The sequence below is a fragment of the Triticum dicoccoides genome, chromosome 5B, assembly GCF_002162155.2.
Source record: "Triticum dicoccoides isolate Atlit2015 ecotype Zavitan chromosome 5B, WEW_v2.0, whole genome shotgun sequence".
Taxonomy (NCBI): domain Eukaryota; kingdom Viridiplantae; phylum Streptophyta; class Magnoliopsida; order Poales; family Poaceae; genus Triticum; species Triticum dicoccoides.
The window spans coordinates 685,332,324-685,404,412 of record NC_041389.1 but is presented as its reverse complement, the minus strand read 5'-3'; the positions used below and the strand labels follow the sequence as shown (position 1 = coordinate 685,404,412).

Sequence of the window (72,089 nt, the reverse complement as noted above, 5' to 3'; positions counted from 1 at the left end):
TGTAAAATGAAGAGTCTTGAGATTTTGAGCTTGAGCCAATCCTTTGTCCTTGATATTTTGAGGGATCCACTTTCATCATCCATGCCATGCCATTCATTGAGCTTTCCTGAAATAATAGTCTTAGAATAGTATTAGCTCAATGAGCTATATGTTGTTATAAATTACCAAAACCACCTAGGGATAGTTGCACTTTCAGTCTCCCCCTTTTTGGTAATTGATGACAACATATAGATCAAAGCTTCGACAAATGATAATAAGATTGAAAAACATCGTCGCTTTGAGAAGTATGTGATAAGCAAGAGCTCCCCCTAAATTTTTGCATATTTTAAGATTTGCTTTGGACTGCAAATGCACAAGGAATTAGGCTCATGGGTTACTCTTCCATGTCACATACATCTTGGTGGAGCGCTCAAAATAATAAAGATTGAATACATGCACTCATCACCAAGCAAAGTGAATGATCATATAAGGATAGGTAAGATAATATCATCAAACATGCATAAGTGTAGCTTATGATCAAACACATGATCATCAATGTCTCACAGGTAATTGCATAGTATCTCAAGCAATCAAAAGCAAACAAGTTTAACCTAGAAGACAAGAGAGAACAAAAAACAGCAAATTTCTCTCTCGAAGCCTATGATCCATACATTTTCTCCCCCTTTGGTAACAAGTTACCAAAAAGTTCATAGAAAATGCATAGTGCTAGGTCCTCTCTCGGGCTTGGTCTTCAGGTGGTGGTGTACATATGGCTCCTTGGACGAAGACTTTAGTTGATGTAGATGGAGCTGGAGGAGTTGGTGCTGGAGCTAGTTGCACTAGAGCTGTAGAAGCTGTAGCTGGTGCAGATGATGTGGCTCTTGTGTCTGTCACAGGCACTCTAGCTGACCTCTGAGCTCTAGGCACTCTGGCAAATGCATCAGTGGTTGTCTTGCCCTTCCTCTCCTACATGTCATCCTGAAGCTGTTCCACAACTGACTGAATCTCAGTTACTTTGACATCAAGATCATAGAATTTTTGTTCCGTGATTCTTTCAAGGCTCTCCTGGTTTTGAGTTAGGGTGGCCAACCCCTTCTCAATCCTCGGTGTTGATGCTATCAAGTAACCAAGCTGCTCCTGCTTGTTCTTCAAGAAATACTCAGATGCCTCCTCTTGAGTTGGCATCTTGGCAGCCTTCTCTTTCCTTGCTTTCTCCTTCTTCGCTTGAGCTTGAAGTGATGATGGTTCATCCTCATTCATGACATCTTGATTGTCCTCAAAGTCTGGATAGAGAGCAAAATGTTCTTTATCCAACTGATATTTTCCTGTGCCCATCTTTGAGTTAACCAACTCCTGAATTTGTGGGGCATTTCCACAACTTCTCTTCTGGTCTGCTGCAGTCCTCTTGATAGTTTCAACCATAAGGCTCATGACCTTGAATTTCTAGGGCACATCAAATACATGTAGCAAGTTAATTGCATGCCCTCTAATCATGTTGTGATCACCTGATTTGGGCAAAAGAGTGTGCCTTAAGATCTGGTTGATTGTAGGCAACCCTGACAAAAGAAAATGAACTGATCCAAACTTGAAAATCTCAAGTGCTTCATCAGGGATCTCCTTGTACATATGTGACATTGAGTTATGATCCATTTTCTTCTTGGCATAAATATCCAAGTCATCTTCACTCTCCTCTAGGGCATTGATCAGACTTGCCCATTCCTCTATGGTTGACTGGTATCTTGTTCCTTCAGATATCCAAACTATCCTCCCATCTGGAAATGTGTTGTAGAGTAGAATTGCATAATGAGTTCATCATTCCAGTTGGTGAGCTTCTGCCCAACAAAATCTGCAACTCCACAAGCAATGAAACTGTCTTGCACTCCAGGATAGTGTTCCTCATTTTCCTTCATCTAGGTCCAGTCGACCCACCTCATATCACACACTATGGGCTTCTTGTCCAACAAAATTGTCTCATAGAAGTCCTGCTACTCCTTGGTGTGGAACCTGTAATCTACAGCAGTCCTTCTCCTGGTGGCATATGGATCTGACTCTCTCCATAGCCTCAACCCTAGATCTCTCCTGATCTTCATGTTCTCAGCCACAGGATGAGCATCATTGTGGTCTGGGATCTTGGGTTTGAGCTTCCTTAAGATCTGCCCTTCTTCATCTTCCTCAGCAGCAACCTCAGGCATTGGGGCCTTGTTCTTCTCAGCTGCTGGTATACTCCTGGTATTTCTCTTTGGTGCAATCTTGGGCTTTGAGGCAGCTTTGGGTGCTTCTTTGGGCTTTGATGTTGCAGCCCCTGACTTTATAGCATCACCCATCAGCTTTTTGTGCCTTGGGTGCTGGTTCAGCAACCTCTTCTCCCTCTTCCATCATGGAAGGTTGACCAACAACTCTGGCCATGGTCTTCTTGACCCTTTCCTTCCTTTTCTTTCCTTCTGCAGCTGGTTCTTTGGGATCAGGCTTTTTAGGTACTTGAGTTGATCCTCTGGCTTTGGACATTGGCTGTCTTCCTGCTGGCCTTTTGATCTTCATGCCTGGCTTAACTGCAGTTGAATTGAGCACCTTCTTGAGCACTACCTTCTTGGAAGTAGCCTCATCTTCAACAACCACATAATCCTCATCCTCAGAGTCTGAGGTTCTCTTCCTTCTAGCTCTTGTGGCTGCTCTGGGCAAATTGCTGGGAGTGCTTTTGCTCCCCTCTTCTGAGCTGCTAGAGGGACTAGTGCCCTCACTCATGTGAATCTGCTCTGCTGACTTGTTCTGACTATCACTTTGGTCTGACATGCTGCACACACTGACTGCTGACCCTGTGAATAGTTATAGATGAGATAGAGTGGATGAGCATCACAAAATGCAGAGATTTTTGCAAAAGAATGATTCAAAAAACTTAGTTTTAGTTTCCACAGAAAGCATTTCGGATCTACCGATTTTCAAACTCGGTGATACCGAAGCAGTTTTGGAACCTAAACTAGTGAACTCGGTCAGACCGAGTCACAGTTCGGTGGCACCGAGACTGCTAGGGTTTCACAAAGTTCTGAAATTGGTCACACCGATATGTAATTCTCGGTCAGCCCAAGACTTACTAGTGCAATGGCATTAGCCAAATCGGTGGGACCGAGTTTTTTCAACTCGGTGGGTCCGAGATGGTTTCGGCGGAAACCTAACCCTAAATTTTCGAATCACATCTATTGTAAGGATCGCATTGACTGGATAGGAGTGTTTCAATCATGGCAAGATGCATTACAAACACAATGTGCTGAGAATTAGATGAGGATAGCACTGTGATCGAGTTCATACCCTAGTTCGGAAGTGAACTCGCTACGGCGGCAACGGCGGAGAAGAAATCCGTTGACGGTGGCGGAGACCAGCGACAGGAGGCGGCTGGCGACAAAGTCGACGACCCGTAGACCTAGTAGGCAGAGCGAGCTATGCGCGGGAGAGGAGTTTCGGAGAAAGTTTTCTAAAATTTGCCCGTGCGTATATATAGCCCGACACTGTCGGTGTGACCGAGTGGAACAACTCGGTGGCACCGAGATGCATAACTATTAACAGTTACAGCAACTCGGTGTGACCGAAAAGTTCAAATCGGTTGCACCGAGATTGAAAGCCTAGATCGACTTAGTGATCTCGGTAGGACCGAAATGGAGGAATCGGTCAGACCGAAAATCACAAAGAAGTTTTGGAAGTTTAAGTCTATGACGAATCGGGGACTCCAAGTGCTCCTCACACAGAGTGGTTCGAATCTGACTTAATCAAATTTTGTGATGTAGCATGAATAGAGTTTGAGCTGAGAAAAGCATAGATAGCTAGAGAAGGTTCTTAGGCATTCTTGTCCATCCACTTGGCCAAAGAAAAAGAAGCCAATCAATCAAAACAACAAGTGGATGTCCTTGAATGAGTAAAATATGCAACCAACATGCTCACACAATAAAATGACAAATGAAATATGTGGAAAAGCATGCACAACCAATTCTAGCATCTATCAAACAATTAACAATGACTAGGTCATCTATATATGAGTATATTGACTTAGGAGTCAAATGAGAACATTTGATCATAGGTCATACTCATCGTTTAAGCTCAAGTGGGGTTACCACTTTTACATAATGCATTGATGTGTTCACACCATTAGAGTTGCTTTGACTCAATTCTTTAGAGTTAATATCCCCCTAGATGTGAGATCCCCCCTTAGAGGGATGAACTAACCTTGGGTTTTGTCGATGATGACTTCATGTAGGTGTTGAAGATGTGGATGCTCAATGTTGATGTAGATCTTTTGGAGCAATCCTTTGGAGTGAGTTGCACTTTCAATGCCTACACGGGTTAGTGCCACAAGGAACAAACAAGAATATCCATAGACATAGAGTGATGCACACACAATACGATGTCCATGAAAACATTAGGTTACCTTGTCCCTTGCCTTACCAACATGAGGGTTTGTGACTCCTTGAACTAGTGCAAGATGTGGAAGTTGATTGCACTTGTCCTTGCCATAATGATATGAGTGAAGAATGTTGGCGGAGTCAGCCTCAAGAACTCTCTAGTTCTTCTTCTTCAGGATCCACATCATCTTGATGGGAATCCTTGGTGTAGTAGTTGTGCTTGATGAAGTAGAACTTGATGTAGTCTTGGGAACCCACTTGACCAAGGCCTTAGGTGCTTCTTCAAATGCATCAATCTCCTCTTGAAGCTTGTCCGTGCCTTTGTTCTTGTGGTCTTGTGGTGGAAGATCATCTTCAGCTTGTGTTCCCTTGAAGGAAGTAGGATCATACTTCTCTTGTTGAGGAACAAACTTCGTCTTGGGGTATTGATCTTCTTCCCACTCAACTCCATTGGCATTGAACTTTTGTTCAAAACCAACACCTTGATTCTTCCGGTGCCTTCCTTGCTTGCGTACAATTTCCTCGAATTGCTTACTCCCGGCAAGGCTCTTGTATACTCCTTTTTTCTATAATTCCCTTCAATAAGCTATTTTCTTGCTCAAGTGTAACTTGGCTAAGAGAATCGTTAGTGGAATCAAGAGAACTAATAGAAGCAACAATATTGGATTTAGCATTGTTATTGTTACTACTAGAGGAAGAATCTTTCTTGTTCTTGTTACTAGACTTGACTTGAGGCATGTAAATAGATAAGAGTAAATGCTTGGCAATATAAGAAGAACTTTTCTTGCGAAGATCATCATTCATTGCCTTTAATAACTCATGCTCTTGCTCAAGATTGAGCTTTTCAAAGCGTAACTTCTCATGAGCCCTTAAAAGTTCTTGATGATTTTCGAAGATAGTTTCATGAGCTAACTTAAGAGTGTTTAGTTCTTTAGTTAGAAGCTCAATCTTCTCCTTATCATTGTCATTCGTTTTATCTTGTTTAGCATGATTACTTGACGTTTTATCATAGTATTCATCACTAGAGTTGTCAATAAGTAAATCATCATCACCTAGCAAGTCATCTTCATCACTATTGAAATCAAAATACTCGGGATGAGTTACCTTAGGGCCTTTAGCCATGAAGCATCTTCCAATTCCTTCATTTGGTGAGTCAAATATGTCGTAGGAGTTGGTTGACACAAGTGCTAGACCGGCAACACCTTCATCTTGAGTATGTTCGGAGTCGGAGTGATAGCTTCTCTTGGAGTGATGTTCAGAGTCGGAACCGGATACCCATTCACCAACATGAGCTTGATGTCTTCGTTTTGTGTAGCTCTTTGATGACTTGTCCTTCCTTTCTGAATCTTTTCTTCTCCGGGAGGTTCTTCGTTCATAACGATCATCTCTACTCCTCCTCTCTCTTGGCGGTGATTCTTCTCTTCTACTTCTTATTTTTGGAGAATCTTCTCTTCTTTTGTAGGGTACCGTACACTCATTGGAATAGTGTCCGGGTCTCCCACAATTGTAGCAACTTCGCTCTCGACTGGAAGATCTCTTGTCATTGTAGGACCTTGACTTAGAGCTTCTTTCTTTGATTCTACTCTTATAGAATTTGTTGAAATTCTTCACCATTAAACTCAATTCTTCATTGAAGGTTTGTTTCTCACCTGATGATGTGGGGGCTTCACATGAGGCTTTGTAAGCACCACTTGACTTGTTGTGAAGTTCCTCCTTATCCTTGATTGACATCTCATGAGCAACAATTCTACCAATGACTTCCGTTGGCTTGAGATTCTTGTAATTGGGCATCATTTGAATCAATGTGCACACGGTATCATATTTTCCATCCAATGCTCTTAGGATCTTCTTGATGATGAATCTGTCGGTCATCTCTTCACTCCCTAAGCCGGCAATCTCATTTGTGATAAGAGCAAGCCTAGAGTACATTTCAGCGACACCTTCACTATCCTTCATTTTGAAATTGTCAAGCTGACTTTGGAGCACATCCAACTTGGATTCCTTGATGGAGTCGGTACCTTCATGCATATCAATCAAAGTGTCCCAAATTTCCTTTGCATTCTCAAGACGGCTGATTTTGTTGAATTCTTCGGGGCATAAACCATTGAAGAGCATATCACAAGCTTGAGCGTTGTATTGCAACATCTTCAATTCATCCGCACTCGCTTCACGGTTTAGCTCTCTCCCATCAAAGAATTCACCTTCCAAGGCAATACAAACAATAGACCAAACGGCGGGGTTATGTCCGAGAATATGCATTTTCATCTTATGCTTCCAACTAGCAAAATTAGTTCCATCAAAGTAAGGACCTCTACAGTGATAATTTCCCTCGCTAGACGCCATACTCTCCTAGGTTGTGAAACCAAGGCTATGACCACCAAAAGCTATGGAAATCAAAGCAAATGGAGACCAAAGCTCTGATACCACTTGTAGGACCTTGAAGTATGTCTAGAGGGGGGAGATTAGACTACTTGACCAATTAAAAACTTAAACCTTTCCTAGTTTTAGAGTTTGGCAGATTTTAGCAACTTTGGACAAGTCAAGCAATCATCACGCAATTCAAGCAAGCATGCAAAGAGTATATAGGCAGCGGAAATTAAAGCATGCAACTTGCAAGAAAGTAAAGGGAAGGGTTTGGAGGATTCAAACGCAGTTGGAGACACAGATGTTTTTGTTGTGGTTCCGATAGGTGGTGCTATCGTACATCCACGTTGATGGAGACTTCAACCCATGAAGGGTAATGGTTGCGCGAGTCCACGGAGGGCTCCACCCACGAAGGGTCCACGAAGAAGCAACCTTGTCTATCCCACCATCACCGTCGCCCACGAAGGACTTGCCTCACTAGCGGCAGATCTTCACGAAGTAGGCGATCTCCTCGCCCTTACAAACTCCTTGGTTCAACTCCACAATCTTGTCGGAGGCTCCCAAGTCACACCTAGCCAATCTAGGAGACACCACTCTCCAAGAAGTAACAAATGGTGCGTTGATGATGAACTCCTTGCTCTTGTGCTTCAAATGATAGTCTCCCCAACATTCAACTCTCTCTCATAGGATTTGGATCTGGTGGAAAGAAGATTTGAGTGGAAAGCAACTTGGGGAAGGCTAGAGATCAAGATTCATATGGTAGGAATGGAATATCTTGGCCTCAACACATGAGTAGGTGGTTCTCTCTCAGAACTGGTAAGTTGGAAGTGTAGGTTTGTTCTGATGGCTCTCTCCACGAATGAAGAGGAGGTGGAGGGGTATATATAGCCTCCACACAAAATCTAACCGTTACACACAATTTACTAATCTCAGTGGGACCGAATCAATAAACTCGGTCAGACCGATTTAGTAAACCTAGTGACCGTTAGGATTTTCGGTGGGACTGACATGCAACTCGGTAAGACCGATATGGTTAGGGTTAGGGCATAACTTAATCTCGGTGAGACCGATTACACAAACTCGGTGAGACCAATTTTGGTAATTAGCTAACCAGAGAGTTGCTCAGGTAAAGTCGGTGGGACCGATTCGCTCTTTTCGGTGAGACCGAAATGTTACGAAAGGGAAACAGAGAGTTTACATTGCAATCTCGGTGGGACCGATCGCTCACTTCGGTTAGACCGAAACGTTACGAAGGGAAACAGAGAGATTACAATCCCATCTCGGTGAGAACGAGATCCCTATCGGTGAGACCGATTTGCCTAGGGTTTGTGGTAGTGGCTATGACATTTGAACTCGGTGGCGCCGGATAGAAAGAATCGGTTTGACCGATTTTGACTTTAGGTTTGGGTCATATGAGGATGTGAGAAAGTAGTTGAGGGTATTTGGAGCATATCACTAAGAACATGAAGCAAGAGGCTCATTAAGCAACACCTCATCCCTCCTTGATAGTATTGGCTTTTCCTATAGACTCAATGTGATCTTGGATCACTAAAATGTAAAATGAAGAGTCTTGAGATTTTGAGCTTGAGCCAATCCTTTGTCCTTGATATTTTGAGGGATCCACTTTCATCATCCATGCCATGCCATTCATTGAGCTTTCCTGAAATAATAGTCTTGGAATAGTATTAGCTCAATGAGCTATATGTTGTTATGAATTACCAAAACCACCTAGGGATAGTTGCACTTTCAATCACCAAGAAGACCGAGGAGAACTTTGTATTGAGATTGAAAGAGAGAGAAGAAGCCATCTAGCTAATAACTATGGACCCGAAGGTCTGCGATAAACTACTCACAACTCATCGGAGAGGCCTTGGCGATGATGTAGAAGCCCTCCATGATCGATTCCCCCTCCGGCGGAGCACTGAAAAAGGCTCCAAGATGGGATCTCACGGGTACAGAAGGTTGCAGCAATGGAAATAGTTTTTCGTGGTGCCCCTGGATGTTTTCGGGGTACGTAGATATATATAGGAGAAAGAAGTCGGTTAGGGGAGCCACGAGGGGCCCACGAGGTAGGGGGCGCCCCCCTAGGGCGTGCCTTGCACCCTCGTGGCCGCCTTGGCTGCTTCTTGATGTCCACTCCAAGTCTCCTAGATTGCGTTTGTTCCAAAAAGATCGCTCCCGAAGGTTTCATTCCGTTTGGAATCCGTTCGATATTCCTTTTCAACGAAACACTGAAATAGGCAAAAAAAACAGCAATTCGGGTTGGGCCTCCGGTTAGTAGGTTAGTCCCAAAAATGATATAAAAGTGTGTAGTAAAGCCCATAAACATCCAAAACGGGTAATATAATAGCATGGAACAATCAAAAATTATTGATATGTTGGAGACGTATCAATATGGTGCGATTTATGATGTCTTTTACTGATTTACCGCTATCGTTTTGGTGTTATGCTTTAGAGACGGCTGCATTCTTTTTAAATAGGGCACCATCAAAATTTGTTGATACGACACCTTATGAACTGTGGTTTGGCAAGAAACCAAAGTTGTCGTTTCTCAAAGTTTGGGGTTGCGATGCTTATGTGAAAAAACTTCAACCTGATAAGCTCGAACCCAAATTGCAGAAGTGCGTCTTCATAGGATACCCAAAGGAAACTGTTGGGTACACCTTCTATCACAGATCCGAAGGCAAGATCTTTGTTGCTAAAAATGGATCCTTTCTAGAGAAGGAGTTTCTCTCGAAAGAAGTGAGTGGGAGGAAAGTAGAACTTGATGAGGTAATTGTACCTTCTCCCTTATTAGAAAGTAGTTCATCACAGAAATCAGTTCCAGTGATTCCTACACCAATTAGTGAGGAGGCGAATGATGATGATCATGAAACTTTGGATCAAGTTACTACCAAACCTCGTAGGTCTTCCAGAGTAAGATCTGCACCAGAGTGGTATGGTAATCCTGTTCTGGAAGTCATGTTACTAGACCATGGTGAACCTACGAACTATGAGGAAGCGATGATGAGCCCAGATTCCGCGAAATGGTTTGAGGCCACGAAATCTGAGATGGGATCCATGTATGAGAACAAAGTGTGGACTTTGGTGGACTTGCCCGATGATCGGCAAGCCATAGAAAATAAATGGATCTTCAAGAAGAAGACCGACGCTGACGGTAATGTTACTGTCTAGAAAGCTCGACTTGTCGTGAAAGGTTTTCGACAAGTTCAAGGAGTTGACTATGATGAGACTTTCTCACTCGTAGCGATGCTTAAGTCTGTCAAAATAATGTTAGCAATTGCCGCATTATATGATTATGAAATTTGGCAAATGGATGTCAAAACCGCATTGCTGAATGGATTTCTGGAAGAAGAGTTGTATATGATGCAACCAAAAGGTTTTATTAATCCAAAAGGTGCTAACAAAGTGTGCAAGCTCCAGCGATCAATTTATGGACTAGTGCAAGCCTCTCGGAGTTGGAATAAACGCTTTGATAGTGTGATCAAAGCATATGGTTTTATACAGACTTTTGGAGAAGCCTGTATTTACAAGAAAGTGAGTGGGAGCTCTGCAGCATTTCTAATATTATATGTGGATGACATATTGTTGATTGGAAATGATATAAAATTTCTGTATAGCATAAAGGGATACCTGAATAAGAGTTTTTCCATGAAAGACCTCGGTGAAGCTGCTTACATATTGGGCATCAAGATCTTTAGAGATACATCAAGACGCTTAATTGGACTTTCACAAAGCACATACCTTGATAAAGTTTTGAAGAAGTTCAAAATGGATCAGTCAAAGAAAGGGTTCTTGCCTGTGTTACAAGGTGTGGAATTGAGTCAGACTCAATGCCCGACCACTGGAGAAGATAGAGAGAAAATGAAAGACATTCCCTATGGTTCAGCCATAGGTTCTATTATATATGCAATGTTGTGTACTGTTGGGGATATTACCACTAGGCGTGAACCGGCCTACCTGGGCCGGGTTAGCTTCATTAGTAGTTTAAAGGTGATTAAGCAGATGAAGGCTCAAGGCCTGTAGTCGGTTTAGAACCTATAGCCATAAACCGGCTTGATATGTAAACTTGCATTGTAAGTTAGGAATAGAGAGAGACCAACCGGGATACGAGTATGAACCGGTGTGGGACTCTGTGGACCGACGGGCGTCACCCGTGTATATAAGGGGATGACCCGGCGGCGGTTCAAAGACAGACAACAACAACTCGAGCCTAGGCGAAGCTTGTTTGCTCCCTAGCCATCGAAACCACATCAATTCCATCACAACTAGACGTAGGCTTTTACCTTCATCGAAGGGGCCGAACTAGTATAAACCCTTGTGTCTTTGTGTCCGCTTTAACCCCTTCAAGTTAACCCGTAGCGATGGCTCCACGACTAAGTCCTTTCACAAGGACATCTGCCGTGACAAATCCACGACAGTTGGCGCCTACCGTGGGGCTATCGCACGACGGTTTGATGATCTTGGATGGCAAGCTCAAAGGACTCGAAGGCTATGCTGTGGGCCGGATGACCAAGAGTCGTCGCGGCAAGCTCTACATCGACGATGCAGGATGGGGTCCCAAAGCCGGCTCGATCGAGTACGGGTACCAGGTCCCCTTTGGTGGCATACACGTTTTTATCAGCAAGATTGGTGAGCCTGGGCCTGAGTCGGACATCCGCACCGACCTCGTCGAGACGGCTCAGCGTGCGAGATCTACCCAGGTTAAACCGGCCGTGAAGCGTGCCTCCGTGCGAGTCATCCACGGAGGAGAGCATGAGGATGAGTCAGAATACGGTAGCGAGACCGTCGTCTATTCTGGCGACGAGTCCTCAACCGGAGATACCAAATCATTGTACCAGTTGCAAGACGACCAGATTAGGGGCTGTTCCGATGGCGACAGTGTTCCGGACCCCCAGATCAGATCAACCGGGTTGGAATATTCATGGCCGGCACGCAGGCGGCGAATCACTCTTCGACCGCAGCAGCAATGTTCTTCGGATCAGCAGCGGCAGCGGCAGCAAGGGCAGGAGGCCTTGTGCGCCCACCGGTTCAAGTTCTGTCTGACCTGTTTGATGCACTAGCGGTACTTATGGCAGAGGCCAATCCGGCGGATCAGGAGGCCCATGATGCGGAGATTGCAAAGGTGAGAGAGCAGATCGTACAGGCCAAAGCCGACCTGGCAGCAGAGAAGGACAGGATGGCTGCAGAGAGGGCCGCTTTGGACGCCCAGGCCTATAAGCTCATGCTCGACCAGAACGCATCACAGGAGGTCTTGAAGCGGAAGCACATATCACGCCTGCTGTTAGGGTTCGACCCTCGAAATCTCTTTCACACTCCGGGAGCTGGAACCAGTAATCCGCCGGGGCACCTGGAGGTAAACCGGGTCGAGGCACCAGGGCCAGGAGCGACGGTCCAACCCCGCCTGATGGAACCTCCTCGGCAGAACATTGTGATTCCTCCGCCGGTCCAGACACCTCCGGGTCATTATTCTAATCCTATGGACAATCTTGTTGCACCTGCTGCGCGATTAGAAGCTATCTCGGTCGAAGGAGACTCTCCACAAGCAATAGAGACGCGCTGGGTTAAGGAACTTCTCCGGACCGCTTTGATTCAACAAGAGGCCTATTCATACAGCCGCGATCGGATTCATTCCACACCTCGTTCAAGCCGGAGCTATAGTAGGTGCCTGGATGAACCGGCCATATCAAGCAATGCGCGGGGCCGTGAAGCGGCCCGTGGCAATAACCCGGCCGGTGGTGTTCACGATGCTCAGGATGTAGTTGACCGGGCCCGGGCACGAAGGGAGGCCGAGTTAGCAGCACAGAACGAGGCGGATTAGCTTACACCGGTTCGTCCTACCACCTTTGCCGGGCCAGGGGTCGCTTCTAGCTTGGGAGTGCCCTGTTTAGTCCCCGCTTTACGCAATGTACGTCTGCCCAAGGACTTCAAGGGTCCGCGCAAGGTGCCAAATTACACCGCTGATTTATCTCCAGAAGCGTGGGTGGAGAGTTATGAGATGGCAATGGAGATGCTGGATGTGGATGAGACCGCGTGTGCAAAGTACTTCACCATGATGCTTGAAGGCACAGCCCGTACTTGGTTGAAGAGCCTGCCGCCTAATTCTATCAGTTCATGGGCCCAGTTGCGGACCCGGTTTATCCAGAATTTCAAAGATACGTGTAAGCAGCCTAAGTCCATAGTAGACTTGGCGGCTTGTGTTCAGGAGGACGGAGAGTCAACAACCCATTGGGTATGCCGCGTTTCTGAAGTCTTGCACTCGTCTGACAGGATTAATGCTGACTCTGCGATCATAACCCTGGAGGGCAACTACCGGTTTAAGCCTCTAAAGTTGAAGTTGGGGCGTATGAAGCGGTTCTGTAATGACATGGGAACTCTCATGGCCGCTTTAGTGAAGTATGCTGATTCTGATAGTACCAAGGATCCCGAGACTGACGATGACGAAGCAGGGAAGGGAAAAAAGAATAGCAACTCTAAGGGGCATCAATACAAACCGGCGGGCCATGGAAATGGAGGCAAGCGTAAAGCGGATGGCAGCATGGACTTTGTGGCTAACACTAATGCGCAGGACAAGGGTCAGCGGCTCAGAGGTAAAGCGGCGAATCGTAATGGGGCTCCAAATCCTAACCCGGATCGCTTAAACTATTTGCTGAATCAGCCTTGCCCAAAACACGGGACGAAGGAGGCGCCGGCTAACCACCTTTGGAAGGATTGTTACATTATGAAGGAATTTAAAAACTCTAATGCCTTCCGGTATGACCGTGGGTCAGGTGGTGGCTCCGGATCCGGTTTCCATGGGCCGGGTCATGATGGAGCTTCTGGTTCAGGTTTCAATCAGGGCGGTAATAATAACCAGGATAATCAGAGCGGTCAAGGGGTTACAACCAACAGCAGCAGCAGCAGCGGTCGGGTTATCAGAGCCAGCCAAAACAGTTGAACAATGGGCAGTATCACGTTTTCACAACTAGCTTGGATAAGCGCGACCGGAAACTTCACAAGCGAGCGGTCAACTCTGTTGAACCGGCCGTACCGCGTTACTTACGCTGGTCGGAGCAGCCTATCGTGTGGAGCAGGGAGGATCACCCCCCCCCCCGGGTTGACAATCCGGGCCAGTTGGCATTAGTGGTAGACCCTCAGGTGGGAGGTTATAAATTCACCAAGGTACTCATGGATGGAGGGAGCAGTATTAACATCCTATACTATGAGACATTCCGCCGCATGGGGCTAACAGACAAGGATCTCAGACCGTCTAATACGGTGTTCCATGGTGTGGTGCCTGGCAAATCAGCGTATCCTATTGGTAAGATAGCCTTGGAGGTGGCTTTTGGGGACGAGCATGATTCCCGATCTGAAACACTAACCTTTGAGGTAGTGAAAATTCGAAGCCCGTATCACGCCTTGTTTGGGCGGCCGGCTTATGCCAAATTCATGGCACGGCCTTGTTATATCTATTTGCAGCTCAAGATGCCAGGTTACAAAGGGACAATAACGGTTCATGGGAGCCGCAATATTGCTTTGGAATGTGAGGAAGGTGATGCGGCCTATGCAGAGTCGGTTTGTGCCACGGAGGAGTTGAAATATTATAGGGACAATGTTGATCCGGCAGACATGACCCCTTTGAAGAGGCCGACTACGGAGCATGATTCAGATCTGAAGTTCAAATTGGCGGCTGAGACCAAGCTTGTTGACTTCGTGCCCGGCGATTCATCCAAACAGTTCACTGTCAGTGCCAACTTGGACCCTAAACAGGAAAGCGCGCTCATCGAGTTCATCCGTGAGAATAAGGACATTTTTGCATGGAAGCCTTCTGACATGCCAGGTGTACCGAGGGAACTCGCTGAGCACACTCTTAATGTTGATCCCAAGTATAAACCGGTAAAACAATTTCTCCGCCGGTTTAACGAAGAAAGGCGCAAAGCTATTGGAGAAGAAGTGGCCAGGCTCTTAGCAGCTGGTTTTATCATTGAAGTGTTCCATCCAGAATGGCTCGCTAATCCGGTGTTGGTTCTTAAGAAAAATGGCACTTGGCGTATGTGTGTGGATTACACGGATCTTAACAAGGCTTGTCCAGCGGATCCTTTTGCCCTCCCTCGCATTGACTAGATTATTGACGCCACGGCGGGTTGTGAGCGTTTGAGTTTTTTGAATGCGTATTCTGGGTATCATCAGATCAAAATGGCGGTGAAGGACCAGGAGAAGACGGCGTTTATTACTCCCTTTGGAGCCTTCTGCTATGTATCTATGCCTTTTGGGCTCAAGAGCGCCCAAGCCACTTATCAACGGTGTGTACAGAATTGCCTGCATAAACAAATCGGCCGCAATGTGCACGCCTATGTGGATGATATTGTAGTCAAGTCAAGGCAGAAGGAGACGCTGGTTGATGATTTGAAGGAAACCTTTGACAACTTGCGGGTTTATAAGATGATGCTTAACCCTGCCAAATGTGTCTTTGGTGTTCCGGAAGGCAAGTTACTGGGCTTTCTTGTGTCCAACAGAGGAATTGAGGCTAATCCAGAGAAGATTACGGCTATCACCTCCCTGGCTAAACCGAAGTGTATCAACGATGTTCAGCGTTTGGCGGGTCGGATCGCTGCACTGAGCCGGTTTATCAGCCGCCTCGGAGAGAAGGCCATCCCTTTATACCAGATGTTGAGAAAGACAGATCAACTCATCTGGAGTCCGGCTGCTGATGAAGCGTTGGAGGACTTGAAGCGGCAATTAGCCAATCCGCCCGTTCTTGCAGCTCCGGTCGACAAGGAGTCGTTATTGTTATACGTAGCGGCCAATGCTCGTGCAGTTAGCGTGGCTATTGTGGTAGAACGCAAGGAGGCAGGTCGGGAGTATCCGGTTCAGCGGCCGGTTTACTATATCAGCAAGGTGCTTATTGAATCCAAGCAAAGGTATCCGCATTGGCAGAAGCTGGTATATGGAGTTTTCATGGCAAGCCGGAAGTTGAAGCAGTATTTCCAAGGGCACCCCATCACAGTGGTCAGTTCAGCTCCCTTGGGCGATATCATACAGAACCGGGAGGCGACTGGCCGGATTGCCAAGTGGGCCATAGAACTTGGGCCGCACGGATTGTAGTACGTGCCTCGGACGGCGGTGAAGTCTCAAGCACTTGTTGATTTCATCAATGATTGGACGGAGTTGCAAGCACCAGAGGAGAAGCCAGATCACACATATTGGACTATCCATTTCAATGGATCCAGGCAATTGGAAGGCTCGGGGGCTGGAGTCGTATTAACTTCCCCACGAGGTGATAAGTTTTGTTATGTTCTCCGCTTAATGTTCCCTTGTACTAATAATGCAGCTGAGTATGAAGCTTTGCTCCATGGTCTCCGGATGGCTAAAGAGATGAATCTAAGTCAGGTTAAGTGCTTCGGTGACTCGGACCTCGTGGCTCAACAGGTATCTGGTACTTGGGATTCTAAGGACCCGCTTATGGCTGCATATCGTCGTGAGGTGGATATTGTTGCGGGTCACTTCAAGGGTTATCAGGTGGAGCACGTGGATCGTCGAAAAAATGAAGCGGTGGACGCTTTAAGCCGGTTGGGCTCTCAGCGTAAACCGGTCCCGCCTAATGTCTTTCTCGATGTGTTGCACAACCCGTCAGTCAAGCTCCCGGGTGAAGCGGATTTGGCTATTCCTGATCTGGAGGCTCAATTGGTGGCAGCCCTGCATATTATACCGGATTGGACAGTTCCTTATCTTGCGTACATGAACCGGGGAGAGTTTCCAGAGGATGAGACTCTAGCCAGGCAGATAGTCCGGCGATCCAAATCTATGACAATTATCAATGGCGAATTGCATCATTGCAGTGTATCAGGGGCGTTTCAACGCTGCGTCTCTCCTGAGGAAGGCTGTGAAATTTTATGCGAAATCCATGAAGGGGATTGTGGTCACCACGCCGGTTCAAAGTCTCTGGTGGCTAAGGCGTTTCATCACGGGTTTTACTGGTTGACAGCTCATGCTGATGCGGAGGACTTGGTTAAATGGTGTGATGGCTGTCAGAAATTTTCAAGGCGTGCTCATGTGCCGCCTCAAGAATTGAGGATGATTCCAATTACTTGGCCGTTTGCAACATGGGGGCTGGATATGGTCGGACCTTTTAAAAGATCCAAGGATAAGAAAACCCACCTTTTGGTGGCAGTTGACAAGTTTACCAAGTGGGTTGAAGCGGAGCCTGTCAGCAAGTGTGATGCAGCTACAGCGATGCAGTTCATTAAAAAGGTGATTTTCCGGTTTGGCTTTCCACACAGTATCATTACTGACAATGGTACCAATTTATCCAAGGGTGCTATGAAGGAATTCTGTGAACGTGAGCACATAAGACTTGACGTATCATCAGTGGCTCACCCCCAGTCCAATGGGCAGGTAGAACGAGCTAATCAAGAAATCTTGCGAGGCATCAAACCCCGGCTTATGGTTCCATTGCAAAGAACACCGGGATGTTGGGTTGAAGAGCTACCATCGGTGCTATGGAGTATCAACACTACGCCCAACCGATCTACAGGATACACACCGTTTTTTATGGTCTACGGAGCAGAGGCGGTTCTCCCTAGTGATATCCGGCACGATTCGCCTCGTGTGGCGGCTTATGTTGAAGCGGACAATGAGACAGCACGGTAAGATGCTTTGGACCTATTAGATGAGGAGCGTGACATAGCGGCTGCCCGCTCGGCGATTTATCAACAAGATCTTCGTCGCTATCACAGTCGCCAGGTCAGAACCAGAACTTTTCAAGAAGGAGATTTGGTGCTTCGGCTCATCCAAGATCAGACGGATATGCACAAGTTATCCCCACCTTGGGAGGGACCTTTCGTGGTCAGCAAGAATCTGCACAACGGGTCGTACTATCTGATTGATGTTCGAGAGCATAAAGACTCACGCACATCAGAGGAGGAGACCAACAGGCCGTGGCATATAGCTCATCTTCGGCCTTACTACACTTGAGCCATCGGCTCTATCTATGTACATATTATGGTAGTGTATATATTATCATTAATATAATAAAACCGGAGCCTCAGCTAAAGCGGGGTCTCTGTCCTTTCATATCATGTGTGGTTACATGGAGTGGTTCTGTTTTAAAGCGGCCTCCGGTTTACCCCTTGAAATTTGCTTTTCAAAAAAGCTTTGTGATATCACTTGGGGCCTTGGTCGTGTCCGAACCAATGCGACACCTTTTGATAGGCGAAAGCCACCAGATCACTTGGGGACATGGTCAAGTCTGAACCAGTCACGCCTCTTGATCGGCCTAAGGCCACAGAATCACTTGGGGGCTTGGTCGAACCCGAACCATTGCCACGCCTTTTGATCGGCATAAATGCCACGGTTTCATTCGGGGACCTGGCTGACTTGAACCATTGTCACTCCTTTTGGGGGCTTGGTCCTGTCCGACCATGGTAACACCATATGATCAGCTCAGTAAAGCATGTTTTTGCAAACGGTTTTTATCATTGCCTTTGCTTCCATATTTCTTTTATGATTATTCTTCAATTTTTGTTGTGTTTCCTTTAAACCAACAACACTTTTTTACCGGTTCAGCTGACGGAAATCGGTTCATTTGTAATCCGGAGAAATATGCCCGGTTTAACTTTCCTGTTAACATCATGAAGTAGCAGGGGGGCTCATAATGACCCAGCACAGTTTACATGGGAGTTGTTTTCTCCCCTTTGATGGTAACGGTTTATAAATACTCCGTTTCAAGCCTGGCTAAGCCAACTTCATGCCCAACGATGGCAGGTATTTTGTATCACATATTTGATTATACGTCTTAAATACATTGATGATATATATATAAAGGTCATAAACCGGTTGGCGGTATAACCGCCACCGAAGTTCAAGATTTTCTGATTGCAGGAAATATAAATTGAGGGTTTCAAGCAAAAGCAGCAGTACTTATGCACGAAGGCATATTCAAGGCAGAAGTATTGACTATCCTATTACAAGGCAACGCGGTTCCCAAATAAGATCATTGTTGTTCCGGCGGATCATCATAAAGCAGCTATTTAAACTGGCTTCCGGTTCAAGCCTGTTCATCGCCCCGGTCTGATGATTGTGGGTCGTCCTGCGCCGTTTCAGCTTCCTCATCTCTATCCATTGGCTGGAAATCAACAGTGGTCCAGTCGATTCCCATTAAAGCTTGAAAGACAACCTCTTCGTGGATCAGAGAAGGCGGTTCAATATCAGGAGCGTAAGTATACTTACGGACTGGAGGAATCAGATTCTCCGCTTCAGGAGTTGGTGCAGGCATTCGTTTGTTCTGATCATTGTACTGAGCTTGATAATGCGACAAGTCTGCCTCTTCAGCCAATTGACAAGCCAGAGGGCGTACTGCACGGTTTATCGCCCTCAAATCATCTTCACTGAACTCTGAGCTGTCTTCCTTCAAGCTGGGATAGCCTTGAGCTGCCTCAACAGGATCGAAATCCGGCACCCATGCTTTTGCCCGGATCAAGGCATTAATGGCTCCGGTTCGAGCAGCAGATTTTTTCAGTTCTTCAATTCGAGCAGGAAGCATTGACAACCTATTAAGAGTGTCTTGGATTAAAGTGGGTGTCGGATTGTTATGAGATGCAGTGGTGATGATCCGCTGCGCTCCGATATATAGTTGTTCAATTAAAGTGTAGGCAGCCTTCAACTTCTTCCGAACATCTGACCCTAAGTGACCAATGCGTGTACCTCCAACCATACAGGAAAGATCACAAACCGGATCTATTATAAGCAGGCCAGAGTTGTCAAGGAAACCAAAAGGAGCTTACCAAAGATAGCAGCGGTCTTGGAATGTACTTGCCGCTTTACGGCGGTCAACTCATCTACCACCGGTTTAAGGGCAGCTTCAGCGTTTTCAGCTCTTTTTATTAAAGCGGCCTTCTCAGTGGCCCAATCAGTCCGCTCCTTCTTGAAACCCTCCTTCAGCTGTTCTGTGATGCTCAAAGCGCTGGTTAATTCTTCCCTTGCCTTGTAGGTTTCAGCTTGTTGGGTTTTCAAAGTTTCCTGCAGATCAGTAATCCGGTCCTCTTTGATCCTCACTTCAGCCTGCATAAAGACAGTGCTTGGCTTTAAACAAACGGTACAAGAATTTGAAGTACCAACCACATAACAAGTTATACGCTTGATACTTGGGGGCCAATGCACCTTCAGTTTTCATCTATTACTAAATCGCAAAGTCCCAAGCTCAATACAGGTATTCAACTTGGCACTTGGGGGCTAATGGCTATTTGCTCAGTTATGTTCTAATATTACAATCTTTATTGGAGTCCCGGTTTAAGTATACTAAGTTGAACCGGCCCTTGGGGGCTACATTGATGGATTTCAAAGTATTGAGGACTATATTCAAGTCCCGGCTTGAAGAAGGTTACAAACCGGCCCTTGGGGGCTAGGAGGATTAATACAGTGGCAATAATTAAAGAAAGAAGAAGCACAAGGAAGTTACCTCAAATTTATCTCTCATCATCTTTATCAGGCCAGCTTCACAGTCACGACTAGTATATAGCCGGTTCAAGTAACCAGGATGAAGATCTTGGGCACTCAGAGCAGCATATGTTTCCAGATCAACATCCCATTTGCCTTTGTTCATGGCAGCAAAATCTTCTTTCACAGTATGCTTGGCCAAAGCGACAGGATTCCCTGGTTTAAAGCGACCTACGCCGGTAATTACAACGTCATCATCCTTGGACTCGCCGGTTTGCGTTGGCGCGGTCGGTTTATCGGCAGGCTTTGAAGGACTGCGGGATCTATCAATCCGGACGGAGCTGGCAGGCTGGTCAACAGGGACTGAGGTATTGATAGGCCTTTTCTCAGGAATAGCATCATCTTGCAAGGGAGGATCATTGGGAATATCCTCATAAACGAACGTTTCAAGATCTGGTGCTTTATCCTGTTCAGGGGCGACATCTTCCTCAGCCGCTTTATCCAGGCGGGCTTTCTTGCTCGGTTTAGGTTTAGCCCTGAAAGAGAAACAAAGAGTCAAGGAACAACATAAGTTATAACGTGGTATACCAGAAGCATATGTTCAGTCTAGCTTACCCAAGAACTGTTTTCAGTGGTGGCAGCTACGTGGCCGACGATTCACCGGAGGAAGAATGGGAAGTATCCTGATAATCGGATTCGGACGGATTAAGAGGTTGACGGATGAAACCCGCTTTAGGATATAAATTAATAAAAAGGCCGGAGACCTCGGAGCGGCGTTTTCGAACCGGACTGTTTGGTAAACCGGCGAAGGTAACTACCTGGCCGCTGTGCCGGGTTGTGCGGCGAGCTTCATGTTTCTGAGTCTTCATAAGAAATTTGGGATCCAAGTAAGCAAGAGGATGAGAAAATTTAACTTTTCGGTTTGCCTGGCGAAATTTTGGCAAAGGCAAAGGATCTGAATCGAAAGAGAGAATAGTTACCTCAGCGACATCAGCATTACTGGCTTCAGCGTCGTCCTGACAAGTATCATCATCAATAAGGCATGTAAAAAGTAAGCCTAGTGAATCGAGTTCTACCTCAAGGTCCGAGTTACCCACATCATCATCAACAGCCGGATCAGATGAAGCAGTGGTTTTCCTCTTTTTAGCAGGCTTCTTGATGACCTTGGTCTTTGGCCGGATTGACCGTTCTGCTTTCTCCGGTTTGTCTTGTGGAATCTGCTTGCTCCAAAACGGATTATCACCCTGGTTAAGTAGCAATTGATGTCAGACAGAGATAGCAATATCAGGTTCAGTAAAAAGTACAATCAAAATCTTACAGCTGGCGGTTTGTTGGTAGCACAGAAAGGGAGCAGGCCGGTTTGAGCGCATAGGTGCTCCGGTTTGTTCAGCATTTTCTTCACAGCCTCTGTGACTTCATCATCAGAGAGATGGATGTTGGTGTGTCGGAGTGGGTCATCAACGCTACCAGTATACTTGCACATTAAACCGGAGCGCCGGCTGTGAGGCAGTATGCTCCATGATATCCAACAGCGTGCGAGATCTACTCCTGTTAAACCGTTGGCCATGAAGGCTCGGAGCTTGGATAATTGCGGAGCGTATTTACTCCTCTCCTTGGCACTTAACCTTTGTGGGAAGGGGTGTGTATTGCTGAGCCGCTCCGGACGAAAGCCAGGCAAAGGATTTTCATCATCAGGGGAAGTATCTTTGCAGTAAAACCATGTTGCATTCCACTCCTTGGGGTGACTGTGTAGTCTGGCATGGGGATAAGTGATTTCTTTCCTTTTCTGAATTGCCATACCGCCCAATTCGGTATTGGGACCATCAGTGAATTATGTGCAGCGGTTTAAGTGGAAGCAGTCTCTGAACAATTCAATTGTGGGTTTCTCTTGAAGGTATACCTCACAGAGCACTTGGAAGTGACATAAGTTGGTAACAGAATTGGGGCCAGTATCTTGCGGGCGGAGTTGAAAATTGGCTAACACATCCCGGTAAAATTTAGAGCCGGGCGGTTTGAAGCCCTGGGCTAAGTGATCCGCAAAGATCACAACCTCTCCCTCTTGAGGTGTGGGAGGACATTCATCACTAGGAACCCTCCAGTGGATAGTCTCTTTGCTGTCTAAAGCGCCGATCGAGACTAAATCGTCCAACTGAGTTTCTGTGACACGAGAAGGAACCCAGTTGCACTCATATACTTGTTTGGCCATGGTGAGATCTACAAGAAATAGGTGATTCCGGTTCAAGAACATGTTGGATAAAAGAAGGCGCTGGTATGAACAATGCTAAACCGGAGGCAGTATATTTAAACCGGATTTTTATGAAGTGGCATCATATGGCTAAAGAGTTCTGGCGGTTCAACAAGGGGACTAATGGTATATACCGGTTTATTAACTTTTTCTATATTAAGTTAAACCGCCTGATCTAAACATTGAAAGCAATTGAGGTTGCGGATGGCTAAGTATGCAGAAACAGGTTTCACAAGGTCTTATTGCAGCAATGGATCTGAAGCAAGTTCAGAAAAACAGAAAATATTCAAAAGGTTAAAGCAGAACAGAAGTAAATCAATGGGCAGGAATGTGGATGAGATCTATAGACTTGAGCGTAAAACTACAGGCGGATGCTAAAAAGCTACTGCTAGTCAGAGCAGGGTTTCACAGATATGTCCAGGAGTCTGGGTACGAGTATGAACAAGTGATGAACACGGCAAGAACACGAAACCCTAGAATAGATCTATGTTAAGAAGAACAGAAGCCTTACCAGAGTCGAGGAAGACGCGGAAGGCTACTGCGGTGCTCTGGTGCGTTCAGGTTGATGCAGCGGCCCAAGACGATGCAGAGGTCAACGGCGACGGCGGAGCTCCGAGGCTGGCAACGCGAGGAAGACGAAGAGAAAGAGACGAAGGGGAGAAAAGGAAATGACCCTTCGGTCCTATTTATAAGGCAGGGGACGTGTGTCAGGCGCGCGAATCCAGGAGCCACAAGATTCGGAAGTGGAGCTGCTGCCTTGGGTATCGCAGATCTACTAATAAAAGAAGGCGTCATAAATGTTAACTTCATGATGACGTCATGCCGGTTTACAGCAACCAGAGATGATGACGACATGGCGGTTTACCAATTACCAGAAGATGTTGAAGACAAAGATTTTTGTGAAGGATTGACATGAACTAGTTCAAATCAATCTGGGGCCTAATGTTGGGGATATTACCACTGGGCGTGAACCGGCCTACCTGGGCTGGGTTAGCTTCATTAGTAGTTTAAAGGTGATTAAGTAGATGAAGGCTCAAGGCCTGTAGTCGGTTTAGAACCTGTAGCCGTAAACCGGCTTGATATGTAAACTTGCATTGTAAGTTAGGAATAGAGAGAGACCAACCGGGATACGAGTATGAACCGGTGTGGGACTCTGTGGACCGACGGGCGTCACCCGTGTATATAAGGGGACGACCCGGCGGCGGTTCAAAGACAGACAACAACAACTCGAGCCTAGGCGAAGCTTGTTTGCTCCCTAGCCATCGAAACCACATCAATTCCAGCACAACTAGACGTAGGCTTTTACCTTCATCGAAGGGGCCGAACTAGTATAAACCCTTGTGTCTTTGTGTCCGCTTTAACCCCTTCAAGTTAACCCGTAGCGATGGCTCCACGACTAAGTCCTTTCACAAGGACATCTGCCGTGACAAATCCACGACATGTACCACACCTGATGTATGCGTTGCTATAAGCATAGCAGGGAGGTACCAAAGTAATCCTGGAGTGGAGCACTAGACAACGGTCAAGAAAATCCTGAAATACCTGAAAAGGAATAACGATAAGTTTCTCGTTTATGGAGGTGAAAAAGAGCTCGTCGTAAGTGGTTACGTCGATGCAAGCGTTGACACTGATATGGATGACTCTAAGTCACAAACCGAATACGTGTTTCTTTTGAATGGAGGAGCTGTCAGTTGGTGCAATTCCAAGCAGAGCGTTGTGGCGGGATATACATGTGAAGCGGAGTACATTGCTGCTTCGGGAGCAACAAATGAAGGAGTTTGGATGAAGGAGTTCATATCTGATCTAGGTGTCATACCTAGTGCATTGGGTCCAATGAAAATCTTTTGTGACTATACTGGTGCAATTGCCTTGGCAAAGGGATCCAGATTTCACAAGAGAACCAAGCACATCAAGAGGCGCTTCAATTCCATCTGTCATCAAGTGTCGAAAGGGGACACCGAAATTTGCAAGATACATATGACTCTGAATGTGGCAGACCTGTTGACTAAGCCTCTTCCACGAGCAAAACATGATCAGCACCAAAGCTCCATGGGTGTAAAAATCATTACTATGTAATCTAGATTAATGACTCTAGTGCAGGTGCGAGACTGAAGGAAATATGCCCTAGAGGCAATAATAAAGTTATTATTTATTTCCTTATTTCATGATAAATGTTTATTATTCATGCTAGAATTGTATTAACCGGAAACTTAGTACATGTGTGAACACATAGACAAAACCTATTGTCCCTAGTATGCCTCTACTAGACTAGATCGTTAATCAAAGATGGTTATGTTTCCTAACCATAGACATGCGTTGTCATTTGATGAGCGGGATCACATCATTAGTAGAATGATGTGATGGACGTGACCCATCCGTTAGCTTAGCATTATGATCGTTACAGTTTCATTGCTACTGCTTTCTTCATGACTTATACATGTTCCTCACACTATGAGATTATGCGACTCCCGAATACCGTAAGAACACTTTGTGTGCTACCAAACGTCATAACATAAAAGGGTGATTAGAAAGGTGCTCTACAGGTGTCTCCGAAGGTATTTGTTGAGTTGGCATAGATCAAGATTAGGATTTGTCACTCCGTGTTTAGGAGAGGTATCTCTGGGCCCTCTCAGTAATGCTCATCACTATAAGCCTTGCAAGCATTGTGACTAATGAGTTAGTTGAGTGATGAAGTATTATGGAACAAGTAAAGAGACTTGCCGGTAACGAGATTGAACTAGGTATGATGATACCGACGATCGAATCTCGGGCAAGTAACATACCGATGACAAAGGGAACAACGTATGTTTTTATGTTGTTTGACCGATAAAGATCTTCGTAGAATATGTAGGAGCCAACATGATCATCCAGGTTCCGCTATTGGTTATTGACTGGACATGTGTCTCAGTCATGTCTACATAGTTCTTGAACCCATAGGGTCCGCACGCTTAACGTTCGATGGCGATTTTTATTATGAGTTATGTGATTTGATGACCGAAGTTTGTTCAGAGTCCCAGATGAGACCACATACATGACGAGGAGTCTCGAAATGGTCGAGACATAAAGATTGATATATTTGACAGCTATATTCGGACACCGGAAGTGTTCCGGAGAAGTTTCGGATAAAAACCGAAGTGCCGGAGGGTTACCGGAACCCCCCGGGGGAACTAATCAGCCACTTGGGCCTTGGTGGAGAGAGAGAGAGGGGCGACCAGGGCAGGCCGCGCGCCTCCTCCCCTTGGGTCCGAATTGGACTAGGAGAGGGGGTGGCGCCCCCTTTCATTCTCCCTCTCCCTCTCCTTCCTTCCCCCTCTTTCCCTCTTGTTGGAATCCTACTAGGACTCCCCTTGTGGGGCGCGCCCTAGGAGGGTTGGCCGGCCTCCCCCTTGCTCCTTTATATAGGGGGGCAAGGGACACCCTAGAACACACAAGTTTCTCTTAACCGTGTGCGATGCCCCCCTCCACAGTTACACACCTCGATCATACCATCGTAGTGCTTAGGCGAAGCCCTGCGCCGGTAGCATCATCATCACTGTCGCCACGCCGTCGTGCTGACGGAACTCACCCTCGTCCTCAACTGGATCAAGAGCATGAGGGGCGTCATCGATCTGAACGTGTGCTGAACGCGGAAGTGCCGTATGTTCGGTACTTGGATCGGTTGAATTGCGAAGACGTTCGACTACATCAACCGCGTTATTGAAACGCTTCCGCTTTCGGTCTACGAGGGTACGTGGACACACTCTCTCCTCTCGTTGCTATGCATCACCTAGATAGATCTTGCATGATCGTATGAAAGTTTTTGAAATTACCACGTTCCCCAACAAACATCAATGTATGTTGTCACCAAAATTCAAAACATTGCTCAAGATACAAAAATGACAAATTTGACATCAATGTGCTAATGGGCCAAAACTGAAAATCAACTTGTGTTATGCACTATTTGGTGTCAAATTTATCATTTTTGTATCTCGAGCAGTGTTTTGAAAATTTGCGACAACATACATTGTTGTTGTGCCAATGCACTAAAAAATTTCTGAATTTTTTCTAACATTTTTGAATGTGCAACGGGCCACCGGTGCACCGATAGCACCAATCGCCCCGGTGCACCAGATATATTCCCCCGAACCAAATACTCCCTCTGTTCCAAAATATAAGGTGTAATAGTTTATTGAAAAGTCAAATTTATTGACATCCACGATACTAAATAAAATATGAAAATTCATTTCATGATGAATCTAAAAATCCAATTTGATATTATGGATATTGATATATTCCTACACAAAGTGGTTAAACTTAAAGAGGTTTGACTTTTCAAAAAACTAATACACTTTATATTTTAAAATAGATGGAGTAAATTTTTTTATGAAAATCCAACAACATCAACGGCGCAACAAAGCGTGTCCAGCCCTTCTAGTTTTTAGGTAGTAAATACATACTTGGATCTGCTGGACTATTATGTTTGTTTCAAACATAATTTCTTGTTCCTAAAAAAACATAATTTGTTGACAAATTTGCTATTCAGTTCCTTCGGGAAGATCAAGACATGCATCAAAGAAACCGTAAAATCGCCTCAGGTTGTCTGATATATAAAAGTTGTTGATTTAAAGAGATAAGATAGCATATTGTACGTTATTAGAGCACCTCGAATGGATATTCCAATACGTTCGTTCACATTTCATCATCAATATTATCCCTCCTATATTTTAATAATATAATATAACTATCATTTGAGTTGTATGGTATCCCTGTAGTAATATTCTTCTCTGTACATGGGCTAAATAAGGCGTGACCTTCCTAATTTGCACAGAAGGATGATCTTGCACAACCATGGAACAGCTAGCAGAATTAATATTTCGAGCTTTAACATGATTACTCCTTCATCTTCACCATATCCAAGGAAGATGTACTTCCTCAACGTATGAAGAATTCCTGACGCCTCACACACCTGTGTTCATCTATGTTGTACATTTTTTTTTTTTGAAAAGGGGGTTTGCCCCGGCCTCTGCATCAAAACGATGCATACGGCCATGTCTCGTACAAAAATTTAAAACATGGATTGTGAAAAATCTTGTAAGCAAATGCAGCGGTGTGTATTTCACTCACTCACAATTTGAAGTAGGTGAGGGAACATGAACCTTGAAGTTCCCTGTCAGAACACCTTCTTTATGGGGGGCCAGAGCGCACTAGCGGAGAAGTAAGTGTTTCCAGTTATTTTTAATTTTTAATTTTTTTGCGGGTGAAGTGTTTCCAGTTTGTCAGATCCGATCCACTAAAGAAAACATTGGCTGGTGGATTGATTTTCTATGTTTTCCCTTCAAACCAAAGATATTGATTAAGCTTAACGTATGCAAAATCTAATTCAAATAAAACAAACTATGTATGAACCTAAACATACTATACTATATACACCTTTGGGAATGGTTACTGGTTCTTATTGGTACTTAGGGAAAAGTTTTGTGTGCTGGAGTGCCTACACATACTTGACCTTTTATATATGTAATGAATAGACATTTGGATTGGCTGGACAATATTAGGCGTCTCCGGCAGATCGACCAAAATATATCCTATCTCCATATGACTTATTGTTTGGATAGATTCTTCCTCCATATTTTCACACACAAAAAAGAGAAGATTCTTCCTCCATAACTCTTCCATCTCCATTGGATCATCTGTATTCTCTCTCCCATATTTTTATGTTTTCATATAATTATCACTTTGTTTTCAAAATACATAATTTCTTTTCTAAAAGATGTTTTTTCAAACACATGAGCATTATTTTCAAACACATGAGCATTGTTTTAAACATGAGATAAGATTTTATTTTACTATTTGATTTTATTTCAGCAATGCATATGCTTGAAACTTTTTTGGGGAATAAAAATATATTTTATAAATTAAAAATATATTTTAGGAAAGACATTTTGCGAAATAAAAAATGAATATATTTGGCCCATATTTTTCTTTAGTCCCCGTATATATTAAGTTATCTGTGCTTCATGGGGCGGGCTTGAAAAAAAAGTCTCCTTGCCTATCCAGCCCAGAGCGTCTGCCCATCCCAGCCTACTCCCTCTCTGTAGGGTAGGACCACTCTCCTCACTTCCCCGCAAACACACCCAGACCTAGCCACCACCATGGCAGCGCCGCCGCCGCCGGCGCTCCCGGACGAGCTCGTCCAAGAAATCCTCGCCCGCCTCCCGCCGGAAGCCTGCCTCCTCCGTGCCTTCCTCGTCTGCAAGGCCTGGGGTTGCGCCGTCTCCCTCCCCAGCTTCCGACGCCGCCTCCACGACCTCCACCGACCACCCCCCTTGCTTGGGTTCCTTCCCAACTGGGCTAGCGAGGGCACTCCCAGCTTCTTCCCCACCACCGCCTCATCCTTCTCCCTCGACGCTCCGGACTGCCTCAGGTGGCGGGCCCTCGACTGCCGCCACGGCCGCGCCCTCTTCTTCTCCGTGAACCAGGACGCTAGGACACTCCTAGTGTGGGAGCCAATCACGGGCGCCCGGAAGCGCTTTCCGGTGCCCGCAGCGTTCGAAATCACATACGCTGCTGAGTTCCCGAGCAACCGCCCGATTGCGGCTGTGTTGTGCGCGGCGGACGGGTGCGACCACCGCGACTGCTTCGGGGGTCCTTTCCGCGTGGTCTTCCTCTTCGAGGATGACACCGAGGAGGAGGAGCAGAATTGTGTCATCTGGGCGTGCGAATACTCGTCTGAGACTGGTGCCTGGGGCGAACTGACCTCGTTGCACACCAAGTTCTTCAAGGAAGTCACAGAAAATTCCAGCGTGCTCCTTGGCAGATCTCTCTACTTTGTGGCCACTAAGTCTATTCTGGAGTATGATTTGGAAGGGCACGCCATGACTCTGTTCAGCCCACCAGACAACTGCGACTGCCTACATCTTAATCTCATGCTGACGGAGGACGGTGGACTGGGAGCTATTGTACAGGATTTTGGTACGTGTCTCAAGCTGTGGACAAGAGAGGTGAGTGACAGCACTGATACACGATGGGTGCTGAGCCGGGTCATGGACCTGCGCAATTTGCTCCCAACTAGTACTCGCTTGAATCGAGGTTTTACAGTGCGCGTCATGGGCTTCATTGAGGGAGCAAACATCATTTTTGTTAACTCAGAGGTTGCTGGCATCTTTACAATTGAGCTGCGATCAGAGCAGGTGAGGAAGGTGTGTGATGATTGTGGCTTTGGTGGTTTGGTTCCAGTTGTCACCTTCTACACTCCTGTGCCTCAAGGCTACCACCAAAATCTGCTGGTGTCCAAGCCTAGTGAGGAGGCAGGTGGTGAGGAGGGGGGAGAGGGGAAGAAGACAGTAGATCAGGCACAACAGCTGTTCGACAAAGGGTCCAATTCTATCAATGCTGGGGACTTGGTCAACACCTTCGAATCCATCAGCCTTGACCATGGTATCAGGTGAGGGCTCTATTTCCAAACTCCTCCCCTATTCCGAGCTACGCAGAAACATTTGTACGGATGTTATTGTGGAACTAAACTTTCCCTTAGTTCAGTCAGTAGTACCCTTTATGATTAGCACACTATGCCCTTTGCTGCTTTGTGCTTTGACTCGTTTTGTTTGGAAGATGAGTTAAGAGCAGTTTTAGATGTTCTAGGACAATGTCGTTGCCAAGCGGTTTATCTTATGATTGGCGACGAGCCCAGCTGCGTTTGAGGGGTTCAGCGAGTCAAATTAACCTTACTACTTTTTTTTCCGATGGCAGAGTTAGGACCTGGCATCTTTTGTCATGATATGTGTATTGCGATGAACATTAAATGAAAGCGCATTTATTGGAAGGATAGGTTGTTATCTTATTCAACAAGAGTTATATACCCCTGGTGCTGGCTAGTCTGTTGTTATAAACAGCAGAGAACAGAACATTGTCAGATCTTGTGTCATCAAAATGGTTGATGGAATAAATGTAGCTGTGTTGTTCTACCTCAGATTGCAGTAACTTTCATGGGCTTGTGTTATCTATAACTTAGTAATAATAGACTGAAAATTTACACCTTTGTTTTCACCTAGGGTTCCAGGCTATGGGGAAGTTGCTCCGGCCTGTGCTAGCATATTTGACAAATATGGATGTGCATACAAAGCTCAAAAGGTGAATGATTCTTTGTATTCTGTCCCCAAGAGTGCACCAAATGAAGAATTGGTGAAGGGCACAACCAGTGAAGATGATGCTGGGGACTCAATGACCTCTGGTAGCAAGTGTTGAAGATGCTGCTCCATCTTCGGAGAAAGGTAATTCTCGAGAAGGTATTGTATATCACTGTTCCTTTCTTTGGACCAGTGGTGGTGCCAGGGCTGCACAACTGTGTGGTGAAATGCTTTATTTTCTCTGAAGTTTACATTGCTCACTAGGTTTTTGTATGAAGTTTCACTTCTATGGAATGGTAACTTTTGGGATCAACTGGCTCCACAGTTTAAACATAAAAAATGGCTATGTGATCCTGCATATGCAAACTAGCAGTAGTCTTGTTTGGAATTTGGAAGGAGTTGTTTGCTGTCTGGACTTGTCTCGTGAATTCTGATCATTGTTCCATAGAAGACCATTTATAATGCAATTCTTATATAATACTCCCTCCGTCCCAAAATAAGTGACTCTACTTTGTACAAAGTTAGTACAAAGTTGAGTCACTTATTTTGGGACGGAGGGAGTAATATAGAGTAGATGATGTAACTCATAGCAGAAAATGCTTTCATTTCTCAAAAAAACTTGTGCCATGGGTTGACCATATCTTGAACTTGTGTCTGGTGCCATATGTCAGCCATTTGCATTCTAAATTTAAATAGCTATAATTTTATCTTTCTTACATATAGGAATAGCAATGCCAGTTTGAACAAAATATGGATCTATGCATATCATAATGTCAAGTCTCTGCCGGACACTCTCCAAAAGCGACTAGCAACATATATTCACTGTCTGAGATGTGATTCAGCTAGATATAGAATTCTGAAATTGCCATGATATGCCTGAGACACGGTATTAGTTGTTTCTGCTGCATGTTCATGTTGCCTCAATGGTCATTCCCATCTGTTGATTTGTGTACAAGTACCTAGATGGAAGCTGCTGCCATTCATTATTTGATATGTTGATTTTTTTTCCTTATGCCATTGCAACATTTGCCATGTTCAGTATCCAATTGCAATGTATGCCATGCTCCATTATTTGCTCTTTGCTGTAATGAGAGTTTCTTTGCATTGTCTAGGAGGGTCATATAAACCATTTTGCCTGTTTCTCGTGCATGTATAATCAGTTGCCGTTTGAGGAAAAATCGCATGTATTACTCAAGTCATTCAGCATTACATGCCTTTTGAAGGAGTTTAGCTTTCCATATATATCTGATGTTGTACTAACATCTCACAATTTGTTGTTATGTGCTGCTAGTGCTACGCTGATGGTCAGGCCGGACGTTTCATCGGTCAAGTCATTCAGCGCTTTCAGTAGGATATCTTTCTTCTTTGCAGCTGGGAAGTATGATCATTTTTCATGGTATTGTAGTTTAGGGTCCAGACTACATGTAGGTACCAGAGGTGGCACCTGAAAGAACCTAGTAAGTGAATGCTGCTGAAGACTTTCTACTGGCCGTTGGGATTAAAATTTTTAGTCGGTCCTACTTGTACCTGATAGTTTATGTGCAGTGATGCTGATTCAGGCCCTGTTTGCTGACACGATCCTCTTGCATCTTCAAGAAATTGTTTAACCAATGTCGACATGTTTCATCAGTTGCGAGAAAACAATACTGTGTTCTCCCTCTGTTTCTTTCTGAGAATTCCTCGTGTTCCCTGACTTCTGCTGGAGGTTCTCTGTTTTAATCATGTGTGTAGAAGTTTCATCGTAACGAAATACTAGCAAGTACTAGTACGGAAATGAATTTTCGTTTACATGCTGGCCAGAATGGAGCTGAGGACATTGACCCTGATGTTGCTGCTATGATGAGATTCAGAGGGTTCGGCACCTCAAATATGTGAATGTTGCTCAGCTGCTATATGCACCTGGAACTCGAGATAGCGTCAGTCAGGCACAACTCCTGCAGAGTGGCGATTTTGAAAGAAAAAAAAATGATGTATGCTGTGCTACCTGAGAATGCCGGTGCAAAGAAGAGAACGATCATATCTGAGAAATATTTCATCTTCCAGAAATATGCTACGTATGTACGAAGGTTTAAGTACTCTGTTTTCCCTCTCACTGTTTCTCAGTACTTGTGTTTTTCTACTTTTGCTAGTTCTCTGTCTGAAAACTAAAAAAATGTTTGAAAGTAGTTTATTTCGTAGCAACTAAAATCACATATCACTGTAGCTAGTTCTGAGATGCAGGCCATTCTGTGAAGACAAGTGCCTACTTTTCCAAATCAGCACTTATAATCAATGCATCTGCTGTGCAAGATAATATTCGTCCGTGATTCAACGAAGGAGGGGAGCCGGCCGCAATCAGCAGGTACTCTCCGGAGCCATGCCCTCTGCCTTGCTCTCGCACAGTCGGCGCCGCCGCTATGACCTACTCCCTTCGATTGGAATTACTTGTCTCGAAAATGGATGTATCTAGATGTATTTTAGTTCTATATACATCCGTTTCCGAGACAAGTAATTCCGAACGGAGGGGGTATGAGTTAGAGGATTGTGCAGTCGCCGCTGCCGCTATGAGCTAGAATTGCACTGTCGCCGCTTGATAGGGTTCGGGGGAATCAGACGGGGTAGAGAGACGAGTCGGGCCGGGAGAGAGGGCTGGTTTGGCCTTTCCTTTTTTGCGTGTGGTATAGCTTGGGGTAATTCCGTCCACCTAAAAAAATTGACTGCCTAAAGGCTGACAGGAATTAAACGGTAGAGGATAACGGAAGTGACATAAGTGTCAAAAAAGGCATAAAATTTGGACTTACTGTTGGATAAGGAAGAAAAAAAATCAGAGTAAAATAGGGAAGAAAAATTAAGATGATGTTAAATAAGGAATTATCTCTTCCCAATTCCATGCCACACCTACACCCAGATCTAGCGCACCATGGCAGCAGCGCTGCCGTCGCTCCCGGACGATCTTGTCCAAGAGATCCTCCTCCGCTTCCCGACCGACGACCTGACCTGCCTCCTCCGATCCTCACTCGTCTGCAAGGCCTGGAGCGGCATTATTTCCTGCCACGACTTTCACTGCCGCCTCCACGAGCTCCACCGGGCACCACCTCGGCTTCCTCCACAGCGGGACGAGTGAGGGCACCCCCTGCTTCATCCCCACCACTGCATCGTCCTTCTCCCTCGCTTCCCCGAACCACTACTCGTGGCTGGCCCTCGACTGCCGCCATGGACGCTCCCTCTTCCTCTCCAGATCTCAGGATGTCGAGGAACTCCTCGTCTGGAAGCCAATCATGGGTACCCAAGAGCGTGTACCGGTGCCCATAGCGTTTGAGTTCGGCTACTCGGCTGCGGCCGTGTTCTGCACAGTGGATGGGTGTGACCATCGCGATTGCCTTGGGGGTCCTTTCTGCATGCTTTTCGTCTTCTCCTCTAAGGAAGACGCCGACGAGGGTGTCACGTCGGCATGCATATACTCGTCGGAGACTGGTGCCTGGGGCGGGATGACCACAATGCACGGTGAGTTCATAGGATTCACAAAATATTCAAGTGTGCTCATTGACAGCTCTCTGCTCTACTTCATCGTCTACGACTACGTGGACACTGAGTCAATCCTGGAGTATGACTTGTCAAGGCATGTTCTGACTATATTCGGCGTACCAGACAACTATTATGACTGCACATGTACTCTCATGGTGACGGAGGACGGTGGGCTGGGATTAATCCAAGACTTGCGTCGGCATCTCAAGTTGTGGACAAGAGAGGCGAGTGATGGCGCTGATGCAAAATGGTTGCTGAGCCGGGTAATCTACCCGCACAATTTGCTCCCAACCAGTGCTTTGTTGGATGAATGTTATGTAGTGGCACTGAAGGCCTTTGCTGAGGGAGCAAATGCAATTTTTGTTACTACAGTTGCCGGCCTCTTTGCAATTGATCTACAATCTGAGCTGGTGAGGAAGGTGTCCGACCATTGTGGCTTCCGTTTCCATAAATTGATTCCAATTGTCACCTTCTACACTCCTGCGCCAAGAGGCGACCACCAGAATCAACTGCTATCGAAGCCTAGTGAGGAGGCATGTAGTGGGGAGGGGGGAGAGGGGGAGAAAACAATACATCAGGCACACCAGCTGTTCAATAAGGGGTCCAATGCTATCAATGAGGGAGAATTTGTCAACACCTTTGAATGCATCAGCCACGACAATAATGTCAGGTGAGGGCTCCATTCCCAAACACCTCCCCTATTCCGAGCTATGCTGAAACATTTGTATGGATGTGATTGTGGAATAAAGCTTCCCCTTAGTTCAGTGCTCTTTAAGAATAGCACAATGTGCCCTTAGTTGCTTTGGACTTTAAAGTCGTTATGTTCAACAGATGAGTTCAGAAGAGTTTTAGATGTTTTAGCCTTCTAGGACGATGTAGTTGCCAAGTGGTCTATCTTTTGTTCTACAACGAGCCAAACTACATTTGACGAGTTTATTGAGTCGGATTAACCTTAGTGTTTTTCCATGGTGGTACTTAAGAGTTAGGACTTGGCATCTTTTTTCATGATATGTGCGTTGTGATGAACACTAAATCAAAGTGCATTTAGTTAAAGAGTAGGTGTTATCCTATTCGAGAAGAGTTATATACCTCTGGTGATGTTTAGTTTGTTGTTATAAATAACAGTCAACAGAACATAGTTAGCACCTCATGCCAAAATGGTTGATAGAATAGTTGTAGTTGTGCTGTTCTACCTCAGGTTGAGTAACTTTTGCGGTTTTGTGTTATCTACAAACTTAACAATTATAGGCTGAAAAATTAAACCTTTGTTTTCACCAAGGGTTCCGCATCATGAGGAAGTTGCTCTTGGATGTGCTGCCACGTTCAAGAAATATGGATGCACATACAATGCTCAAGAGGTGAATGATTCTTTGGATGATGTTACTAAGAGTGTGTCAAGTGAAGAATCGTTGAAGGGCACAAGCAGCAAAGATGATGCTGGGGACTCAAATACCTCTGGTAGCAATGTTGAGGTAGCTGCTCCATCTTCTAAGAAAGGTGATTATCAAGAAGGTATTGTACATCATTGTCCCTTTCTTTGCCCCAGTGGTGATGCCAGGGCTGCGCAACTGTGTGGTGAAATACTTTTTCCAGTGAAATTTGCATTCTTCTCTAGGTTTCTGCATGAAATTTCAATTCTATGGAATAGTTTCACAAAAAAAAATTGGGATCAACCAGCCCTGCAGTTTTAACGAGCCACTGCCACTGCCACCGGATAGATACACACAGATAAATGGCCATTTAATCATATACAAAAGAATGTCTTGTTTGGGACTTGGAAGGAACTGTTTGCTGTTTGGACTTTTCTCGTTAGTTCTCGTCATCATTCAATAGAATCACGTTTAATATATGTTGTTCTGGTAGCAATTCTTTTTTAATCATATAGATAGTAGATGATGTTGCTGAAAGCACAAGATAATTCCATTTCTGGGAAAAAATATTGTTCGGGTTGGCCATATCTTAAACTTGTGTCTGGTGTCGTATGTCAGCCATTTGCCTTCTACATTTGTATACATATATTTTATCTTTCCTACATATACACTTAAATAGCAATGCCATTTTCACATAGATGGATCTATCTAAATAGTGTACTTGCACAAGGTAGCTTTTACTACATAAGAGTTACTATTTTCAGCAATGTCTTACATAAGTTATGCAATAATGTCAATAGTTGATGTGAAATGAACCAATCTATTATCATGATCATGCTATGATGATTAAGTTGGACCATTTAAGCATTTGTATGCATCTCTTTCTGTTGAGATATTTGTTTATGGCAACAATAGAAGCACTATAAATAGCCTTGGGGTTGCAGGCAGAGGCTTAAAATGTGATAATGTCGGGTCTCTGCTGAACCCTCTCCAAAAAGACTAGCAACAGATTGTTCACTGCTTGTGAAATGTGATTCAGCTAGACTAACCATTATTTGACTTGTTATTTTTTCCTTATGATGTTTCAATGTTTGCCATGTTCCATATCCCATTGCAAGGTCTGTCATCAGTCGTGTCTTTCATGCTTCTAAACGACTGTCATTGTTTGCTCCTTGCTGTGATGAGAGTGTGTTTGCTTTAGTCTGGGAGGTTTGTAAAAACCATTTTGCTTGTTCTCGTGCACGTATATTATGTTGCTTTTTGAGGAAAACTCACATTTATTTTACATTTACATGCCTTTTGAAGGAGTTTAGCTTTCCATATATAGCTGATGTACTAACATCTCAATCTATTGCTATGTGCTGCTAGTGCTACGCTGATGGTCAGGCCGGACATCTCATGAGTCAAGTCATCAGCGCCGTTAGTAGGATCCCTTTCTTTTCTGCAGATGGGAATCATGAGTTTTACCTCTCATTTATCATGGTAAATTGGAGTTGAGGGTCCAGACTAAATGGAGCAAGCAAAGATGGCACCCGAAAGCAAGTGAATGCTGCTGAAGACTTTGCTACTTGGACTTAAAAAACTATTTGTAGCTCCTACCTGTAACCTGATTGTTTCTGTGGAGTGATGTCGATTCAGACCCTATTTGTTTGTCATGTTATCCTATTTCATCTTCAAGAAATAGGATAACCATAATCGACATGTTTCATCGGTTGTGAGAAAACAGTAATGTGATTTTTTCCCCTACTGTTGCTGGAGGTTCTCTGTTTTAATCATATGTGTAAAAGTTTCATCATAACGAAATACTAGCAAGTACTAGTAATGAAATGAATTTTCATTTGTACACAGTAGAGTAAAACTACAGGGATTGGTTGAAGGTACAGCCTACACGCACGCACAAGGACGGTGGTATGGATGAAACTAAGTGACTGGTTAAGTTCTGGCATCCATACAACTATTTGTACATCTTAGTTGTAACAATAAAAGGTACCATGGGACACAACTAATTAAACAGATCTTCAATGTCATTTCCTGATCTTGAAGAAGTGAATGCTGCTCAAGACATCATCGTGGATCTCGATGGGTTTTTCTTTTTCTGGGAAGATCTCTACTTTTGATGACAACTACCCTAGATCTCCATATTTCTCTTGTATACTTGCTTTCCTTATTGATATTAGCGTAAAAAAAACTTTGAAGACAGCCCATGTTATCATAATTCTATCATTTTCATTACAAACAAAACTTCTCTCAAGGGCTGTTCCAGGTAGTCGTTAGACCAATCTGAATTAGTTAATATCTTGAGAAAACTTAGAAGTACATTTAATCCCCTAATGAAATTCTTTTGCCGGAATCCGCCGCCGCTCATTTCGTTGAATCGTTGTCGCATCGCCGCAAGAGAGCAGCAATCATGTCACCCACATAGACCTGTAGAGGGAAGTTCCTCGTTGATGTTGCCGCAATAGCCACCCGCTGTGTACGACGAGAGGGCACCCCCTGAATCCATGGGCATATGCACCCACTTATCAAAAAAAATGCATTTTAAGCACGTTTTAAAATGTCAAAAAAATCAAAATAAAATATCAGTTAGCATATGCACCCACTTATCAAAAAATGCATTTTAAGCACGCTATAATTCACCCAAACCCATGACAAACTAATTCACTAATTAGAAGACCACATGGTGTATGTGGTAAGCAACCTCAAAAAACAATGTCAGCAGAAAAACTAATTCATTAGAAGAGATTCAAAACTGGTGAACGTGTGCCGTCGGGTCCATTGGCTCGGCAGACAGACCAAAGTAATCCCAAATCTCAGCCGCTCTAGGACATTGGAAGAAAGCATTTAGTGCATCTCACAATGGGCTATTCAAGTCGGACATAAGCGGCTGTTGTGGATATGCCGATTGGATAGAACATGGGCCGGTGTTGTGCAAAAAGAATAATTAGGAGGTTCAGTAAACGGAATTAGGAGGTTGAGAAAACAGAGTGGCTGAGCCGAACCCCTAGTGTGGAGTGGAAATGTCGGGCTCAAAAATCCCCGCGGGATTGGATGATTTGCCCCACTTTATAAGGGGTTGGATGATTTGCCCTGTGATTGTCTCAATGACAGTGGCCCCGGACCCCACCTGATAGCCTTTCAGTGGGGGCAAATGATCCAATGAAGAAGTAAAGTGGGGCAAAAGATCCAATTTCTCAAAATCCCCAGTCTCCTCCAGCCATTCCAGGTTCCTCTGCACACCCATCCCCAGATCTAGCGAGTAGCCCTAGCCACCGCCATGGGAGCACCGCCGCCGGTGATCCCGGACGAGCTCGTCGAGGAGATCCTCATCCGCCTCCCGCCCGACGACCCCGCATGCCTCCTCCGCGCTTCCATCGTCTGTAAGGACTGGGGCGGCATCGTCTCCCGCCCGGCCTTCCGCCGCCGCCTCCACGAGCTCCACCCGACACCACCCCTCCTCGGCTTCCTCCCTGGACCGGGCTACGTACCCGAGCACAGCTTCATACCCACCATCGCCTCGTCCTTCTCTCCCGCCGCCCCGGACCACCGCTCCTGGCGGGCCCTTGACTGCCGCCACGGCCGCGCCCTCTTCCTCTCCAAGGGCCAGGACGCCGAGGAGCTCCTTGTGTGGGAGCCAATCACGGGCGCCCAGCAGCGCCTACCTGTGCCCGTGGCGTTTGAGTGGAGCTACAGCTACTTGACTGCGGCCGTGTTCTGCGCAGCGGACGGGTGTGACCACCGCGACTGCCTCGGGGGTCTTTTCCGCGTGCTCTTCGTCTTGTCCGTCGGCGACCAACAAGTGTTCTCCGACGATGACGACGCGTTTCGCACGTTGGCATCCGTGTACTGGTTGGAGACTGGCACCTGGGGCGAGCTGACCTGGATTTACCGCGACTGGTCCATATTCGAATTTACATACTCCAGCCTGCTCGTTGGGAGCTCTGTGCTCTACTTCATGTTCTACAACACCTATGACTTCGACTATGGCCGTGTGTCGATCCTGGAGTATGACTTGTCAAGGCACGCCCTGAATGTTGGCCACCAGACGGCTGCATATATAACCTTGTGCTGGCGGAGGACGACGGTGGACTGGGCATAATCCGGATCCGCCGCTCAAATTGTGGACAAGAGAGGCGAGTGATGGCACTGATGCGCAATGGGTGCTGAATCGGGTCATCGACCTGGGCAATTTGCTGCCAACTAGTGCTCGATTGAATGAAGATTATAGAGTGCATGTAATGGGCTTCGCTGAGGGGGCAAATGCCATTTTCGTCAACACAGTTGATGATGTCTTCACAATTGAGCTACAGTCGGAGCATGCGAGGAAGGTGTGCAGTGATCATGGCTTCGTTAATTTGATCCCGGTTGTCAGCTTCTACACTCCTGTACCCCGAGGCCAGCAGCAGAACCTGCTGGCGTTGAAGCCTAGCGGGGAGGGGGGAGAGGAGGATAAAATAGTAGATCGCGCACAACGGCCGTTGAGCAAGGGGTCCAATGCTATGAAGGAAGGGGACTTTGTCAACACCTTCGAATGCGTCAGCAACAACCACAATATCAGGTGAGTCCCAAACGCCTCCCTTATTCCATGCCACACATCATTCGTATGGATGGCATACTCAAAAGAAACTTCTCAATGGTTCGGTACTGTTTAGGGTCAGCCTTTGGTTTCCCTGTGTCCTTAGTTGCTTTAGGCCTTTGAGTTTATTAGATGTTCTACGACAAGGAGGTTGCCAGGCGGTATTTATCTTCCTTTTTTTCTTGTTCAGCTGCGAGCACGAAAGTGTGTTGGCGTTTGAGGGGTTCAATTAGCTGAATTAGCGTTAGTGTGGCATCTTTTGTGATGGTTAGTCTCATGTGTTTAGCATTTAATCAAAGTGCAATTATTGGAGTGATAGATGTTATCATATTTGAGAAGAGTTCTATGCCTCTGGTGCTGGCTAGTTGCAAATATCTCATCGGTGTACCATTTATTGGTATGGTAGATCGTAATTCTACTTCATAATATTTGCAAACACTAGCTAATTGTTAGAAACTGAACTGAAGTACTCAATAGAACATATGTTAGCACCTAGCGTCATTAAAATTGATGATAGAATAATTGTAGCAGCGCTAAATTTAATGGCCTCATATTATTTATAACCTTAACAGTTATAGACTGAAATTGTACCCCTTTGTTTTCATCTAGGGTTCCTTGTTATGGAGAAGGTGCTCTGGAGGGTGCTAGCATGCTCAACAAACATGGATGTGCCTTGCTACCGAACGATTCTTCGGGTGATAGTTCCAAGAGTGCACCAAATGAAGAGTCCGTGCTTTGCTGTGGACTATCTGGACTTGCAGAAATGATTTGGTTTTTAACAGAATATCATGTATACATTTTTTGCAGGTCATATTCCGAACTACGGCACTGATCCGTTCGTGGTCGCTACTCACCCAGACGGAGGCCAGGGAGCATTTGGTTACTGGGTCTTTCCGCTGGGAGATGGTAGCTCGGGATATCTTCAACCGGTTTGGATGGCGGTCATGTAATAGGATAGGCATTTAGTATCCCTATCTAGTTTTAGCCGGCCGGTTGTGGCGTCTTTTCTTGACTAGTTGGTGTTTCTAGCCCTTTTTGGCTCTGTGTGAGCTTTCTGTGCTTTTTTTTATTACTTTTGGAGACCTTTGGAACTATGTTGCCACTACTTTATTTGGTTAATAAGATGGCCGTATGCATCTTTCTGATGCAGAGGCCGGGGAATCCCCCCTTTTCAAAAAAAAATGAAGAGTCCGTGAAGGGTACAACCAGCAAAGATGATGGCGGGAATTCGACAACCTCTGATAACAATGTTGAGGGTGCTCCAGCTTCAGAGAAAGGTTAGTCTGACTAATGCACTGTATCTCATTGTTCCTTCCTGAGACCATTGTCGGTGCCAGGGCTGCACTATTGTGTGGCCAAATGCTTGCTTGATTTCCGCTGAGATTTGCATTATTCTCTAGGCTTTATATGGAATATGGAACGGTTTCTCAAAGAAGGTGCTGAATTAATTGAACCCGCAATTTTAACGTGGCATTTAATCTCCCCCAGACAGTCATATTACCTAAATAAGACAATGGTCATGTACTCCTACATGTGCAAAGTAATAGTCTTGTTTGGGATTTCAACTCAATATAAATTATCTCTTGAATTTACACCATCATTCTGTGAAGGGACCATTTAGTTTTTACTAGTGGTTGTTATATGCTTTTATAGTAAGCTTGTTTATCGGTCAGATCATATTTTCAGGCGTGTGTGCGATATATCAGCTAGCTGCCTTATAAGTTTTTATATATATATATATTTAGTAATTTTTATATTTCTTACCATTGAATTATAGATATGGATATATGAACCATCAGCTTGGGTGCTTAACTGTTTTTTCTTCCTCCCAGTTAACTGTCTAAATCGTGTACTTGTACTGGGTAGGTTTTGCTGCATAAAGGTAACTTATTTTAGCAATCATGTGTTTCAAATTTAGGCAATAATGTGAATATCCAATGGCTATCAGTGTTATTACGAAAGCAAGCTGTGTATTCCATCATAACAATGAGATAATGCGGACAGCCAATCATTGTTACGGGTATGCATTAGTATCCTCTGTGGAGATGCTTCCTTTGATTGTGTTCTCATATATGCTGTATCTAGCAAATGATAAGGAATATATCCCAAATGCCCATTGAAGACCGAAGTGTCTATCAGACTGCTGTCCGCAAGTTAAAAATGCGTCCTTCACTTGTTCTTCAGAGAGGATATTGAAACAACAGCAAGAGGATGAGGAGAATAAGTGTCGGAGTAATGGGCCACGGGTAGACTTATCCGAGCCCCAGAACCTTTCAAGACATCGGGGCAGGCAGCGCCCCTCAAACCGAGTCCCAGATGCGACTCCAAGATAAGCCGAGTCCCAGACGCGACTCCAAGATAAGCCGAGTCCCAGACGCGACTCCAAGGTGAGCCGACTCATGGCCGGCGACTTCAAGAGAAGCCGACTATAGAGAGTCGGCCTGCGACTCCCCCCGCCACCTACCTTCGCCACGATAGGCGAGGCGGGGTACGGTCACAGCGTGGCCGTCACGCCCTGCTTACGAGGAGCTGGCATGGCTACAATGTGCCGTATCGCTGGAGATCTCCAGCGTAGCGCGGCACTGTTGCCATGCCTGCCCTGACCAGCCACAGTGGGCGGCGCACTGTGGCCACGACGACCTACCTGTACGACTCAGAGACGGCGGGACCCGCCTGTCGGCGAGAGCACAGAAGACGGCGGCTACGCCCCGAAGACGGACCCGTGGGAGTCGGCTCCCCTGGAGTCGGCCAGCCTCTCCCACGGGCCCCACACGCCATTAACCAGACAAGACGGGGAATGGCGACAGTGATCGTCTGATAGACGGCGACACTGTTGCCACGACCCCATGACCAAGCCTGCGTCATTAGAAGCATGGCTACAGTACCGGACCCGTCGGCGGGCCCCAGCAGTCGGCGGAGGAGACGGCGGCCTGAGAGACAGACGGCTGGGCCCCGCGCCCAGCCGGATTACCATTGTACCCCCGGGGGTAGGCCTATATAAACCCCCCGGGACACCCATGCAAAGGGTTCGAATCCATTAGCACTAGACCAGATCATATAGGAAGGAGAGAGCTAGCCTTGCCTTCTCCTACCTCCAGAATACAACTCTAGGAGCAACCTTGTAGTCATTTCACCTTAGTGATCATGCGGAGACCCCGCAGAGCAGCATTAGGGGTGTTATCTCCCCGGAGAGCCCCGAAGCTGGGTAAGATCCGCCGGCGTGCATGTCTTCGCCTCATCCCGTTTCCTGGCACCGGCGACGTTCTACTCGCTCCCACCATGATAAGCCATCCTTTGGCATATGTCGCACCCAACCCCCGACATTTGGCGCCCACCGTGGGGCGAGGTGCACCGTCGTCCGGAGACCTGCTCTGAACGGGAACCCTTTTCCTCCCTAGCGAGCGTAGCCAGCCCGGCACGCCCGATGGCGCTTGCCCCGACGCACTGCAAGGCATCCACGACGCCTGCGCAGCGAGCTGCCTCGCCGATCTTCTTGGCGAGGTTTGCATCTCCGACGAGCCTGCATCCGACGCAGGCACGGGCGGCCCCGAAAGCCTCCTCGCGGGCCTCCTCGACCATCTCCACGTCACCGGCGAGCCTGCCATGGACTTGGAGTCCGTAGGCTCCACCGACCCGATGCTGGTCAACTCCGACAGCGTGTCGCTCGACACGTTCCCCACCAATGTGGTGGTCTACGACGAGCCGCTCCCTCACGAGGAGAGCGGCGGAAGCGCCGTCACGAAAGTGCTCGTTATCAGTCATGGCGAGCACTCCGGTGAGGGAGCTCACGACCCACTCGACGCAGCTCTGCGAGACCTGACTGCGCCCATTCTGGAGGACACTGATGTCGAGACGCTGGAGGCACGCCGCCTTCAGCTTATCGAAGGCGCGAAGAAGCTGGCGAGCATGAGACGCTTGTCAGAAGCCTACCAGCGTGAGATGGATCGCGCTGTGGGCGGCTCGCCGGCCCCGACTGGGCCTAGCCGCCTAGGCGCGGTCCGGCAACGCGGCGCGGCCATCGCCAACCTGATCGGGGCCGATCGCCCCGTATATGCCACGCCTGCGGCGGACGAGCTAGACAACTTCGAAGGCGAAGAGTGCCGCCTGATGACGGAGTGAGTCCAGCGGCTCCTCAAAGCGGCCGCCGCGCAGAATGAAGTCGGCTACCGCACGGAGGCGCCGCAACGACAAAACGACGACTGGCCTCCCCGCCGAGACCAAGGCGCGACGTCTTGGACACCGACTGGCGATGTCCGCGGAAGGAAAGAGAAGGATCCGGCTGTGAGCCACAGTCGGACTCGCATCACCATCGAGCGCGACCAAGACGGCCGCCCTAGAGCAGTGAAACGGCAGGGCGACTATCTGCCTCCCCCACCACAAAGAGAAAGACGAGTCTCCCGCCGCCTGTTGATCATCCGACTCTCGGCGACCGCCTTGGACGCCGAGAGGGAGTCGAAGAGAACGATGCCCGCCACCGGATCGACCGACTTCACCGATCCCTGGCGCTGGAAGAAGAGGACGAGCTGGGCCCGCCCTGTTTCGGACCCCGCATCCGAGATGAGCCCTTTCCCAAAGGATTCACGCTCCCCCGAGACACGCCCAAGTACACCGGCTCCGTGAAGCCGGAAGATTGGCTAGTTGACTACTCCACAGCCGTCAACATAGCAAACGGCAACAAGCGTGTTGCCGTGAAGTACGTTCCACTCATGCTCCAGGGCACGGCCCGGACGTGGTTGAACAGTTTGAAGCCCCGCAGCATCAACAGTTGGGTCGACTTCACCGAGGCCTTCATCCGCAACTTCACAAGCACGCACAAGCGCCCCCCCAAGCCGCGTCAGCTTTCCTTGTGCGTGCAAGGCCAAGACGAGTCGACTCGCGACTACCTCACACGATGGGGCGAGCTTCGGAACTCCTGCGAGGGCGTGCATGAGGTGCAAGCTATCGAGTACTTCACCGCCGGGTGCAGAGAAGGCACCCTCCTCAAGCACAGGCTCCTCTGCGATGAGCCGGAGACCCTCGACGAGTTGCTGGTCATAGCGGACAAGTATGCAACGGCCGACTCCTCTATGAAGACAGAGATTCAAATTAGTGCGACTGGCAAAGTGGCTCCTCAAGCTCCCAGAACTCCAGCTGGAGATACCAGTCGGCGACAGCAGCAGAATGATCACAAGCGCAAGGCCCCACAGCCGACTTCCAGCAGTCGGCAGGTTGCGACGGTCGAAGACCAGCAACCTGAGGGGCAGCCTCCAGCGAAGCGACCGAAAGGCGGCAAGTCCAACTGGTTGCCGGCCTTCTCTTACGAGCAGACTCTAGATGGTCCCTGCAAGTTCCACAGCGGCGCGAAGCCGTCAAACCATACCACCCGGAAATGCCACTGGCTCACCAGAATTGCCAAGGGAGACGGCCTCCTTCCTCCTCCGCCTGTTGGGCCGCCGCCTCCACCGCCGCCCCAGCAGCCGGCTGCCAGGCCAGTCGGCGCCGTACAAGATGAGTACCCGGAAGAGCACGGAGCCTATGTAGTGTTCACCAGTGTGGCTGATGATCGGCGCAGCAGACGGCTATAGCAGCAAGAAGTAAATGCAGTAGCATCAGATACTCCAGAATTTATGCATTGGTCCGAGAAGCCTATCAGTTGGAGCAGAGCTGATCACACAGAGGTGATGCCGAATCCGGGCTCCTACGCCTTGGTTTTAAGCGCCACCTTGGCCACAGATAGGCGGGCCGCTCGCTTCTCGCGAGTGTTGATAGACGGAGGCGGCAGCATCAACATCCTGTACAAGGATACCATGGAGAAATTAAGAATCAAGTAGAGACAGCTTCAGAGCAGCCGAACTGTGTTCCACGGCATTGTACCTGGCCTTTCTTGCTCACCAATCGGCAAGATCCAGATAGATGTCCTCTTCGGAGACAAAGATCATTTTCGCCGAGAGCCAGTTTGGTTTGAAGTGGTGGACCTTGAAAGCCCATTTCAAGCATTGCTTGGCCGACCTGCTTTGGCCAAGTTCATGGCGGTCCCCCACTACGCCTACCTCAAGATGAAGATGCCGAGTTCAAAGGGGATTCTAACCATAGCCGACGACTACAGGAAGTCGTCCGCCTGCGCGGCTGAGTGCAGTCGGCTGGCCGAGTCCCTGGTGATTGCAGCTGAGAGGCAGCTCCTTGATCGGGTTGTGGCAATGGCCGGCAAGCAGCCAGAGATGTCGCCCGATCCCAAGGAGTCAGAAGCTGAGGGCTCGTTCAAGCCAGCTAAAGAAACAAAGAGGATACCTTTGGACCCAGAGCACCCGGAGAGGCACGCTGTCATAGGTGCAAACCTAGACAGCAAATAGGAAGGCGAGGTCGTCGATTTCCTCCGTGAGAATCGAGACATCTTCGCATGGTCCCCTAAAGACATGCCAGGTGTACCGACGGAATTCGCCGAGCACAAGCTACATGTCCGATCTGATGTGAAACCCGTCAGGAAGCCCTTGCGCCGCCTGTCAGAAGAAAAGAGAAGAGTTGTTGGGGAAGAGATAGCTTGACTCCTAGCGGCCGGCTTCATTATGGAGGTGTTCTTCCCAGAGTGGTTGGCAAAGCCGGTCCTAGTTTTGAAGAAGAACAAGAAGTGGCGGATGTGTATAGACTACACAAGCCTCAACAAAGCTTGCCCCAAAGACCCATTTGCTTTGCCAAGGATTGATCAGGTGATAGACTCCACAGCCGGATGCGAGCTGTTGAGCTTCTTAGATGCATATTCAGGATATCACCAGATCAAGCTGAACCCGGCAGACAGACTAAAGACTGCCTTCATCACGCCATTTGGAGCCTTCTGCTACCTGACTATGACGTTCGGCTTGAGGAATGTCGCGGCCACCTTTCAGCGTTCCATGCAGAAATGTCTCCTCAAGCAACTCGGCAGAAACGCCCACGTCTACGTAGATGATGTGGTGGTGAAGACGGAAAAGTGTGGAACGCTGTTGGAGGATCTCCAGGAAACCTTTGAGAATCTGCGCCGATTCCAGATCAAGCTCAACCCTGAGAAGTGCGTCTTCGGAGTACCAGCAGGCCAACTCCTTGGCTTCCTGGTTTCCGAACGCGGCATAGAGTGCAACCCTGTAAAGATCAAAGCCATCGAGAGGATGGAAGTCCCTCGCCGACTGCTGGATGTGCAGAAGTTCACTGGCTGCTTGGCGTCCATCAGCCGCTTCATCAGTCGGCTGGGCAAGAAGGCTCTCCCTTTGTACCAACTGATGAAGAAGACTACCTTTTTTGAGTGGAATCACAAAGCGGACGCAGCATTTCTCCAGTTAAAGAAGATGTTGACTACTCCCCCTATGCTGGCGGCTGCGATGCCCAAAGAGCCTATGCTCCTGTACATTGCCGCCACCAGCCGAGTAGTCAGCACAGTCATCATAGTTGAAAGCAAGGAGGAAGGCAAGGCGCTCCCTGTCCAGAGACCGGTATATTATCTGAGCAAGGTACTGTCGACCTCCAAGCAGAACTACCCCCACTACCAGAAGATGTGCCACGGCGTGCACTTTGCCGCCAAGAAATTGAAGCCTTACTTCCAAGAGCATCCAATCACTGTGGTCTGCACAGCTCCACTGGCCGAGATCATTGGAAGCCGAGATGCTTCGGGCCGAGTAGCCAAATCGGCCATAGATTTGGCTCCCTACACCATCTACTACCAGCCCCGCACCGCCATCAAGTCACAAGCACTGGCCGACTTCCTCGTCGACTGGGCCGAGACCCAGTACCTGCCGCCAGCGTCCGACTTCACTCATTGGCGGATGCATTTCGATGGCTCCAAGATGCGCACCGGCTTGGGAGCCGGCGTCGTCCTCACCTCCCCTAAAGGCGACAAGCTCAAGTATGCACTGCAGATCCACTTTGCCGCCTCCAACAACGTTGCCGAGTATGAGGCGCTCATTCACGGGCTCCGGCTTGCCAAAGAACTCGGCATCCACCGGATCCTGTGCTATGGCGACTCCGATTTGGTGGTCCAGCAGTCGTCTGGCGACTGGGACGCCAAAGATGCAAACATGGCGAGCTACCGCTTCCTGGTGCAGCAACTCAACGGATATTTTGAGGGGTGCGAATTCCTTCACGTGCCAAGAAATGACAATGACCAAGCAGACGCCCTGGCACGAGTCGGCTCCACACGCCAAGCGATACCATCCGGCGTCGCCCTTCAGCGCCTCCTCAAGCCATCTATCAAGCCTGCACCAGAATCAGACTCCATCTTTGTGTCGGCTCCCCCTGAAGAATTCGGATCCGACTCAAGAGCACCAGCAGACGGCACGAGAGTTCTTACAGACGGCTCCAAGAAAGCCACAGTCGAAGCCGGCCCGGGGACTTCAGAACCCGGCCCGGGGACTGCGACGGTCAGCCCGAAGACTCCAGAACTCGGCCCGGGGACTGCGCCAGTCAACCCGGGGACTTCGCCGATTCAGCAAGCGGCCGCGGACTCCAGCCCACCGCCTCCCAGCACAGCCGCCCTTGTCCAAGTCGCAATGGTGGTAATTGAAGAAATAGCAGCACCCTCATGGGCCCAGCCCATCCTCAAGTTCCTAGTAAACAGAGAGCTGCCTGCTGATGAAATCTTGGCTCGGCAAGTGCAACGCCGAGCGGCAGCCTACACCATAGTCAACAGAGAGCTGGTCAGGCGCAGTGTCACTGGTGTCTACCAATGCTGCGTCGAGGCAGAACAAGGCCAAGCAATTCTCAGAGATATTCATGAAGGCGAGTGCGGCCACCATGCGGCCTCAAGAGCACTCGTCGCCAAAGCCTTCCGGCACGGTTTCTTCTGGCCGACTGCCCTAGAAGAGGCCAAGGAACTAGTCCAAAAATGCAAAGGGTGCCAGATGTTCCGTTCCAAGCCGCTTCAGCCGGCTTCCGCGCTGAAGACCATCCCCATCGCCTGGCCTTTGCAGTTTGGGGCCTGAACATGGTGGGACCATTCAAAATGGCACGAGGCGGCCTAACTCATCTGGTTGTCGTGGTGGACAAGTTCACCAAGTGGATAGAAGCAAAACCCATCAAGAAGTTGAATGGTCCGACTGCAGTGACTTTCATCGCAGACATCACGACTCGGTATGGCATACCACACAGCACCATCACCGACAACGGCACAAACTTCACCAAAGGCGCCTTGGCCCGTTTTTGTTCGACGCAGGGCATCCGACTGGACTTAGCGTTCGTTGCCCATCCGCAGTCAAACGGCCAGGTGGAGCGAGCAAACGGCATCATCATGTCTGGCATCAAGCCTCGACTTGTCGAACCACTGGAGCGTTCGGCCGGCTGTTGGCTTGAGGAGCCGCCAGCCGTCCTCTGGAGCCTGCGCACGACTCCAAACAAGTCAACCGGCTTCACGCCTTTCTTCCTCGTCTACGGTGTTGAAGCCGTCATCCCAACGGACATAGAGTTCGACTCCCCGCGAGTCACCATGTACACCGAGGAAGAAGCAGAAGAAGCACGTCAAGACAACGTCGATCTGCTGGAAGAGAGCCGGCTGTTGGCACTCAGCCGGTCCAGCATCTACCAGCAGAGCCTGCGCCGATACTACAACAGGAAGGTCAAGCCAATATCTTTCCAAGAGGGCGACCTTGTGCTCCGACTGATCCAGCGGACAGCCGGCCAGCACAAGCTGTCGGCACCTTGGGAAGGCCCCTTCATCATCAGCAAAGTGCTGGGCAACGACTCCTACTACCTGATCAACGCTCAGAAGCCCCGAGCAAAAAAGAGAGATGACTCTGGCAAAGAGTCGGAACGACCATGGAATGCAAATCTCCTCCGAAGATTTTACAGTTAATGCAGTATGTACCACGCTACCCCTTTGTATTAAAGTACTGAGACTTCGGGCCCTCCGAGATGAGCTCGGGGACTGCCCTTTTTGATTATCTGTATGATAAAAATTTTGCCTTCGAGTATGCTACTCCTTGCTACGCCGCTTGGCGCCGGGTTCGACTAGTCGGCCCGGGGACTCGTCGTCTTGCGCTATGAAATGTTTTCTGAAGTCGGACAAGTAGTGTGCAATGCCTAAGCCGTCTCCTGTCAGAAGCCGCAGCTCGCAGAGCGACTGTTTGGCGGGCAGGGGTAAGGATGAATGGGCGCTTACACGAAAAATGGCTAAGGACCTAAAAACATCAGCATAGCTTAAGCCGGCTTCCAGCCCCCTTTCACAAACCGACTCGCGAGTAGTCGGCTTGCCGCTTTCTATCCAACTTGTTAAATAGACTCCAATGAATGGCAAGTACTTGCTTTCCCCAAAGTAGCCAGGCATTTGGTCCAGCAGCAGTCCGCGGAGCGGTTGTCCGGCTGACAAGGCGGCAACTAGGGGAAGGCGGCAAACGAAAAAGCCAAAGGAGCAATGAGCAAGGAAAGATAGAACTCGGATTAATATTTACATAGCATAGGCCCTTGGCCGAATCTTCAGACAGAAGTTCAAAATACACCCCGAGGGTGGAATTGTGCAAATTAACAAGTTCCTCAAAGACTTTCTAGAGCAGATAAAATAAAGCCAGAAGGCAGCCTAGGGAGCAGCAGACGGGTTCGGAGGGTCGGAGGAGACGGCGCTGTCAGGCGCCGGGGTGGCCGGCTGGGCAGTCTCGGCTTGATCGCTACCAGCGGCAGTCGGCCCGGTCGGACGCGGCTCGTTGCTAGAGGCGCGGTCGAGCTGAGGCTCGTCGCCCGCTCCGTCTTCTGGCGCCTCCGTCTCACCTTCGTCCTCCACCTCGCCTTCCTCCTCGGTGCTTGACTCAATCACCTCCACCGAGTCCTCGCCATAGTCCGGGTTCATCTCGAACCACTCTGGCAGCACCTCCTCGCCGCCTGCAGCCCGCTCAGGGACGAAGACACTGGTGTCCGTGTAGTCGGCGATCGCCACCGCACGCTCGACAAGGGCGCCCTCCACAGCCACCAGCTCGGCTTGGGCCTCTGACCGGAACGCGGCCAGCCGGTCTAGGTCCAGCCCCGGATACCACGCCTTGACGAATTCCAAGGCCCGGTGCGCTCCGGCCCAGGCCGAGGAACCCTTCCAAGCTTCAAGACGGCCAGCTGCAACCTCCAGCCAGTCGGCAGTCCAACTGGCGGTGCGCAGAGCCGGCATGTCTGGCCATAGAGCGGCAACCGCCTGGGCGCCGGCACGCTGAAGCCGGCGCATCAGCCGATGGGCCGGACGAAGACGGGCCTCGATGCTTAGAAGCTGTTCGTCGACGGTCAGGGGGGCGTTAGCGGCAATCTCCACGCCGTTCGCCCTCCGTGCCTCACGATCAGCCTCGATGGCCAGAGGGACTGCCTGCGAGTGGCCAGGGAAGAAGTCTGCCAAGACAAAAAAGAAGCAAGTCCAAAAATCAGAAGTCAGCCTGACCTATAGTCGGAAACTCAAAGAAAGAAAGGAAGAAATAAACTCACCGTCGACGGTGTCCTCGATCTCATGGAAGCCGGAGGTCAGCATCGCCTCCTTGTCAGTCCAGGAGGAGCGCTCGCTCTCAAACTCGGCCAGGAGAGCAGCCTCCTTCTTCTCGGCCTCGTCCTGCGCCTTCTTGAGCAGCTCCTTCTGCTCGGCCAGCTGCGCAGCCAGCAGGTCGCGCTCTGTGGCAAGCCTGCCGCACTCCTCCCCCTTGACGCGCAAGGCGGTGTTGACTTCGCCTAGCTGCTCCTGAAGAGTAGTGTTGGCCCCTGAAGAACGAAAGAAAGAGACGTTAAGTCGTCAGCAAAGAAGGTCGCCGGGAAGATCCGGCCCGACTGCTCAGCAGTCGGCCCGAATCTCGGGGACTACAGCCCGCGGGTGCGCCAGTGCGCCCCCGCGAAGAAGAAGAACGAAAGAAAGCAACGTTAAGTTGTCAGCAAAGAAGGTCGCCAGGAAGATCCGGCCCGACTGCTCAGCAGTCGGCCCGAATCTCGGGGACTACAGCCCGCGGGTGCGCCAGCGCGCCCCCGCGAAGAAGAAGAACAAAGAAGGAGACGTTAAAGTCGTCAAGAAAGAAGATCGCTGGGAAGATCCGGCCCGACTGCTCAGCAGTTGGCCCGAATCTCGGGGACTACAGCCCGCGGGTGCGCCAACACGCCCCCGCGAAGAAGAAGAAGAACTCACTCCGGCTTTCTATCAAGTCGGCAGTCCGCTTGCTCAACTCCTCAACATTGCGGTTGAAGGCAGTGGTGTTGGGTTTCGTAGTAATTTCAAAAATTTTCCTACGCGCACACAGGATCATGTGATGCATAGCAACGATAGGAGAGTGTTGTCTACGTACCCAACGCAGACCGACTGCGGAAGCAATGACACGACGTAGAGGAAGTAGTCGTACGTCTTCACGATCCAACCGATCAAGCACCGAAACTACGGCACCTCCGAGTTCGAGCACACGTTCAGCTCGATGACGATCCCCGGACTCCGATCCAGCAAAGTGTCGGGGAAGAGTTTCGTCAGCACGATGGCGTGGTGACGATCTTGATGAACTACAGCAGCAGGGCTTCGCCTAAACTCCGCTACAGTATTATCGAGGAATATGGTGGCAGGGGGCACCGCACACGGCTAAGGAATCGATCACGTGGATCAACTTGTGTCAACTTGTGTGTTTAGAGGTGCCCCTGCCTCCGTATATAAAGGAGGAGAGGAGGGGAGGCTGGCCGGCCAAAGAGGGAGGCGCAGGAGAGTCCTACTCCCTCTGGGAGTAGGATTCCTCCCCCCCAATCCTAGTCCAACTAGGATTCCTCGGAGGGGAAGGGAGAGAGGGGGGCCGGCCACCTTCTCCTAGTCCTAATAGGACTAGGGGAGGGGAAAGAGGCGCAGCCACCTTGGGCTGCCCCTTTCTCCTTTCCACTAAGGCCCATGATGGCCCATATGGCTCCCGGGGGGTTCCGGTAACCTCCCGGTAACCCGGTAAAATCCCGATTTCACCCGGAACACTTCCGATGTCCAAACATAGGCTTCCAATATATCAATCTTTACGTCTCGACCATTTCGAGACTCCTCGTCATGTCCGTGATCACATCCGGGACTCCGAACAACCTTCGGTACATCAAAATGCATAAACTCATAATATAACTGTCATCGTAACCTTAAGCGTGCGGACCCTACGGGTTCGAGAACAATGTAGACATGACCGAGACATGTCTCTGGTCAATAACCAAATGCGGGACCTGGATGCCCATATTGGCTCCTACATATTCTACGAAGATCTTTATCGGTCAGACCGCATAACAACATACGTTGTTCCCTTTGTCATCGGTATGTTACTTGCCCGAGATTCGATCGTCGGTATCCAATACCTAGTTCAATCTCGTTAACGGCAAGTCTCTTTACTCGTTCCGTAATACATCATCTCACAACTAACATATTAGTTGTAATGCTTGCAAGGCTTATGTGATGTGTATTACCGAGAGGGCCCAGAGATACCTCTCCGACAATCGGAGTGACAAATCCTAATCTCGAAATACGCCAACCCAACATCGACCATTGGAGACACCTGTAGTACTCCTTTATAATCACCCATTTACGTTGTGACGTTTGGTAGTACCCAAAGTGTTCCTCTGGTAAACGGGAGTTGCATAATCTCATAGTCGTAGGAACATGTATAAGTCATGAAGAAAGCAATAGCAACATACTAAACGATCAGGTGCTAAGCTAATGGAATGGGTCATGTCAATCAGATCATTCTACTAATGATGTGACCTCGTTAATCAAATAACAACTCATTGTTTATGGTTAGGAAACATAACCATCTTTGATTAACGAGCTAGTCAAGTAGAGGCATACTAGTGACACTCTGTTTGTCTATGTATTCACACATGTATTATGTTTCCGGAAAATACAATTCTAGCATGAATAATAAACATTTATCATGATTATAAGGAAATAAATAATAACTTTATTATTGCCTCTAGGGCATATTTCCTTCAGTCTCCCACTTGCACTAGAGTCAATAATGTAGATTACACTGTAATGAATCTAACACCCATGGAGCTTTGGTGCTGATCATGTTTTGCTCGTGGAAGAGGCTTAGTCAACGGGTCTGCAATATTCAGATCCGTATGTATCTTGCAAATCTCTATGTCTCCCACCTGGACTAGATCCCGGATGGAGTTGAAGCGTCTCTTGATGTGTTTGGTCCTTTTGTGAAATCTGGATTCCTTTGCCAAGGCAATTGCACCAGTATTGTCACAAAAGATTTTCATTGGACCCGATGCACTAGGTATGACACCTAGATCGGATATGAACTCCTTCATCCAGACTCCTTCATTTGCTGCTTCCGAAGCAGCTATGTATTCCGCTTCACATGTAGATCCCGCTACGACGCTTTGTTTAGAACTGCACCAACTGACAGCTCCACCGTTTAATGTAAACACGTATCCGGTTTGCGATTTAGAATCGTCCGGATCAGTGTCAAAGCTTGCATCAACGTAACCTTTTACGATGAGCTCTTTGTCACTTCCATATACGAGAAATATATCCTTAGTCCTTTTCAGGTATTTCAGGATGTTCTTGACCGCTGTCCAGTGATCCATTCCTGGATTACTTTGGTACCTCCCTGCTAAACTTATAGCAAGGCACACATCAGGTCTGGTACACAGCATTGCATACATGATAGAGCCTATGGCTGATGCATAGGGAACATCTTTCATATTCTCTCTATCTTCTGCAGTGGTCGGGCATTGAGTCTTACTCAATTTCACACCTTGTAACACAGGCAAGAACCCTTTCTTTGCTTGATCCATTTTGAATTTCTTCAAAATTTTGTCAAGGTATGTGCTTTGTGAAAGTCCAATTAAGCGTCTTGATCTGTCTCTATAGATCTTAATGCCTAATATGTAAGCAGCTTCACCGAGGTCTTTCATTGAAAAACTTTTATTCAAGTATCCCTTTATGCTATCCAGAAATTCTATATCATTTCCAATCAGTAATATGTCATCCACATATAATATCAAAAATGCTACAGAGCTCCCACTCACTTTCTTGTAAATACAGGCTTCTCCAAAAGTCTGTATAAAACCAAATGCTTTGATCACACTATCAAAACGTTTATTCCAACTCCGAGAGGCTTGCACCAGTCCATAAATGGATCGCTGGAGCTTGCACACTTTGTTAGCTCCCTTTGGATCGACAAAACCTTCTGGTTGCATCATATACAACTCTTCTTCCAGGAATCCATTCAGGAATGCAGTTTTGACATCCATTTGCCAAATTTCATAATTATAAAATGCGGCAATTGCTAACATGATTCGGACGGACTTAAGCATCGCTACGGGTGAGAAGGTCTCATCGTAGTCAATTCCTTGAACTTGCCGAAAACCTTTTGCGACAAGTCGAGCTTTGTAGACAGTAACATTACCATCAGCGTCAGTCTTCTTCTTAAAGATCCATTTATTCTCAATCGCTTGCCGATCATCGGGCAAGTCAACCAAAGTCCATACTTTGTTCTCATACATGGATCCCATCTCAGATTTCATGGCTTCTAGCCACTTTGCGGAATCTGGGCTCACCATCGCTTCTTCATAGTTCGTAGGTTCATCATGATCTAGTAGCATGACCTCCAGAACAGGATTACCGTACCACTCTGGTGCGGATCTTACTCTGGTTGATCTACGAAGTTCAGTAGTATCTTGATCTGAAGTTTCATGATCATTATCATTGGCTTCCTCACTAACTGGTGTAGGTGTCACTGAAACAGTTTTCTGTGATGAACTACTTTCCAGTAAGGGAGCAGGTATAGTTACCTCGTCAAGTTCTACTTTCCTCCCACTCACTTCTTTCGAGAGAAACTCCTTCTCTAGAAATGATCCATTCTTAGCAACAAATGTTTTGCCTTCGGATCTATGATAGAAGGTGTACCCAACAGTTTCCTTTGGGTATCCTATGAATACACATTTCTCCGATTTGGGTTCGAGCTTATCAGGTTGAAGCTTTTTCACATAAGCATCGCAGCCCCAAACTTTAAGAAACGACAACTTTGGTTTCTTGCCAAACCATAGTTCATAAGGCGTCGTCTCAACGGATTTTGATGGTGCCCTATTTAACGTGAATGCGGCCGTCTCTAAAGCATATCCCCAAAATGATAGCGGTAAATCTGTAAGAGACATCATAGATCGCACCATATCTAGTAAAGTACGATTACGACGTTCGGACACACCATTACGCTGTGGTGTTCCGGGGGGCGTGAGTTGCGAAACTATTCCACAGTTTTTCAAATGTACACCAAACTCGTAACTCAAATATTCTCCTCCACGATCAGATCGTAGAAACTTTATTTTCTTGTTACGATGATTTTCAACTTCACTCTGAAATTCTTTGAATTTTTCAAATGTTTCAGACTTATGCTTCATTAAGTAGATATATCCATATCTGCTCAAATCATCTGTGAAGGTGAGAAAATAACGATATCCGCCACGAGCCTCAATATTCATCGGACCACATACATCGGTATGTATGATTTCCAACAAATCTGTTGCTCTCTCCATAGTACCGGAGAACGGTGTTTTAGTCATCTTGCCCATGAGGCACGGTTCGCAAGTACCAAGTGATTCATAATCAAGTGGTTCCAAAAGTCCTTTAGTATGGAGTTTCTTCATGCGTTTTACACCGATATGACCTAAACGACAGTGCCACAAATAAGTTGCACTTTCATTATCAACTCTGTATCTTTTGGTTTCAACATTATGAATATGTGTATTACTACTATCGAGATTTAGTAAGAATAGACCACTCTTCAAGGGTGCATGACCATAAAAGATATTACTCATATAAATAGAACAACCATTATTCTCTGATTTAAATGAATAACCGTCTCGCATTAAACAAGATCCAGATATAATGTTCATGCTCAACGCTGGCACCAAATAACAATTATTTAGGTCTAATATTAATCCCGAAGGTAGATGTAGAGGTAGCGTGCCGACCGCGATCAAATCGACTTTGGAACCGTTTCCCACGCGCATCGTCACCTCGTCCTTTGCCAGTGCCCGCTTATTCTGTAGTCCCTGTTTCGAGTTGCAAATATTAGCAACAGAACCAGTATCAAATACCCAGGTGCTACTGCGAGCATTGGTAAGGTACACATCAATAACATGTATATCACATATACCTTTGTTCACCTTGCCATCCTTCTTATCCGCCAAATACTTGGGGCAGTTCCGCTTCCAGTGACCAGTCTGCTTGCAGTAGAAGCACTCAGTTTCAGGCTTAGGTCTAGACTTGGGTTTCTTCTCTTGAGCAGCAACTTGCTTGCCGTTCTTTTTGAAGTTCCCCTTTTTCTTCCCTTTGCCCTTTTTCTTGAAACTAGTGGTCTTGTTAACCATCAACACTTGATGCTCCTTCTTGATTTCTACCTCCGCAGCTTTTAGAATTGCGAAGAGCTCGGGAATAGTCTTGTTCATCCCTTGCATATTATAGTTCATCACGAAGCTCTTGTAGCTTGGTGGCAGTGATTGGAGAATTCTGTCAATGACGCAATCATCTGGAAGATTAACTCCCAATTGAATCAAGTGATTATTATACCCAGACATTTTGAGTATATGCTCACTGACAGAACTGTTCTCTTCCATCTTGCAGCTATAGAACTTATTGGAGACTTCATATCTCTCAATCCGGGCATTTGCTTGAAATATTAACTTCAACTCCTGGAACATCTCATATGCTCCATGACGTTCAAAACGTCGTTGAAGTCCCGATTCTAAGCCGTAAAGCATGGCACACTGAACTATCGAGTAGTCATCAGCTTTGCTCTGCCAGACGTTCATAACATCTGGCGTTGCTCCAGCAGCAGGCCTGGCACCCAGCGGCGCTTCCAGGACGTAATTCTTCTGTGCAGCAATGAGGATAATCCTCAAGTTACGGACCCAGTCCGTGTAATTGCTACCATCATCTTTCAACTTTGCTTTCTCAAGGAACGCATTAAAATTTAACGGAACAACAGCACGAGCCATCTATCTACAATCAACATAAACAAGCAAGATACTATCAGGGACTAAGTTCATGATAAATTTTAAGTTCAATTAATCATATTATTAAAGAACTCCCACTTAGATAGACATCCCTCTAATCCTCTAAGTGATCACGTGATCCAAATCAACTAAACCATGTCCGATCATCACGTGAGATGGAGTAGTTTCATCGGTGAACATCATTATGTTGATCATATCTACTATATGATTCACGCTCGACCTTTCGGTCTCCGTGTTCTGAGGCCATATCTGCATATGCTAGGCTCGTCAAGTTTAACCTGAGTATTCTGCGTGCGCAACTGTTTTGCACCCGTTGTATTTGAACGTAGAGCCTATCACACCCGATCATCACGTGGTGTCTCAGCACGAAGAACTTTTGCAACGGTGCATACTCAGGGAGAACACTTCTTGATAACTTAGTGAGAGATCATCTTATAATGCTACCGTCAATCAAAGCAAGATAAGATGCATAAAAAGATAAACATCACATGCAATCAATATAAGTGATATGATATGGCCATCATTATCTTGTGCTTGTGATCTCCATCTCCGAAGCACCGTCATGATCACCATCGTCACCGGCGCGACACCTTGATCTCCATCGTAGCATCGTTGTCGTCTCGCCAATCTTATGCTTCCACGACTATCACTACCGTTTAGTAATAAAGTAAAGCATTACATCGCGATTGCATTGCATACAATAAAGCGACAACCATATGGCTCCTGCCAGTTGCCGATAACTTGGTTACAAAACATGATCATCTCATACAATAAAATTCAGCATCATGCCTTGACCATATCACATCACAACATGCCCTGCAAAAACAAGTTAGACGTCCTCTACTTTGTTGTTGCATGTTTTACGTGGCTGCTACGGGCTTAAGTAAGAACCAATCTCACCTACGCATCAAAACCACAACAATAGTTTGTCAAATAGACTCCGTTTTAACCTTCGCAAGGACCGGGCGTAGCCATACTTGGTTCAACTAAAGTTGGAGAGGCAGTCGCCCGCAAGCCATCTCTGTGCAAAGCACGTCGAGGGAACCGGTCTCGCGTAAGCGTACGCGTAAGGTTGGTCCGGGTAGTCTCGTCCAACAATACCGCTGAACCAAAATATGACATGCTGGTAGGCAGTATGACTTGTATCGTCCACAACTCACTTGTGTTCTACTCGTGCATATAACATCAACATCATTAACCTAGGCTCTGATACCACTGTTGGGTTTCGTAGTAATTTCAAAAAATTTCCTACGCGCACACAGGATCATGTGATGCATAGCAACGAGAGGAGAGTGTTGTCTACGTACCCAACGCAGACCGACTGCGGAAGCAATGACACGACGTAGATGAAGTAGTCGTACGTCTTCACGATCCAACCGATCAAGCACCAAAACTACGGCACCTCCGAGTTCGAGCACACGTTCAGCTCGATGACGATCCCCGGACTCCGATCCAGCAAAGTGTCGGGGAAGAGTTTCGTCAGCACGACGGCGTGGTGACGATCTTGATGAACTACAGCAGCAGGGCTTCGCCTAAACTCCGCTACAGTATTATCGAGGAATATGGTGGCAGGGGGCACCGCACACGGCTAAGGAATCGATCACGTGGATCAACTTGTGTCAACTTGTGTGTTTAGAGGTGCCCCTGCCTCCGTATATAAAGGAGGAGAGGAGGGGAGGCTGGCCGGCCAAAGAGGGAGGCGCAGGAGAGTCCTACTCCCTCTGGGAGTAGGATTCCTCCCCCCAATCCTAGTCCAACTAGGATTCCTCGGAGGGGAAGGGAGAGAGGGGGGGCCGGCCACCTTCTCCTAGTCCTAATAGGACTAGGGGAGGGGAAAGAGGCGCAGCCACCTTGGGCTGCCCCTTTCTCCTTTCCACTAAGGCCCATGATGGCCCATATGGCTCCCGGGGGGTTCCGGTAACCTCCCGGTAACCCGGTAAAATCCCGATTTCACCCGGAACACTTCCGATATCCAAACATAGGCTTCCAATATATCAATCTTTACGTCTCGACCATTTCGAGACTCCTCGTCATGTCCGTGATCACATCCGGGACTCCGAACAACCTTTGGTACATCAAAATGCATAAACTCATAATATAACTGTCATCGTAACCTTAAGCGTGCGGACCCTACGGGTTCGAGAACAATGTAGACATGACCGAGACATGTCTCTGGTCAATAACCAATAGCGGGACCTGGATGCCCATATTGGCTCCTACATATTCTACGAAGATCTTTATCGGTCAGACCGCATAACAACATACGTTGTTCCCTTTGTCATCGGTATGTTACTTGCCCGAGATTCGATCGTCGGTATCCAATACCTAGTTCAATCTCGTTAACGGCAAGTCTCTTTACTCGTTCCGTAATACATCATCTCACAACTAACATATTAGTTGTAATGCTTGCAAGGCTTATGTGATGTGTATTACCGAGAGGGCCCAGAGATACCTCTCCGACAATCGGAGTGACAAATCCTAATCTCGAAATACGCCAACCCAACATCGACCATTGGAGACACCTGTAGCACTCCTTTATAATCACCCATTTACGTTGTGACGTTTGGTAGTACCCAAAGTGTTCCTCCGGTAAACGGGAGTTGCATAATCTCATAGTCGTAGGAACATGTATAAGTCATGAAGAAAGCAATAGCAACATACTAAACGATCAGGTGCTAAGCTAATGGAATGGGTCATGTCAATCAGATCATTCTACTAATGATGTGACCTCGTTAATCAAATAACAACTCATTGTTCATGGTTAGGAAACATAACCATCTTTGATTAACGAGCTAGTCAAGTAGAGGCATACTAGTGACACTCTGTTTGTCTATGTATTCACACATGTATTATGTTTCCGGAAAATACAATTCTAGCATGAATAATAAACATTTATCATGATTATAAGGAAATAAATAATAACTTTATTATTGCCTCTAGGGCATATTTCCTTCAAGTGGCGCGGAGGTTGTGATACTCCTGCAATAAACATTTCAGACAAAGATAAATACTTGGAACTCGCCAGAGGGAGTTCCGAGCCGCCTGCTCAGCATCCGGCCCGAAACTCGGGGACTACACCCAGTGGGTACGCTGGCGTGCCCCCACAGAGAAGAGCAAGAAAGACAAGAATCAAAGAAAAAGCATACCCGGACGACCGTCCGCGATGCCAGATGCGCCCTAGTGCAGTTCTGGAGGGCGTCGCCCTCATCTCGCAGCTTCGCCTGGACGTCCAGAAGCGCCTGGTTCAGCGGACCTGTGCCGCCTCCGCGCACCCACCCAACGGGCGCGACACTCGTCGCGCTTCTCCCGCGCGTTTCGCTCCGTCGCCTCCCGGAGGTCGGCGGCGGGGTCAACCCGCCGAGTGTTGGCGGATGTCTCTGCCAACCCCATGAAGGAGGGGACGACGACCCTCTCAAGGGTAAGGGGAGGCCTGAAGAAGAAAGAAAGTGTAAAAGAAGAACTCGGACAAGACTCACCAAAGGATAATAAAGACAAAGGCGGAAACACTTACGCAGAGACTAGCGGCGGCCTCCTCACTTCTCTGCAGAAGCGGTTGGCCTTTGCGGCTGCTTCCTCCCGCTTGGTCGCGGCGGCCGCCCCCTTGAACTTCTTCGGCTTGCCGCCGAGCGAGCTCGGCCCAGCCCGGTGCCTCTTCGCGCCGCCTTGGCCGGCCGAGCCGGCAGAGGAACCCGCGCCCGACGGGCCGACCCTTGGCTGGTGGCGCGGGACGACTTCCCCTTCAGCGTCATCTTCAGGCCAGTCGGCGAAGGTGGCCGAGGGCCTGAGGCCGCTTCCCGCTCCTCCTCCTCCGACTTCGGCGTCGGCTTCCATCGCCGCCGCCCCCAAGTCGGGGTCGTCGACGTCGCTCTCCGCTCGGTCGGGGACGAACTCGCGGGGCGGTCTTGCAACGCCGGCTGCGGGCTGAATAAGGGGGTTCTAACTCAGAGAAATCAATGAAAATCAGAAGTCAGATTCGGCTATGAAGAAGACAAAGCAATAAAGAGACACGACTTACCACTGGAGGTGGGTTGGCGCGCGAGTACGGCTCCTTGCCGAACTGCCAGTCCTCCCCGAGCTCGCAGTTTGCGATGTGGCTCACCATGTTCGCCACCTCTGCTCGGGGCATCTCCCTGGTACACATCCGACTCGGGTCCCGGTGGTCGCTCATCTGACTGATCAGATGAGGCCGGCCTTGGAGTGGGAGGACTCGGCGCGCCACGAAGGCGGCCAGCAAGTCGGCCCCAACAAGGCCCTCCGACTGCGTCAGAACTCGGAGTCGCGCTACGGCGGCGGCTCCGGCGGGAGTCAGCGTCTTGACTCGATGAGACCAGCTGGGGAGCCTCCCAGCCGGTGCGCCGGCTTTATAAGGCGGCAGATTGACCCAGTCGCCGTCTGGGGCGACGTTCTTCACGTAGAAGTATGATCGCTGCCACATCTTCACCGACTTGATCAGCGGAATGGAGGGAAACGGATTGTCGGCCGTCGATCGCATTGAGCCGGCACGCCGGCGACGTGCGTGCCGAGCTTGGATGAGAAGAACTCTCCCCACAGCTCGATGGTGGGGAGAACGTCAAGAAAGCCTTCGCACAGGATGGCGAAGGCAGCCAGCAGCACCACCGTGTTCGGGGTGAGGTGGTGCGGCTGGAGCCCATGGAACTCCAGGAAGGAGTGGAAGAAGCCGCTCACCGGCAGCCCCAGGCCGCGCATGAGGTGCGAGCGGAAGATTACCCGCTCGCCCTCCTCTAGCGCCGGCGATATCTCCCTCGCCGGCGCGGCGCGGGCTCGCACGAGGTTTGCGCCGGGGAGGCGGCGCGTCTTGCGGAGGAACTCGATGAGGTCGTCATCCATCTCCGAGCCGTCCCACACACCGGAGCGCACGGCAGAAGCCGCGGCGGCGGAGGAGGAGCTCATCGCCGTTGGCACGGTGTGGTTATGCACGACGGCGAAGAAGAAGAAGAGCAGAGGGAGCAGAGGAGGCTGGGGAGCAGGGAAGATGGGCGCGCGTGCTTTGCCGCTCCACTCCCCCCGCCTACTTATAGCCTTGTAGGCTGAGAAACCGATGGGGCGGGCGTGGGATTAACTGCGCGCGGGACCCCACGCCCCCCACGATTTACCCCACGAAGTTACTGCACGCAGTAACGATGAGGGAAACCCAACCGTCCGCACGGCGGCAACGGATCCGTTCGCGTGCCAAGGGGCGGTAGTGGCGGGCCCCGCCTGACAGCCCGTCCCGTCGCGCGCATGGGTGAGCAGACTGTCCTCGCCGCGTGGCGCTGCGCGATAGGACCGCGTCGGGCGGCCGTGGGGAAGCGTATCAGACACGCCGCCTGGTCTCCCACCACGACTTTCGAACTCTTTATGGAGCCAGACGGCCCTCTGCGGATCCGACTCCAGATAGTCGGCCCAAAGGAAGACGACATCAAAGCCCAGATTCCACCACCAGAAGAATGAAACTGTTGAGGCCCCACAACGTATCACTCTCGGAGCCTCACCAGCTTCGGGGACTACTGTCGGAGTAATGGGCCACGGGTAGGCTTACCCGAGCCCCAGAACCTTTCAAGACATCGGGGCAGGCAGCGCCCCTCAAACCGAGTCCCAGACGCGACTCCAAGATAAGCCGAGTCCCAGACGCGACTCCAAGATAAGCCGAGTCCCAGACGCGACTCCAAGGTGAGCTGACTCATGGCCGGCGACTTCAAGAAAAGCCGGCTATAGAGAGTCGGCCTGCGACTCCCCCCGCCACCTACCTTCGCCACGATAGGCGAGGCGGGGTACGGTCACAGCGTGGCCGTCACGCCCTGCTTACGAGGAGCTGGCATGGCTACAGTGTGCCGTATCGCTGGAGATCTCCAGTGTAGTGCGGCACTGTTGCCATGCCTGCCCTGACCTCAGCCACAGTGGGCGGCGCACTGTGGCCACGACGACCTACCTGTACGACTCAGAGACGGCGGGACCCGCCTGTCGGCGAGAGCACAGAAGACGGCGACTACGCCCCGAAGACGTACCCGTGGGAGTCGGCTCCCCTGGAGTCGGCCAGCCTCTCCCACGGGCCCCACACGCCATTAACCAGACAAGACGGGGAATGGCGACAGTGATCGTCTGATAGACGGCGACACTGTTGCCACGACCCCATGACCAAGCCTGCGTCATTAGAAGCACGGCTACAGTACCGGACCCGTCGGCGGGGCCCACCAATCGGCGGGCCCCAGCAGTCGGCGGAGGAGACGGCGGCTGAGAGATAGACGGTTGGGCCCCGCGCCCAGCCGGATTACCATTGTACCCCCTGGGGGTAGGCCTATATAAACCCCCCGGGACACCCATGCAAAGGGTTTGAATCCATTAGCACTAGACTAGATCATATAGGAAGGAGAGAGCTAAGCTAGCCTTGCCTTCTCCTGCCTCCAGAATACAGCTCTAGGAGCAAGCTTGTAGTCACTTCGCCTTAGTGATCATGCAGAGACCCCGCAGAGCAGCAGTAGGGGTGTTATCTCCCCGGAGAGCCCCGAAGCTGGGTAAGATCCACCGGCGTGCATGTCTTCGCCTCATCCCGTTTCCTGGCACCGGCTATGTTCTACTCGCTCCCACCATGATAAGCCATCATTTGGCATATGTCGCACCCAACCCCGACAATAAGCTTTCAACACAAAGCAAAAAAGGTAAAGCGCAACCAGTTGTGCATATCATTGCCTGCTTTTACAATTAGTTTTCCATTGAACATGAGATTTACTGCCAAAACAGTCCAGTGGGCTGTTGAAAATAGGTAGAATTCATAATGAGTGGATATAAACTGTTTCCAGAAGGGGCAGGCCGGCCAGGCTGTGGGCATTGACCCATGATGTTGTTGCTGTCATGGATTTTGGAGTGGACGTGAATGCTGCTTCAGATGGTATCTTTTGGTCGGCGTGTGGCTGCTGAGGACATGGTTGTGGGCTCGTTGCTATATGCAGCTTGATCTGAAGGTAGCTAGCGCCCGACACAACTCTATGATGCAAAGCTGCAGAGGTGCGGATTTTGAAAAGAAAATGTTTGCAATGCAAGGGAGCTTAACATTGTGGCGATCACTCTGTAGTGAACGGGTTACCTTGTTGTAAACTGGCGATCATCTGAGAAGCATTCCATCTTTAAGAAATACTGTATGATAACTATGTGCAAGAAGACAATTGGTGATTATATTTCTCAAGGCTCGGTTCTTCTACTCTTTCTGGTTAAAGAAATATGATAACCGTCTGAATTGTTTCGTAGAAAGGACTTCATTTAAGAGCAAGTAAATACTAGCATATGCATTGTACTCCCTCCGTTCCTAAATATTTGTCTTTCTAGAGATTTCAACAAGTGACTACATACGGAGCAAAATGAGTGAATCTACTCTAAAATATGTCTATATACATCCGTATGTGTAGTCCATTTGAAATCTTCAAAAAGACAAATATTTAGGAACGGAGGGAGTAGCTAATTTGGAGGCAGGTAGTGCATTCTTATTCCCAAATCAACATTTGTTCCTGGAGCAAGGGATTTTCCTTTACACAGCACTGCTGCTGTGCAACAATTGAAGAATATGTAGGTAAAATTGTACTAGAGTTGTGACAATTAATTTGGATTGGAGGGAGTAGAATCATTTTAATTTGTTTGGCAGGCATAGCTGGTATGTCGGTTTGCTGGGTGTCATCATCAGCAAGGAGCTCTGCCATGGCACTCTCGTCTTCAAGCTCACTTTCCGGCTTCAGCTCCACACGGGGTACCGCCTGCAGCGCCTCGTCGGCGTGGTGCCTCTGCTTCGGCGTGCGCTGTCCGCCACTCTTAGTGCCGCTGACATTGGTGGCTGCAAAAACCGAACCAGGGAAATAAACCACCAGCATAGCAAGCCCGGTCGGCGTGGAGGCATGGGCTCAAGCTGTCAGACTGGGGAAACAATTAAAATGAATAATTTGTGGCACAAGTTTACTCAAATTAGGTAAAAATGTAAGAAACCTACTAAGCATCTCCAAGGCGGATCCGCAAACCCCCCGCATCCGTTCGGACCGTGCTGTCCAGACTACAGGCTTGTATCTGTCCGCGAGGCGGTCTGGCCGCATTTTTCTTTTGCAAATTGGCGACAAAGTGAAGGAAGGTTTGCGGGAATCCGGACACCCAAAACATAGGACTCTCACACCCTCGGTCCACCTAATCCCGCCCCCTCCAGGGAGTCCAGACACCCGAAACGTAGGACTCCGACACCCCCGGCCCACCCAATCCCCCCTCCAGGTCACATTTCCTTCCACTCCGCCCCTTCTCCCCTTGCTTTGCATCCGCATCCCTCCACCTCCGCCCTCGTTGCCGGATGTCTTTGGCCACCACAGAGGCATTGCCAAACGTAGGCAACTAGCAATGACGCGCCCACTCGACGAACCTGTCCACCCTAGAGCCGCTTGTACCCAGGTACACTCCGCCCCCTGTCGACGACCTCCATGGCGAATACCACGCCCGGCAAGTGTTCGATCAAATGCCATTGAGCTTAGAGTAATACCATTGCCCACCAAAAAACCCGACCCATGCTCGCACACGTTCCTAGGTCAGCGCCCCTCCACAACATCAGTGTCGTATTTATGTCGGCTCAGAGCGACGCGGTCTCTCATGATGCTTAGGTATTGAAATGGCGCGTCGGCCGAGAGTGGTGTCCTCACCACTTTCCCAGTGCATGTGGCTGCCCTGTGTTCAAACGAAAGCCCGTGCGTCTGCCTGCCTACATAAACATGCGTGTTGTAAGGGCATCTAGTGCCACCCCTAGTTGGTTTTGGAGTACTAACGACAAACGTGGTTGAGGGACTAATGTGTTTGTGAGAATTGTAGAATAACACAGGCAGTAGTCCCTCATTGATTTGGTTTAACTACCAGAGATGATCCCTAAAAATGTATGAAGACATTGAAGACAATGGTGGTTCGTGAAGAGATTCATGTTGAAGATAATGATGATGAAGACATTCACTTGAAGGCTATGGAGTGCGAAGACATAGTTTCTTTCGTAGGTTCCTTTTCTTCTTTTTTGAGTCATAGGAACCACCGTACTGTTAAGTGGGGTCCAAGTGAACAAAGTCAGATGACTGAAGTGATGCTCAACCAAAATCCTATGTCTTCGAGTGAAGACAATGAGAGCAAATCTTATCCAGAGTTGGATGAGTCAGCGTTCCTTTTAGCCCAAGCCAAGCTGCCGCATGTGTTTGAAATTCGACCGTTGGACACGTGTCAGTTCCTTAGTGACCCAGGTTCATTTCAAACATATCAGGTCGGGTTGCCTCTTGGCTATAAATATCCCACCCCCTACACCATAATTTGGTGGCTGCTTAGACTTAGTGCACGGCTTTTATCGTTTGAGAGCAACCCACCTCCGAAGCCTTTGAGAGAGAGATCATTGCAAGGACAAAGCCCAAAACACCCAGAGCCAAAGTGTTAGGCATCACTGAAATCTTTCTGTCTGCGTGACCTGAAGACTTGTTACACTTGAGGATTGTGCATCCTACAGCCGGTTAGGTGTCACGTTCTGAGGGTCCAAGAGTCATTGTGGATCGCACATGAACGGAGTATGTGAAGGTTTGGAATTCTACCTTGAAGACTTACCAGAGTGATAGGGCGAGGACTAGGTGTCCTTAGCTCTAGGGGAATAAGGCGAAGAAACAGTCTTCTGAGTTCAATCTCAGCCTCCCTAACCAGACGTACAGTTGTCACAACAACTGGAATTAGTCTACCAAATCCCTGTCTTCACCAAGCAACTGGTTCTATCCCCTACCTTCCCTACTTTTTAGTTTGTCTTCGTGAAGTCATTGCTTGCTTGCCTGATCTATTTGAATTCACCGTGTGAAGACTTGTAACTATTTGGCTTCGCACTGTCCTCCATTCTCATCCTTTGTACCTAGCTGATGTTAGTCTTCGAGCATTCACTGCATTGCTTGCTTGACTATTTCTTGTCTAGTGTAGTTTATCTTCCGCTGCATATCATATAGGTTCATATTTACAGCTTGTCTTCAAAGACCTCGCGTTTTGAAGACTTACATAAAAATTGCCTATTCACCACCCCTCTAGTCGATAACTAGCACTTTCAATTGGTACCAGAGCAACGTGTTCCCTTGTTCTGTGTGATTCGGTTTAACCACGTGGAGTTTTAGCTATGTCGACTGTAGGGATAATCAAGGTCTCCGCTGCGTGCCCAGTCTTCGATGACATTGATTACCCCTACTGGAAGAATAAGATGCGCATGCATCTTGAAGCCATTGACATTGACCTCTGGTACATCTTCAAGATAGACGTTCCCAAGGTCGGTGAAGGTGTCACCATTGCTGATGTCAAGAGGTTCACGCAACTGGACTCAACTGCCAAGAACATCATATGTGGTCATCTGACCAAAGGGCGGTATGGCCGTGTGAGTGCACTGGAAACTACAAAGCTAGTCTGGGACTGGCTGTCCAAGGTCAACGAAAGCGTCTCAACTTAGAAAGACTCAAGGATTGATGGTCTTTGCATTCTCTTCAACCGCTTCAAGAGGAATGACAATGAGAATTTCCAGGTCACGTTCGATCGCCTCACTGATATCACAAATGAGCTTCATGCTCTTGGCGCCCATGAGATCACCAAGCATGAAATAGTGAAGAAGCTTCTAAGATCACTTGACAGCTCCTTCGACACCTTGGCCCTGATGATACAAGAATGTCCTGATTTCAAAGACCTCGATCCGTCTGACATACTTGAGAGGCTCAACACACATGAGTTCTAGCTATCTGAGAAAAGAGATATCTATGGTCCCAACTATGGCCGGTCCCGTGCTTTGAAGGCTAAGGCTGTTTCCTCATCTGAAGAAGAATCTGACTATAGTTCTGGTGATCCTGAAGACATTGGCAAAGAGCTTGTAATGCTTGTGAGAAAGTTCCAGAAGTTCTCCAAGAAGAAAGAAAGTTTTCAAGATCCATCTTAAGAAATGATGAGGCTTCATCTCGTGACTACAAGAAGAGAACATGCCACAAATGCAAGAAGCCAGGCCACTACATATCTGAGTGTCCTCAATGGGACAAGGAATCAAAGAAGAAGAAGAAGAAGAAGAAGAAGAAGAAGATCAAGCAATATGATTCTGATGACAAGAAGAAGAAGAAATCTTCAAAGTCTTCTTCAAAGTCTTCGTCAAAGTCTTCATCTCACAAGAAGAGCTCATCTGGCAAGGCTCATGCATTAATTGGCATGGAGATGGATTCATAGGAGGAGTCTGCTTCTGAGAAGGTCGAGTCTTAGGAGGAGTTTGATTCAGGTGTGGCAGGCCTGGCTCTAGCTTCGGCATTCGTTGCCAAGTCCATCTTCAACATTGAAGACAATGGTCACTCCATCGAAGCTAAAGCCAATGATGAGGATGACTCTGCTCAAACCTACTGCTTCATAGTATGAGGTGCCAAGGTAAACTCACGAGATGCTTACTTTCAAACCTCCAGTGAAGATGACTCTAAATGTGAATCCAAACCTAGCTATAAGACAGTTGCTAAAATTGCAACTGAACAACAAACTGCTATGGACCATATTCAAAAGTTGCTAGACAAAAGCGATGACCCGTTGGACACGGAAATGAATCGAACTCAGTCCTTAATCAAAGACATTAAAAATCTTCGTGTTAAGTACGAGGAACTTGAAAGTCGTCATGAAACTCTCTCAGCCTCTCATGAGAAGCTTTCCTACAATTATCTTCAAAGGAAGCAAGATCTTGAGAAACTAAGAGCGTATCATGAAGATCTTCAGAAGGAGAATGATTCACTACTTGCTCAACAGATCAGTTCTGCTCAGGAAGAATTTGTTCCACCATGTTTAAAATGTCTTGAGCATGATAATACTGTCTCTGTTGCTGAATGTTCTACTTCCTCTAATGTTGCAATATCTTCAGTTGTTGATGTGGTAACTAGTCCCTCTACTGAGGATGCCACTACTATTGCTGATGAGAATGCTAGGTTGAAGACATTGCTTGAAACAGGCATGTACAAAAGCCTTAAGGGGCATCCGACTCTGTGCGATGTCCTCAAGAAACAAATTCTGAACTAAAACCCTAGGAAAGGGGGTGTTGGGTTTGAGAGGAAAATGAATGTTGATGGTTCTTACTAGAAGCCTGAGCAGTACCCCAAAACCACATGGGTTGCTGCTAAGCATCCTTTAGTGGACCCATCCACCTTATCTCACTTCACTTGTGTTGACCCCATTATCATTGATGAATCCTTTGACGCCAATTATAAGCTGTTTAAGAATCAGAATGGTGAAGTGTTTGCCAGGTTTATTGGTACTCCCTCCGTCCTGGATTACTTGTCGCTCAAGTGGATGTATCTAAAACTATTTTAGTGCTAGATACAACCATTTGAGCGACAAGTAATTTGGGACGGAGGGAGTACTAACTGCAGGAATGGGCCACCTTTGAAGAGGATCTGGGTACCCAAATGTTGTCTTGAGAAGCTTCTCGTGAATGTCGTCATGACACCACCTGGGAAGAAGATAAACCCAGACCAAAGGCATCATATGGCCCAAAGGCTTCATACAGACAGAGGACCATACATGGTCACCCTAACGCCAATGTTTTGCAGGGAAAACATCATCAGACTCATGAATATGAGCATCTTTCTTCTAACCTCTATGTTCACAAAACTAAGAACTTTTCTGCATATTCTTATGAGTATTATTCACCTCCTGCAAAACTATTTGCTAGGGATCCAAAGCCAAAGTTCTCAGATGCTGCACTTAGACTTATTGCTTCTAAGCCACCACTGAAGATGTGGGTGGTTAAGAAGAATTAACTTCTCTTGTAGGGAAAGGTCTCCAGCCAGAAATTAAAGACGTCTGACGCCAATGCTGGGGACCTAAAACATCTTGTGGAATGCAAGATAAAGTGCCAGAATGGTCTTATCATGTATTTCGTCCCAGGGTTTCTTGATGAGCATCCTATCTTACCTAACCAGAATCTTAACTTTGATAATATGCTTGTTCGCTACATGTTTCTGCTTCACAATACTCTTGGTGAAGCCTATCCCGCTAACCGCACTATAGGGTATGACTCCGAAAGCCACTGAATGGATCATGGACAGCGGCTGCACTAACCACATGACTGGTGATCGAAGTCTTCTCATGGATTCAACCCTACATCCATATACTAGAATCCACATCACATTCGTTGACACTAATAAAAGCAAGGTATTGGGTCTAGGTAGAGTTGCTATCTCTAAGGATCAACACATGGACAAATTGATGCTTGTTGAATCCCTTGGATACAACTTAATGTCTGTCTCAATGCTTTGTGATCTAAACATGATTGTGATTTTTGGAAAGTATCATTGTCTTGTGCTGATGGAAACTGACAAATCTTTAGTCTTCGAAGGCTATCGAAGAGGTGGTCTGTATATGGTAGATTTATCCACACGACCACAGCTTGCCGTATGTCTTTTAGCAAAAGCTTCAGAGTGCTGGCTCTGGCATCAAAGGCTAGGACATGCGGGCATGGGGAACTTACACACTCTCGTGAAGAAGAAGCACATCATTGGCATCGAGGGTGTCAAGTTCAAGAAAGATCATTTGTGTGCTGCTTGTGAAGCTGGGAAGATGACTAGAGCTAAGCATCCCTCGAAGACAATCATGACCACATCACACCCCTTCGAGCAGCTTCACATGGACTTATTTAGCCCTACTCACTACTCTAGCCTTACTACTACTGCACATCTCTATGGCTTCGTTTATTGTTGATGATTATTCCAGATATACATGGGTGCACATAATTCTCTATAAGACCGGAGTGTAGGATGTCTTCAGACGCTTTTCCAATCATGCCATGACCAATTATGGCATCAAGATCAAGCACATCAGAAGCGACAATGGCACTGAGTTCAAGAACACCGACCTTGACACTTATCTTGATGCATTGGGCATCACACATGAGTTCTCTGCTCCATACACATCTCAGCAGAACGGCATCATGGAGTGCAAGAACAGAACACTCATTGAGATGGCACGCACGATGCTTGACGAATACAAGACTCCAAGGAAGTTTTGGCCTGAAGCCATTGATACTGCATGCCACATCATCAACAGAGTTTATCTTCACAAGTTCTTCAAGAAGATGTCTTATGAACTTCTAACTGGTAAGAAGCCAAATGTTAGTTACTTCAAAGTCTTTGGTGCTAGGTGCTGGATCAAGGATCCACATCACACTTCAAAATTCACACCGAAAGCACATGAAGGTTTTATGCTTGGTTA

The 72,089-nt window shown here is 47.8% G+C and overlaps 1 protein-coding gene and 1 pseudogene across 2 annotated transcripts; both read left to right on the top strand.

The window, feature by feature from the left end:
- Positions 1–28,455: 28,455 nt before the first annotated feature.
- Positions 28,456–37,114, top strand: LOC119312625. 2 transcript variants are annotated; one of them, XM_037588365.1, is made up of 5 exons: positions 28,456–29,812; positions 30,420–30,638; positions 31,786–32,835; positions 35,278–35,510; positions 36,737–37,114. In XM_037588365.1, exons 1-2 carry the CDS (start codon positions 28,521–28,523, stop codon positions 30,610–30,612), a joined length of 1,485 nt encoding a protein of 494 aa, XP_037444262.1. In that variant the 5' UTR covers positions 28,456–28,520; the 3' UTR covers positions 30,613–30,638; positions 31,786–32,835; positions 35,278–35,510; positions 36,737–37,114. The 2 variants fall into 2 exon arrangements, with proteins under 2 accessions (XP_037444262.1, XP_037444263.1); XM_037588366.1 differs by lacking the exons at positions 28,456–29,812; positions 30,420–30,638; positions 31,786–32,835 and adding an exon at positions 32,849–34,668 and having other exon boundaries at positions 35,278–37,114.
- A 1,465-nt stretch (positions 37,115–38,579) lies between these two features.
- LOC119310521 lies at positions 38,580–41,223 on the top strand (annotated as a pseudogene).
- Positions 41,224–72,089: the final 30,866 nt, after the last annotated feature.

Excerpts from the sequence above, each read along its gene's own strand:
- LOC119312625 (XM_037588365.1), top strand. The coding sequence starts at position 28,521 with ATGGCAGCGCCGCCGCCGCCGGCGCTCCCGGACGAGCTCGTCCAAGAA. Across the intron at positions 29,813-30,419 it reads AGCCTTGACCATGGTATCAG|GGTTCCAGGCTATGGGGAAG; the intron begins GTGAGGGCTCTA and ends GTTTTCACCTAG.